This window comes from Staurois parvus, unplaced genomic scaffold (assembly GCF_062004578.1).
Source record: "Staurois parvus isolate SC_StPar_1 unplaced genomic scaffold, SC_StPar_1.0 ptg000334l, whole genome shotgun sequence".
Classification (NCBI taxonomy): domain Eukaryota; kingdom Metazoa; phylum Chordata; class Amphibia; order Anura; family Ranidae; genus Staurois; species Staurois parvus.
Window position 1 is genome coordinate 5,472,093 of NW_028318130.1, and position 72,089 is coordinate 5,544,181.

Here is a 72,089-nt window from a genome sequence, read left to right on the forward strand (position 1 = left end):
TAATAAAAAGCACTGACACTGTACTAATGGCACTGGGCAGGAAGGCGTTAACATTTGGGGTGATCAAAGGGTTAATTGAGTGCTCTGTGTGTTTTACTGTGGGGCTGTGTGTTTGTGCTTCACTGTAAGCACACTGTGCTATGCACAGCAATGCAAAGCAGTGTGCACGAGCTGACAGAGGAGAGAACTGTTTTGTTTACAAACAGTTCTCCCCCCATTTGGAGATGCTCGGCAATCACCGGCTGGGACCTGGTGATTGACAATCGTGACCATGAATGGTGGCGCGGGTAGGGCACGTGCACGCCTCACGTGTGCCCCCTACCCAGAAATGCAAAATCACGTATATATACATGATTTTGTGCACCTGTGCCTCCCTGTAGCAGTACTTCAGCTATAGGGCGGACGGGAAGTGTTTAAAAAAAATTTTTCCTTCTTTTATTGTACAAGAAATAGTTTTGTTCGTGCTCCTTTGGATATTTTCACATGAGCTGTCGTGATTGGCTAACGATTTCTCTGAAAGCAGTATTTTTCATCCGTTTTTCTCTTTGTGCATACTAGGTTTAGGGGACCACTCACAGAGCTCGATGTTTGAATGAGGCACAAACTCATCTTCCTCAGGACAACAGTGAAGTAAAACAGAACAATAAATATATATATATCCAACTCCCCCCCCCCCCATCCCCATCATAGCCACCCACATGTGATATCATCACCAAGTGCAACAGTCAAAGTTCACGCTGAGGTTATATTTTTTTAAGATGGTGTATGATAAAATACCAATATAATTAAACAAAGAAACTAAAATCCCTTCGAATGGCAGCTATACTTTAACTTTAAACATGTTCAAAAATGCATACGTTTTCTAAGATTTAAGCATTAAAATAAATGTCTTTGGGATCAAAGGTTTTATCAAACTACAAAGAATATAATGGTCTGAAAATGCACGAATTGTTATGCACTTTTCAAACATAAACATTCAAAACATGCATAGTTTGAGTTATTGTATTCATGATCAATTGAATTTATGCTGGCAGCTTATTTTATACCATTTGTTAATTTTTGTATACTTTATTTGTATTTGTTTGGGATAGTTTTTAGTCCAGCATGGTGAAGTTCTCTGTTTTAACCTTTAAAACATAGTTAAACGTAATGATTTAACATTGAATAGATCTTACTTGCTGGAATAGAGCCACATTGTGAAATAGTAATCTAATAAACCTTTGATTCATGCTAGTTATTTCTTTCTTCTGGCTTTCTAATCTGTTCTCTGACTCATCTCTTCTTATCTCTTTCACATATCTTGCTATCTCTTAAAGGGGAGATGTAGTGTTTTTAATGAGTTTTAGATATAACCACAAAAGAGACTGGGTTAATGTGAATAATCTTATGATTTTTGGTATTGTTTTTAAAACCTTGCTTCTCTGAATAATTTGTAATGATATAGCTACACAGGGAACGCCTTTAATATATGTTGAGCCGTGCTTTCTGCTTAGAAGTGCTGCACATATTTTATTGAAATTCTGTTTGACTATAAATAGTCTTTCTGCAGTTTCTATTGACATCAAACATCCACAATGCTCTGCTTGGTCAGAGACCATGTGAAATTTTGCCTAGGTGTTACATTTCATGAAGGAGGATTGAAGCACTGCTTTTCTATTATTCATGGGGAAAAAGTAATTTGAGACTCAAAGCACTAATATCATATGGTAAAACTGGCATGTACCCTTCTGATTCAAGAATGAACTTCAGCAATGGATACAATTTACTAACAATCAGGGCAATGCCCATGTCTGAAGCAAGTGAATGGGTGAATGTTGTCCATAATTATTTATTTTGCTTAGTAGATTTTTGCTTAATAAGTCCTTAGATAAAAAAACTTTTGTTTCCAAATTGCTCAAGCAAGAAACAGCTGAATATACAACTGGACTTTCTCTGTCACTTATAGTGTTCACAATGGGGGAGTGAATGGACCAAATTATTTTGTTCCTCTTTTATATGGTTGTATAGCAGTGATTAGAGATGAGCGAAGTATTCAAAAATTCGATTCGGCTGATTCGGCGAATTCGAGGAATAAATTCGATTCGATGCGAATATATTCGCTGCGAATTTAACTTATAAAAGGGTGTTTCTAGGCTTCAGAGAGCCTTTATATTAGTGCAGAACACTGTACCTTTAATTTAAATGCCCTTGGAGTCTGCTGGGGAAGAGAAATAATACTGTCAGTCAGTATGACATGCAGATGAGTGCCGTCGATCTTAGAATCACCGCACACTTCACTCATTTGGGCAGTCACGGGGCCAAAACCAGAGTGTGGAGCCACAGTGTGGCGGTGGAGGCAGCAGCAATGGGAGGCCATACAGCACCCTATGACAAAAATGGAACCCAGCAGCAGTGTGAGGAGACCTGAAAGTGGCACATGGCAGAGTGTGGCGATGGAGACAGCAGCAATGGGAGGCCGTACAGGGACCCATGACACACTCTGGACCTGGCAGCAGCATGAGGAGGCGGTACAGGGGCCCATGACAGATTACGGGCCTGGCAGCAGCATGAGGAGTCGGTACGGGGGCCCATGGCAGATTACGGGCCTGGCAGCAGCAATGAGAGGCCATACAGCACCCTATGACAAAATGGAACCCACCAGCAGTGTGAGGAGTCCTGAAAGTGGCACATGGCAGAGTGTGGCGATGGAGACAGCAGCAATGGGAGGCCGTACAGGGACCCATGACACACTCTGGACCTGGCAGCAGCATGAGGAGGTGGTACAGGGGCCCATGGCAGATTACGGGCCTGGCAGCAGCAATGGGAGGCCCGTAATATGCCAGCACCCTATGACAAAATGGAACCCACCAGCAGTGTGAGGAGACCTGAAAGTGGCACATGTTTGGGGCATGATTCATGGCGGATTTAGTCAGTTGTGTCAGGAACTGGTGGTTTGAAATCCAGACTAATCCACGCCTGATTCATTTTCACAAACGTGAGTCTCTCCACACTTTGGGTGGACAGTCGTGTCCTCCGCGGAGTTACAATACCTCCTGCCGCACTAAACACGCGCTCCGATGCCACGCTACTGGCCGGGCATGACAGCCTTTCAAGGGCAAATTCAGCTAGTTGGGGCCAAAGGTCAAGTTTCGTTGCCCAGTAGTCAAGGGGATTGTCTACCTTGGTTGGCAGGGTGCTGTCCAAGTAGGCCCAGGCCTGTTGTTTGAGGTCCTGCTCCAGGTCCACCTGATGCTGCTGCTGCTGCGGCTGGTTAGTAGTTTCCTCACTGCGCTGGTGAAGAAAGCTACTCATCATCGACTGCAGACTGAGGCAGCCGCTGCTGGTGGAGCTGCCACTGCTCCTACCACCCCACCCCTCCCCTGCTGCCATGGCAGTGGAACGCGAGCGCACAGGGCCCACAGTGTCTGAGGATGGACGTTGGAGCACAAAGGCAGAGACCAACTGACTACATAGGTGGTTTTTATAGTACTTTATTTTGGCCTCCCTCTCAGCAGGTGTGAAAAAGGCCACCATTTTTGAACGGTAGCGAGGGTCCAACAAGGTGGACAGCCAAAAGTCATCCCTCTGTCTGATGGTTATTATTCGGCTGTCGCTACGCAAGCAACCGAGCATGCTATGGGCCATTTGTGCCAAGGAATGTGAGGGACTCCCTGCCTCCATCTCCACAGCATACTGCCACGGTGCGTCTGGGTCCTCTGTCTCCTCCTCCTCCTCCTCTACCAGATGCTCCTGCTCCTCCACTCCTGTCCGCTGAGTGGAAAAACCACCCATTTCACTCAATAATTCCAGAGCACCAATGTCCTCCTCTACCTCCTCCTCTTCTTCCTGTTCTGCCTCCACAGGGGTCATGTGGCGTTGAGATCTGTGCGCCACGTCTACCGCACCCTGACCAGCCATTGTTAACAGCATTTGTTCAAGGACGTGCAACAGGGGAATGACGTCGTTCATCCCATAGTCCTGCCGACTCACGAATAGCGTGGCCTCCTCAAAGGGCCTGAGCAAGCGGCAGGTGTCACACATGAGCTGCCAATGGCTGACATCTAAGTTACACAGGGGAGTACCTTTATCCGCTTGTAACATCAGGAAATCGGTGATGGCCTTTCGCTGTTCGTAAAGGTGGTCTAACATATGTAGGGTTGAATTCCACCTTGTTGCAACGTCACAGCATGAGGAGTCGGTACGGGGGCCCATGGCAGATTACGGGCCTGGCAGCAGCAATAGGAGGCCGGTAATCTGCCAGCACCCTATGAAAAAATGGAACACAACAGCAGTGTGAGGAGACCTGAAAGTGGCACATGGCAGAGTGTGGCGATGGAGACAGCAGCAATGGGAGGCCGTACAGGGACCCATTAGACACTCTGGACCTGGCAGCAGCATGAGGAGGCGGTACGGGGGCCCATGGCAGATTACGGGCCTGGCAGCAGCAATGGGAGGCCCGTAATCTGCCAGCACCCTATGAAAAAATGGAACACACCAGCAGTGTGAGGAGACCTGAAAGTGGCACATGGCAGAGTGTGGCGATGGAGACAGCAGCAATGGGAGGCCGTACAGGGACCCATGAGAGACTCTGGACCTGGCAGCAGCATGAGGAGGCGGTACGGGGGCCCATGGCAGATTACGGGCCTGGCAGCAGCAATGGGAGGCCCGTAATCTGCCAGCACCCTATGACAAAATGGAACACACCAGCAGTGTGAGGAGACCTGAAAGTGGCACATGGCAGAGTGTGGCGATGGAGACAGCAGCAATGGGAGGCCGTACAGGGACCCATGAGACACTGTGGACCTGGCAGCAGCATGAGGAGGCGGTACAGGGGCCCATGGCAGATTACGGGCCTGGCAGCAGCAATGGGAGGCCCGTAATCTGCCAGCACCCTATGACAAAATGGAACACACCAGCAGTGTGAGGAGACCTGAAAGTGGCACATGGCAGAGTGTGGCGATGGAGACAGCAGCAATGGGAGGACGTACAGGGACCCATTAGACACTGTGGACCTGGCAGCAGCATGAGGAGGCGGTACAGGGGCCCATGGCAGATTACGGGCCTGGCAGCAGCAATGGGAGGCCCGTAATCTGCCAGCACCCTATGACAAAATGGAACACACCAGCAGTGTGAGGAGACCTGAAAGTGGCACATGGCAGAGTGTGGCGATGGAGAGAGCAGCAATGGGAGGCCGTACAGGGACCCATGAGAGACTCTGGACCTGGCAGCAGCATGAGGAGGCGGTACAGGGGCCCATGGCAGATTACAGGCCTGGCAGCAGCAATGGGAGGCCCGTAATCTGCCAGCACCCTATGACAAAATGGAACACACCAGCAGTGTGAGGAGACCTGAAAGTGGCACATGGCAGAGTGTGGCGATGGAGACAGCAGCAATGGGAGGCCGTACAGGGACCCATGAGAGACTCTGGACCTGGCAGCAGCATGAGGAGGCAGTACAGGGGCCCATGGCAGATTACGGGCCTGGCAGCAGCCATGGGAGGCCCGTAATCTGCCAGCAACCTATGACAAAATGGAACACACCAGCAGTGTGAGGAGACCTGAAAGTGGCACATGGCAGAGTGTGGCGATGGAGACAGCAGCAATGGGAGGCCGTACAGGGACCCATGAGACACTGTGGACCTGGCAGCAGCATGAGGAGGCGGTACAGGGGCCCATGGCAGATTACGGGCCTGGCAGCAGCAATGGGAGGCCCGTAATCTGCCAGCACCCTATGACAAAATGGAACACACCAGCAGTGTGAGGAGACCTGAAAGTGGCACATGGCAGAGTGTGGCGATGGAGACAGCAGCAATGGGAGGCCGTACAGGGACCCATTAGACACTGTGGACCTGGCAGCAGCATGAGGAGGCGGTACAGGGGCCCATGGCAGATTACGGGCCTGGCAGCAGCAATGGGAGGCCCGTAATCTGCCAGCACCCTATGACAAAATGGAACACACCAGCAGTGTGAGGAGACCTGAAAGTGGCACATGGCAGAGTGTGGCGATGGAGACAGCAGCAATGGGAGGCCGTACAGGGTCCCATGAGACACTGTGGACCTGGCAGCAGCATGAGGAGGCGGTACAGGGGCCCATGGCAGATTACGGGGCTGGCAGCAGCAATGGGAGGCCCGTAATCTGCCAGCACCCTATGACAAAATGGAACACACCAGCAGTGTGAGGAGACCTGAAAGTGGCACATGGCAGAGTGTGGCGATGGAGACAGCAGCAATGGGAGGCCGTACAGGGACCCATGAGACACTCTGGACCTGGCAGCAGCATGAGGAGGCGGTACAGGGGCCCATTGCAGATTACAGGCCTGGCAGCAGCAATGGGAGGCCCGTAATCTGCCAGCACCCTATGACAAAATGGAACACACCAGCAGTGTGAGGAGACCTGAAAGTGGCACATGGCAGAGTGTGGCGATGGAGACAGCAGCAATGGGAGGCCGTACAGGGACCCATGAGACACTGTGGACCTGGCAGCAGCATGAGGAGGCGGTACAGGGGCCCATGGCAGATTACGGGCCTGGCAGCAGCAATGGGAGGCCCGTAATCTGCCAGCACCCTATGACAAAATGGAACACACCAGCAGTGTGAGGAGACCTGAAAGTGGCACATGGCAGAGTGTGGCGATGGAGACAGCAGCAATGGGAGGCCGTACAGGGACCCATGAGACACTGTGGACCTGGCAGCAGCATGAGGAGGCGGTACAGGGGCCCATGGCAGATTACGGGCCTGGCAGCAGCAATGGGAGGCCCGTAATCTGCCAGCACCCTATGACAAAATGGAACACACCAGCAGTGTGAGGAGACATGAAAGTGGCACATGGCAGAGTGTGGCGATGAAGACAGCAGCAATGGGAGGCCGTACAGGGACCCATGAGAGACTCTGGACCTGGCAGCAGCATGAGGAGGCGGTACAGGGACCCATGGCAGATTACGGGCCTGGCAGCAGCAATGGGAGGCCCGTAATCTGCCAGCACCCTATGACAAAATGGAACACACCAGCAGTGTGAGGAGACCTGAAAGTGGCACATGGCAGAGTGTGGCGATGGAGACAGCAGCAATGGGAGGCCGTACAGTGACCCATTAGACACTCTGAACCTGGCAGCAGCATGAGGAGGCGGTACAGGGGCCCATGGCAGATTACGGGCCTGGCAGCAGCAATGGGAGGCCTGTAATCTGCCAGCACCCTATGACAAAATGGAACACACCAGCAGTGTGAGGAGACCTGAAAGTGGCACATGGCAGAGTGTGGCGATGGAGACAGCAGCAATGGGAGGCCGTACAGGGACCCATGAGAGACTCTGGACCTGGCAGCAGCATGAGGAGGCGGTACGGGGGCCCATGGCAGATTACGGGCCTGGCAGCAGCAATGGGAGGCTCGTAATCTGCCAGCACCCTATGACAAAATGGAACACACCAGCAGTGTGAGGAGACCTGAAAGTGGCACATGTTTGGGGCATGATTCATGGCGGATTTTGTCAGTTGTGTCAGGAACTGGTGGTTTGAAATCCAGACTAATCCACGCCTGATTCATTTTCACAAACGTGAGTCTCTCCACACTTTGGGTGGATAGTCGTGTCCTCCGCGGAGTTACAATACCTCCTGCCGCACTAAACACGCGCTCCGATGCCACGTTACTGGCCGGGCATGACAGCCTTTCAAGGGCAAATTCAGCTAGTTGGGGCCAAAGGTCAAGTTTCGTTGCCCAGTAGTCAAGGGGATTGTCTACATCGGTTGGCAGGGTGCTGTCCAAGTAGGCCCAAGCCTTTTGTTTGAGGTCCTGCTCCAGGTCCACCTGATGCTGCTGCTGCTGCGGCTGGTTAGTAGTTTCCTCCCTGCGCTGGTGAAGAAAGCTACTCATCATCGACTGCAGACTGTGGCAGCCGCTGCTGGTGGAGCTGCCACTGATCCTACCACCCCACCCCTCCCCTGCTGCCATGGCAGCGGAACGCGAGCGCACAGGGCCCACAGTGTCTGAGGATGGACGTTGGCGCACAAAGGCAGAGACCAACTGACTACATAGATGGTTTTTATAGTACGTTATTTTGGCCTCCCTCTCAGCAGGTGTGAAAAAGGCCACCATTTTTGAACGGTAGCGAGGGTCCAACAAGGTGGACAGCCAAAAGTCATCCCTCTGTCTGATGGTTATTATTCGGTTGTCGCTACGCAAGCAACCGAGCATGCTATGGGCCATTTGTGCCAAGGAATGCGAGGGACTCCCTGCCTCCATCTCCACAGCATACTGCCACGGTGCGTCTGGGTCCTCTGTCTCCTCCTCCTCCTCCTCTACCAGATGCTCCTGCTCCTCCACTCCTGTCCGCTGAGTGGAAAAACCACCCATTTCACTCAATAATTCCTGAGCACCAATGTCCTCCTCTACCTCCTCCTCTTCTTCCTGTCCTGCCCCCACAGGGGTCATGTGGCGTTGAGATCTGTGCGCCACGTCTACCGCACCCTGACCAGCCATTGTTAACAGCATTTGTTCCAGGACGTGCAACAGAGGAATGACGTCGTTCATCCCATAGTCCTGCCGAATAGCGTGGCCTCCTCAAAGGGCCTGAGCAAGCGGCAGGTGTCACGCATGAGCTGCCAATGGCTGACATCGAAGTTACACAGGGGAGTACCTTTATCCTCTTGTAACATCAGGAGATCGGTGATGGCCTTTCGCTGTTCATAAAGGCGGTCTAACATGTGTAGGGTTGAATTCCACCTTGTTGCAACGTCCCAGATCAGGCGATGCTGTGGAATTCCGTTCTGCCGCTGCAGCTCAAGGAGGGTGTGCTTTGCGGTGTAGGAATGGCTGAAATGCATGCAAAGTTTACGTGACATTTTAAGGATGTCTTGCAGTGGGATGGTGGATTTTAGGAACCGCTTGACAACCAGATTGAACACGTGAGCCATGCATGGCGCATGGCACAACCTTCCTTGACGCAGAGCAGACACCATGTTCTTTCCGTTGTCGGTCAACATGGTTCCGATTTTCAGTTTGCGCGGAGACAGCCATCTGTCGATTTCTCTGTTCATTACACTCAGAAGTTCCTCCCCTGTGTGACTACGTTCGCCAAGGCATACCAGGTGCAGCACAGCGTGACACCGTTGCGCCCTGCACATGTGATATGCCGGTCGGGTAATGGGACTTGGCACGGGGGTGGCGGCTGAGGACACGGCGGAAGAAGAGGTGGTAGAGGCGGACATCTTTGCCGGACCAAGGACGTGCAAACGTGGAGGCAAAAGCGGTGTGACCTGTAGCAAGTTGCTGGTGCGGCTGTGCCGGCACCACGTTCACCCAGTGGGCCGTAAATGACATGTACTGTCCCTGACCGTAGTTACAGCTCCACACGTCGGCGCTGCCGTGCACTTTGGCAGAGACCGACATGCTCAAAGACTGGCCCACCATCTCTTCTACATGTGAATGCAGGGCTGGCACTGCCTTTTTGGCGAAGAAATGCCGGCTTGGCACTCTCCACCGCGGCGCGGCACAAGCCATCATTTCTCGGAAAGGTGCTGAGTCCACCACTTGGAAAGGGAGGGACTGCAGCACCAGCAACTTGGACAGGAGGACGTTCAGCTTCTGCACCGTCGGGTGCGTGCTCGCAAACTGTTGTCTCTTGGAAACGGATTCCAAGAAAGACTGCTGACGGAATCCGTGAAGAGGAGTAGCAGGAGAAGGAGCATCTGAACGAGCGGAAGATGCCAACGAGCGACAACTCCCCTCAGCAGAGGTGTTGGAGCCTTGACTGGCTGATAGAGGGCGATTGACGTCGGGTGACGGAGCAAGTAACGGAGCGGGTGATGGAGCGGGGCCTGGGGCAGGCAGAACCGCCGTATCTTTATCACGGTTTTCCCAGGCCACCAAATGGCGACGCTGCATATGCTGCCGCAACGCTGTAGTCCCAACATGGGCCCCCTGGCCACGCTTGACTTTCTGGCCACATAGCCGACATACGGCTATGTTTACTTCCTCGGGCGGCTTGACGAAAAATTGCCACACCGCCGAGTAGGAAACTTTGCCCCCGCTACTCCTCACTGGCTGACTGCTACTTCCTCCGTGCACACCGGCACCACTACTGGCCGTGGTGGTAGGCTGCAGTGGAGATGGTGCTGTACTCCGTGGCCGTTTGCCTCCACTGACACTGCTGCGACCCTGCTGCCTCCTGGGCAACCCACCGACTGTTTTGCTCGCTGCCAAGCTGCCACCCTCTTCTCCTGATGATGCGGAAGCAATAGCCTGATGACGACGAGGCTGCCAAGTGCGATCAGCCTCATCATCATCAATTAGGGTCTCCGCCTCACTACTAGCCCCCTCGGCTGCGTGTGGGTCAGGAGACAGACCTGTCTCTAGACCGGCTACCGAGCCACTCTCCTCGCCAGTACTTCTTCGCCTGGCTGCTGAAGAGGCGGATGTCTCCCCTCGTTCCTGACCGCCCTCTGTTAGCTCTTCCTCACTGTACAGTGGGGCTGAGCCCACAGCATGCGATACTTCGCTTGGTGAGGGAACACCAAAGGACAGGGGCAGGTAGAGGACACGTGATTTCAGTGGGCTTGCTCCTGGGCCATGCCAACTAACGGTTGTGTCTGACATACCCACCGACCGTTGGCTGTAGGTGTCAGAGGTGACCTGGGAAGAGGAAGACGACCGAGCCAAGCAATCGATGACGGCAGGGTTGTCGGTGGAGACACGACCGCTGGATGACACCGGGAGCACTGGCCTCTGGCTGCGACTAGTGCTGCCTCGACCCCTTCCTCTGCTGCCACGTCTGCTCGCTCCTAAAACATTGCCTCCTCTGCCACTCCTCTGCATGTTGTCTGACATACTCTTTAATTCAACGATTCTGTGTCCCTGAGTAACAATTCTGTGTCCCTCAGTAACAATTCTGTGTCTGTCCCTGAGTAACAATTCTGTGTCCCTGAGTAACAATTCTGTGTCCCTCAGTAACAATTCTGTGTCCCTCAGTAACAATTCTGTGTCCCTGAGTAACAATTCTGTGTCCCTCAGTAACAATTCTGTGTCTGTCCCTGAGTAACAATTCTGTGTCCCTCAGTAACAATTCTGTGTCCCTCAGTAACAATTCTGTGTCCCTCAGTAACAATTCTGTGTCTGTCCCTGAGTAACAATTCTGTGTCTGTCCGAGTAACAATTCTGTGTCCTTGAGTAACAATTCTGTGTCCCTGAGTAACGATTCTGTGTCCCTCAGTAACAATTCTGTGTCCCTCAGTAACAATTCTGTGTCTGTCCCTGAGTAACAATTCTGTGTCCCTCAGTAACAATTCTGTGTCTGGCCCTCAGTAACAATTCTGTGTCCCTCAGTAACAATTCTGTGTCCCTCAGTAACAATTCTGTGTCTGTCCCTGAGTAACAATTCTGTGTCCCTCAGTAACAATTCTGTGTCCCTCAGTAACAATTCTGTGTCCCTCAGTAACAATTCTGTGTCTGTCCCTGAGTAACAATTCTGTGTCCGTGAGTAACAATTCTGTGTCCCTCAGTAACGATTCTGTGTCCCTCAGTAACAATTCTGTGTCCCTCAGTAACAATTCTGTGTCTGTCCCTGAGTAACAATTCTGTATCCCTCAGTAAAAATTCTGTGTCTGTCCCTCAGTAACAATTCTGTGTCCCTCAGTAACAATTCTGTGTCCCTCAGTAACAATTCTGTGTCTGTCCCTGAGTAACAATTCTGTGTCCCTCAGTAACGTTTCTGTGTCCCTCAGTAACAATTCTGTGTCCCTCAGTAACAATTCTGTGTCTGTCCCTGAGTAACAATTCTGTGTCCGTGAGTAACAATTCTGTGTCCCTGAGTAACAATTCTGTGTCCCTGAGTAACAATTCTGTGTCCCTCAGTAACAATTCTGTGTCCCTCAGTAACAATTCTGTGTCCCTCAGTAACAATTCTGTGTCTGTCCCTGAGTAACAATTCTGTGTCCCTCAGTAACAATTCTGTGTCTCTCAGTAACAATTCTGTGTCTGTCCCTGAGTAACAATTCTGTGTCTGTCCGAGTAACAATTCTGTGTCCCTGAGTAACAATTCTGTGTCCCTGAGTAACAATTCTGTGTCCCTCAGTAACAAATCTGCGTCTCTCAGTAACAATTCTGTGTCCCTCAGTAACAATTCTGTGTCTGTCCCTGAGTAACAATTCTGTGTCCCTCAGTAACAATTCTGTGTCCCTCAGTAACAATTCTGTGTCTGTCCCTGAGTAACAATTCTGTGTCTGTCCCTGAGTAACAATTCTGTATCTGTCCCTGAGTAACAATTCTGTGTCCCTGAGTAACAATTCTGTGTCCCTCAGTAACAATTCTGTGTCCCTCATTAACAATTCTGTGTCCCTCAGTAACAATTCTGTGTCCCTCAGTAACAATTCTGTGTCTGTCCCTGAGTAACAATTCTGTGTCTGTCCCTGAGTAACAATTCTGTGTCTGTCCCTGAGTAACAATTCTGTATCTGTCCCTGAGTAACAATTCTGTGTCCCTCAGTAACAATTCTGTGTCCCTCAGTAACAATTCTGTGTCCCTCAGTAACAATTCTGTGTCTGTCCCTCAGTAACAATTCTGTCTGTCCCTGAGTAACAATTCTGTGTCTGTCCCTGAGTAACAATTCTGTGTCTGTCCCTGAGTAACAATTCTGTGTCTGTCCCTGAGTAACAATTCTGTGTCCCTCAGTAACAATTCTGTGTCCCTCAGTAACAATTCTGTGTCCCTCAGTAACAATTCTGTGTCTGTCCCTGAGTAACAATTCTGTGTACCTCAGTAAAAATTCTGTGACTGTCCCTCAGTAACAATTCTGTGTCCCTGAGTAACAATTCTGTGTCCCTGAGTAACAATTCTGTGTCTGTCCCTGAGTAACAATTCTGTGTCCCTCAGTAACAATTCTGTGTCCCTCAGTAACAATTCTGTGTCTGTCCCTGAGTAACAATTCTGTGTCCGTGAGTAACAATTCTGTGTCCCTGAGTAACAATTCTGTGTCCCTCAGTAACAATTCTGTGTCCCTCAGTAACAATTCTGTGTCCCTCAGTAACAATTCTGTGTCCCTCAGTAACAATTCTGTGTCTGTCCCTGAGTAACAATTCTGTGTCCCTCAGTAACAATTCTGTGTCCCTCAGTAACAATTCTGTTTCTGTCCCTGAGTAACAATTCTGTGTCTGTCCGAGTAACAATTCTGTATCCCTGAGTAACAATTCTGTGTCCCTGAGTAACGATTCTGTGTCCCTGAGTAACGATTCTGTGTCCCTCAGTAACAATTCTGTGTCTGTCCCTGAGTAACAATTCTGTGTCCCTCAGTAACAATTCTGTGTCCCTGAGTAACAATTCTGTGTCCCTCAGTAACAATTCTGTGTCCCTCAGTAACAATTCTGTGTCCCTCAGTAGCAATTCTGTGTCTGTCCCTGAGTAACAATTCTGTGTCCCTGAGTAACAATTCTGTGTCCCTCAGTAACAATTCTGTGTCCCTCAGTAACAATTCTGTTTCTGTCCCTGAGTAACAATTCTGTGTCCCTCAGTAACAATTCTGTGTCCCTCAGTAACAATTCTGTGTCTGTCCCTGAGTAACAATTCTGTGTCTGTCCGAGTAACAATTCTGTGTCCCTGAGTAACAATTCTGTGTCCCTCAGTAACAATTCTGTGTCCCTCAGTAACAATTCTGTGTCTGTCCCTGAGTAACAATTCTGTGTCCCTCAGTAATAATTCTGTGTCCCTCAGTAACAATTCTGTGTCCCTCAGTAACAATTCTGTGTCTGTCCCTGAGTAACAATTCTGTGTCTGTCCCTGAGTAACAATTCTGTGTCTGTCCCTGAGTAACAATTCTGTATCTGTCCCTGAGTAACAATTCTGTGTCCCTCAGTAACAATTCTGTGTCCCTCAGTAACAATTCTGTGTCCCTCAGTAACAATTCTGTGTCTGTCCCTGAGTAACAATTCTGTGTCTGTCCCTGAGTAACAATTCTGTGTCTGTCCCTGAGTAACAATTCTGTGTCTGTCCCTGAGTAACAATTCTGTGTCCCTCAGTAACAATTCTGTGTCTGTCCCTGAGTAACAATTCTGTGTCCCTCAGTAACAATTCTGTGTCCCTGAGTAACAATTCTGTGTCCCTGAGTAACAATTCTGTGTCCCTCAGTAACAATTCTGTGTCCCTCAGTAGCAATTCTGTGTCTGTCCCTGAGTAACAATTCTGTGTCCCTGAGTAACAATTCTGTGTCCCTGAGTAACAATTCTGTGTCCCTCAGTAACAAAACTGTGTCCCTCAGTAACAATTCTGTGTCTGTCCCTGAGTAACAATTCTGTGTCCCTCAGTAACAATTCTGTGTCCCTCAGTAACAATTCTGTGTCTGTCCCTGAGTAACAATTCTGTGTCCCTCAGTAACAATTCTGTGTCCCTCAGTAACAATTCTGTGTCCCTCAGTAACAATTCTGTGTCTCTCAGTAACAATTCTGTGTCCCTCAGTAACAATTCTGTGTCTGTCCCTGAGTAACAATTCTGTGTCTGTCCCTGAGTAACAATTCTGTATCTGTCCCTGAGTAACAATTCTGTGTCCCTCAGTAACAATTCTGTGTCTGTCCCTGAGTGACAATTCTGTGTCTGTCCCTGAGTAACAATTCTGTGTCTGTCCCTGAGTAACAATTCTGTGTCTGTCCCTGAGTAACAATTCTGTGTCCCTCAGTAACAATTCTGTGTCCCTCAGTAACAATTCTGTGTTGGTCCCTGAGTAACAATTCTGTGTCTGTCCCTGAGTAACAATTCTGTATCTGTCCCTGAGTAACAATTCTGTGTCCCTCAGTAACAATTCTGTGTCCCTCAGTAACAATTCTGTGTCTGTCCCTGAGTAACAATTCTGTGTCTGTCCCTGAGTAACAATTCTGTGTCTGTCCCTGAGTAACAATTCTGTGTCTGTCCCTGAGTAACAATTCTGTGTCCCTCAGTAACAATTCTGTGTCCCTCAGTAACAATTCTGTGTCTGTCCCTGAGTAACAATTCTGTGTCTGTCCCTGAGTAACAATTCTGTGTCCCTAAGTAACGCTTCTGTGTCCTTAAGTAACGGTTCTGTGTCCCTAAGTAACGATTGTGTGTCCCTAAGTAACGGTTCTGTGTCCCTAAGTAACGGTTCTGTGTCCCTAAGTAACGATTGTGTGTCCCTAAGTAACGGTTCTGTGTCCCTAAGTAACGGTTCTGTGTCCCTAAGTAACGGTTCTGTGTCCCTAAGTAACGATTCTGTGTCCCTAAGTAACGATTCTGTGTCCCTAATACAGAGAGATCTGTCTCTCTTGAATGACCAGAGGCAAATGGAGAATTGTAAGATGGCCGCAATTTATAGCTCCACCATTACACAGTGCTGGCTGGCTGGCTGCTGATTGGCTAATGCGATCACATGTCATGAATGAATGCATTATTGGGCAGCGCACCTTGTCTGCGCGCCTTCCCAGAGATCCCTGCTCCGTCGCCGCACATGTCGCCGCCATTTTTGGAAAAATTTCGATTCGCGCATCCGAAATTTTCCTAATATTCAAAACGAATTCCACTTCGCCGAATTCGATTCGCTCATCTCTAGCAGTGATAAGTGGAATCATACACAAAATCTAAAACTGTAGATTTCTTTTTTACCTGCATTCATTCATAGTACAATCTGTGGAGATTTTTTCCTGTTCATTATTAACATTATTCACAATTGTCTGGATTACTGAATTACCTGGTTCTTCTCATATCAGAGAAACTGGTTGTTAAATTGAAACATTCTGACGAGGACATGAGTGAGAAATGCAGAGAAATAATATTATTTAACAGTAACTACAGAAACATGCAGAGAAACGATCATCACATATCTAAGTGATGGTTAATATTGTGGTTTGAGCTTTGCGTTAGTTACAACTAACCATCATTTACCAAATTCTACTGTTTTTATTTGGTGGTGGGCAACCATTTTATATGTTACTGCTAAATGTGACTGGGAATTCAAGGTAATTGTTCGGCAATTCCATAATGTGATTTCCAATACAAGATACTCAAACCTGTCAGACTGTGAACCGAAAAAAAGTGATTCTGGAACCGTAGATGGGGTCTTGTACCTTGTGCTTTCACAGGTAAATGCACCTATCTCCTATCTCCACTCTTAACTAAGAAAAGCATTGATTCCTGCTGCTTTTTCTCTGGGTAAATGCACCTATCTCCTATCTCCACTCTTAACTAAGAAACACATTGATTCCTGTTAAATTCAGGACAAATAGTGTATTTATATTTGTGTATATGTTGACCAGTTCTCACCTCTAGCTGCACCCGTTTTATGACTGTAGTCTGTTTCCTGAGAAACATCCCCCACTATTCATGTGATCCTTATCAGCTTCTAATTGGGGTGGAGTTGAATGTTCATTTGAGCATCTCCCTATAAATTTAGATCAGCTCATGGGGGGAGATCACTGATGGGGCGGCACAGTCTCTGATGGGGTGCTGCATTGCGTGAGTGCTGCGTTGATGGAGTGCTAAGAAGAAGCAGTTAAACTAAAGTAGGAGAACTCAAGCAGCAGTAAGACACAACAACAGCAAGAAACTCTACTGCATGCTGGGCAGACTGCAAGCAAACACCCTGGGAAACATCTCTTACAAGTCTGAGTCCCACTCCGTGTACCTTTTTAATATGTCCCCTCTACTCCTCCTTTTCATATCACTATCTTGTGTTCCCAAAATCAAATTTATTTACCCTTCTGCTCCACCTCAAAACTTGTACATCTCACCCTCACTGCTACCATCTCCCTACTACTGCTCTCATCACCTCCTGCTGATACTTCACTCTCCTGCTGACCCAAACACCTGGACTGGAAGGCATGTGCGATCGTGTATATCCCGCTCCCATGTTACTTTCCTCACACTTCTTCTTCTCCTAACCTCTGAGGATATTTCCCCAAACCCTGGTCCTTCACCACCTCACTCACCCACTGGGCTCCCTCCTATCCCACGAACCGCCGCAACCCCCTCAACCTTATACCTGTCCCCCTCCTCCCCACGTCCATCCCTCCACTCGCGGTTGCACTCCTGAATGCCGTGACCTCTTTATCTCCCATTCCCTCAACCTCCTAGCGATCACCGAAACCTGGATCCAAGCCAATGACCCCGCCTCCCCTGCAGCACTCTCCTATGGAGGTCTTGTCTGGTCCCATTCACCCAGACCGAGCGGCCGTAGAGGTGGTGAGGTCGGTGTTCTCTTGTCACCGCTGACCACCTTCCAGGTCCTCCCAAACCCCCCCTCTCTATCCTTCAACTCCTTCGAGGCCCATTGCATCTGACTGTTCTCTCCCACCCCTCTCAGGATTGCAGTAATCTATCGGCCTCCTGGATCCCTATCCCACTTCCTTGATGACTTTTCCGCCTGGCTGCCCTTCTTCCTTTCCTCTGGGCTACCCACCATCATCCTTGGAGACTTTAATATCCCTATCAATGTCAACAATCTGGCTACATCCCAACTCCTCCACTTAACCACTTCTTTCGCACTCACACAGTGCACACAGTCCCCCACCCACACCAATGGGAACACCCTGGACCTCGTTTTCTCCCATCTCTGCACCCTCCACAACCTCACAAACACCCCTTTCCCTCTCTCTGACCACAACCTCATTATGTTCTCCGTGTCCCCGTCCTATAACGCCTCCTCCCCCAAACGTCAAACCATCACCAGCCGTAACCTCCACAACCTGAACCCGGCCCATCTCCACCCTGCAGCTGACAGTCTGTACGACAGTATCCTTCCACTGTCATGCCCTGACCTGGCCACTACTGCGTACAACAACTCACTGTCAGCTGCCTTAGACTCCTTAGCACCCCTAACCACACGTAGCATTAGACCCCGACCGCTTCAACCCTAGAAGAACGACCACACTAAAAATCTTAAACGATGCAGTCGTGCGCTGGAGCGATTATGGCGCAAAACCAGATCGCCTCTAGCATTCTCCCTCTACAAATCTGCCTTCCTCACCTACACCTCCTCCCTCCATGCCACCAAACAAGTCTACTTCGTAACCCTCATCAACACCCTCTCCTCCTGTCCTCGCCCACTCTTCTCCACTTTCAACTCCCTACTCTCTCCCCCCCCACCCCCACCCAGTACCTCACTCACCGCCCACGAGATTGCCAATCACTTCCAAAATAAGATCGACGCAATCCGTAAGGACATCGCCAGTGCTCAACCTACCTCACCACCTAGCCTCCCTCCCACCATAACCCCACCAACTCTCCCCTCCTCTGACCTCGCAACCGCCCTACCCCCCACCACACCCAACGTCCTGCACACTATAACCTCCCCAACACTCCGCTCCTTCAGCCTTGCTACCACTGAGGAGGTCACTAAGGTCTTCTCAGAAGCCCGCCTCACCACTTGCCCCCTTGACCCTGTCCCCACACAACTCCTCCGGTCACCCTCCTCCTCCATCCTACGCTCCCTCACCCACATCTTCAATCTCTCCCTCTCTACTGGCGCATTCCTCTCCCCCCTAAAGCACACGCACATCACCCCCATACTGAAAAAACCCTCCCTGGACCCCACCGACCTGAACAACCTTAGACCCATCTCCCTGCTGCCATTTACTTCCAAGCTCCTTGAGCGCTTAGTCTACAATCGCCTATGCACCCACCTCACTGACAACAACCTCCTCAATCCCCTACAGTCTGGCGTCCGTCCCCTACACTCCACCGAAACCGCCCTACTCAAAATCACTAATGACCTGCTAACCGCCAAAGCTAATGGCCACTACTCAGTGCTCTTACTCCTCGACATTTCCGCGGCCTTCGACACAGTCGACCACCCCCTCCTCCTTAACAAACTACACTCCCTTGGCATCAGAGACTCCGCTCTCTCCTGGCTCTCCTCCTATCTATCCCAACGCTCCTTCAGAGTTACCTATAATGCTATCACCTCCCCCTCTCTCCCCCTCTCTGTTGGGGTCCCCCAAGGCTCGGTCCTCGGGCCCCTTCTCTTCTCCATATACACCCCCTCCCTCGGCAAACTGATACACTCCCACGGCTTCAACTATCACCTCTACTCCGATGATATGCAAATTTACCTCTCCACCCCTCGCCTCGCCCCTTCAGTCTCTACCCATATCACCCACCTACTGAACGACATATCAGACTGGATGTCGCTCCATTTCCTCAAATTGAACCTTTCCAAAACCAAGCTCCTGATTTTCCCCCCAGCCCGTGCCCCCCCACCCCCACCCTCTCCATCACAACCAACAACTCCACTATCAGTCCCACCCCACAAGCCAAAGTCCAAGGTGTCACTCTAGACTCAAACCTGTCCTTCCAACCCCATGTCCAATCGTTGGCAAACTCATGCAGGCTCCACCTCCACAACATCTCCAAAATACATTCGTTCCTAACCCCAGACACTACTAAACAACTCATTCACTCTCTTATTATCTCACGTCTGGACTACTGCAACTCCCTCCTCACCGGCCTACCCCATCACAGACTATCCCCACTTCAGTCTATCCTGAACTCAGCGGCCAGACTAATCCACCTTACCAACCGCTCCGCTTCTGCCACCCCCTCTGTCATTCCCTCCACTGGCTCCCGATTGCCCAACGCATTAAATTCAAACTACTAACACAGACATACAAAGCCATTCATAACGCTGCCCCAAACTACCTCACCGACCTGATACCCAAATATCACCCAACCTGTAATCCTCGCTCCTCAAAAGACCTCCTACTTTCTAGCTCCCTGGTCTCCACCTCCCACGCCCGACTGCAGGACTTCTCCAGGACTTCCCCCATCCTCTGGAACTCACTACCCCAATCCATCAGATTGTCACCTTCCCTCCTCACCTTTAGGCGCACCCTGAAAAACCATCTCTTCAGGGAAGCCTACCCCACCCTCACCTAACAACTGATCTCTTCCACTCCTCCCACCACTCCATCCCCCACAGCCACTTCCTCCTGTACCACTATCCCCTCCCTCTTAGATTGTAATCTCGAAAGAGCAGCGCCCTTGAATCCCTCGTGTTTTGTTTTGTCACTGTATTGTCTCATGGGCTGCTCTAAATCACATATATATATATATATATATACTTGATTTTGCATTTCTGGGTAGGCGGCGTGCGCGTGCACTTCCATACCTGAGCTGCCATTGGCGGCTGTAGCTGTCAATCACTGGGTCCTGGCTGTAGATTCCTCGCTGGCACCTGGCGATCGCCAAGAAACAGTGAAAGGGGAGAGGTCTGTGTGCAAACAACACAGATCTCTCCTCTGTCAGCACCAACATTTTGCTTTGTATTGCTCTGCATAGCAGAACAATGCAAAGCAGCATGTGTTCTTACTAAAATAGTACGCAGCACGCAGTTAAACCTTTAATCGCCCCAGATGTTAACCCCCTTCCTGCCCAGTGTCATTAGTACAGTGTCAGTGCTTTTTATTAGCACTGATCACTGTATTAGTGTCATTAGGAAGTCAGTGGCAGTTAGTCAGTTTCCCCTCCAGTGTCAGAATGCCCGCCGCAGTCCCACTATAAGTCACTGATCGCTGCCATTACTAGTATTAAAAAAAAATTTAAATTACAGTATATATAAGGCCATTTGTAGACGCTATAACTTTCACATAAACCAATTAATTTACATGTATTGGGATTTTTTTTTCAGCAAAGACATTTAGAAGAATACATTTTGGCCTAAATTTATGAAGAAGTTGTCTTTTTAAAATTTTTTTACTAAATATGTTTTATAGCACAAAGTCAAAAATTCTGTTTTTTATTTCAAAATTGTCTGTATTTTTTGGTTATAGCGCAAAAAATAAAGATGCAGAAGTGATCAAATTCCACCAAAAGAAAGCTCTATTTGTGGGAAAAAAAGACGTAAATTTAATTTGGGTGCAGCGTTTCATTACCGCGCAATTCTCAGTTAAAGTAACGCAGTGCTGTACGGCAACAAATGGCCTGGTCAAGAAGGCGGGTAAATCCTCTGGAGGGCAAGTGGTTAAAGAAGCTGAAGTTAGAAGCTGATTGGCTATCATGCACAGCTGCACCAGATTCTGAGTGTTCCAGTTTTAGTAAATCACCCCCATTATGTGTTTAAACTGACACAAACATTTTTAATGTCTTTATATCATTATTTCATTCACATGCAGGAAAAAGTAAGAGAGGAGGATAAGTAAGTATGCACACCTTGAGACCAATTAGTGAAATTAATTTGGAGGTGTGGTTTAGAGCTACTTTAATTGATAAAAGACATTCAAACATTTGAAGATTTCTGTTTGTTGTTTTGCTGTTTTATGAAACATTGAAAGAACCATGCCTTGCAAAAAGAGGGGCTCAAATGGAGCTCAAAAAGGAGACAAATGTTCAAGAGTAGTTGATCTGCATAAAGGTGGAAAGGGATACAAATCAATCTCAAAGTGTTTAGGCATCAATCAGTTGACAGACAAATTGTCTATAAATCAAGATAGTTTAGTACTGTGGCTACTCCTCCTAGAAGTGGGCACCCAGCCAAGATGACTCCCAAGGCACAATGCAGAATCCTCAGTGAGGTAAAGAAGAACCCACATGTTAAATGCTTGAAGATTATCACTGGAACTTTCAAACATCCCCTGCAAGTTTGATGGATATCAGGGTCTTATGAGTTTAATTTTGCCACTTATTATGTATAATGCTGGTTTACCTATGGCTTTTGTGAGTATGCTCTTGCCCTTTTATTTTGTTTTTTCATATCCCTGTTTATGAGTCTACCATATGTAAGTCTTTCAACAGACAGGGTGTCCATGGCAAAACACCACAGTGGAAGCCACTGCTCTCCAAAAAACCGTGCTGCATGCCTGAAGTTTGCCAACGAGCACCTTGGAAAACAACAACACTACTGGGAAAATGGTTTTTGGACTGATGAAACAAAAGTTGAATTGTTTGGGAAGAATATTCAGCACTACATATGGTGCAAGGAAGGCACAGCTTACCAACATCAAAACATCATCCCACCAGTGTACAGTAGTATGATGGAAGGAACATCGTGATTTGGGTTTGCTTCACTGCCTCAGGGCCTTGACCATTTGCCACCATAGAGGGGAAAATGAATTCCTAAGTTTACCAAAATAGTCTAGCTGTGCATGGTAGCCAATCAGTTACTAACTTCAATTTTGTTCAATTATGTTTTGACAACAAAACCTGGAAACTGATTGGTACCTGTGCACATTTGCACCTAATGTTGCACTCTCCAGTTTTAGTAAATATTCCCCATTGTGTTTGTCTATTGTGATTTTGAGGATCAGATCACATTTTATGGCAAATTACTGCAAAAATACAATTAATTCCAAGGGATTCACATACTTTTTTCATATATATATATACAGTCATGGCCGAAATTGTTGGCACCCTTGATATTTTTCCTGAAAATCATGTATTTCTCACGAAACGTATTGCATTAACACATGTTTTGCTATACACATGTTTATTCCCTTTGTGTGTATTGGGACAAAACAAAAAAAGGGAGGAAAGAAAGCAAATTCGACATAATGTCACACAAACCTCCAAAAATGGGCTGGACAAAAGTATTGGCACCCTTTCACAACTGCGGATAAATAAGAATGTTACAAGCATGTGATGCTCCTGTAAACTCACCTGGGGCAAGTAACAGGTGTGGGCAATATAGAAATCACACCTGAAAGCAGATAAAAAGGAGAGACGTTCACTTAACCTTTGCATTGTGTGTCTGTCTGTGCCACACTAAGCATGGACAACAGAAAGAGGAGACGAGAACTGTCTGAGGACCTGAGAACCAAAATTGTGGCAAAATATCAACAATCTCAAGGTTACAAGTCCATCTCCAGAGAACTAGATTTGCCTTTGTCCACAGTGCGCAACATTATCAAGAAGTTTGCAACCCATGGCACTGTAGCTAATCTCCCTGGTCGTGGACGGATGAGGAAAATTGATGAAAGATTGCAACGCAGAATAGTCCGGATGGTGGATAAGCAGCCCCAAACATGTTCCAAAGACATTCAAGCTGTCCTGCAGGCTCAGGGAGCATCAGTGTCAGCGCGAACTATCCGTCGACATTTAAATGAAATGAAACGCTATGGCAGGAGACCCAGGAGGACCCCACTGCTGACACAGAGACATAAAAAAGCAAGACTACAGTTTGCCAAAATGTACTTGAGTAAGCCAAAAGCCTTCTGGGAAAACGTCTTGTGGACAGATGAGACCAAGATAGAGCTTTTCGGTAAAGCACATCATTCTACTGTTTACCGAAAACGGAATGAGGCCTACAAAGAACAAAACACAGTACCTACGGTAAAATATGGTGGAGGTTCAATGATGTTTTGGGGTTGTTTTGCTGCCTCTGGCACTGGGTGCCTTGACTGTGTGCAAGGCATCATGAAATCTGAGGATTACCAAAGGATTTTGGGTCGCACTGTAGGGCCCAGTGTCAGAAAGCTGGGTTTGCGTCCAAGATCCTGGGTCTTCCAGCAGGACAATGACCCCAAACATACGTCAAAAAGCACTCAGAAATGGATGGCAAAGAAGCGCTGGAGAGTTCTGAAGTGGCCAGCAATGAGCCCAGATCTAAATCCCATTGAACACCTGTGGAGAGATCTTAAAATTGCTGTTGGGAAAAGGTGTCCTTCCAATAAGAGAGACCTGGAGCTGTTTGCAAAGGAAGAGTGGTCCAAAATTCCGGGTGAGAGGTGTCAGAAGCTTATTGATGGTTATAGGAAGCGACTGATTTCAGTTATGTTTTCCAAAGGGTGTGCAACCAAATATTAAGTTAAGGGTGCCAATACTTTTGTCCAGCCCATTTTTGGGGTTTTGTGTGACATTATGTCATATTTGCTTTTCTGCCTCTGTTTTATATTTGTTCCAATACATACAAAGGGAATAAACATGTGTATAGCAAAACATGTGTTAATGCAATACCTTTTTTGTGTGAAATACTTGATTTTCAGGAAAAATATCAAGGGTGCCAACAATTTCGGCCATGACTGTATATATATATATATATATATATATATATATATATATATATTTAATTTTAAAATAACATCATGGCAGAGTAGATGGATTAAAGTGTTGAGTACTACAAGAACTTTTACTGCACAAGTCCCTTTTTAACATGCAGATGTTTATGAAGTGTTGTAACGCATTTTATAAATGTCAGCCTCGCTGTACACTACACAAACCCTTGGCTGTGACAGTGACATAACTCACCTTGGCACATTTCAAATGTTGGAAGTCATTTCACACATATGCCAAGGGTTAGCAGTGTGAATTCCCACCTACTTCCCGATTAGCTCCTCTGTGTTTTTCTGTGAAGTCTTGACTGGTACAGAACACTGCACCAACACAAAATACATCAGGCAAGAGAATTGTTGTTTCTACCTCCTGCCAGACCTAGTAGCACATGTTTTATACTGCATCAGAAATTTGAGTTTACAGTAGATATTTTTCTTTTGAACTGAAATGGTAAAGGTTAAATATTGAGAAATATTTTGCTGTTATTGGTATAATAATCAATAATACCAGTACTAACATTTGTTGTAGTAACATAGAAGTAGTTGTAGCAGTAATGCAAGACAATTAAGCCAGATATTAAAGCCCCTTTGAAGCCATTTTTTTTATTTTTGTAAAGTCATGCTGCATAAAAATCTATATTCAGCTGCCCTGTGTTAGCGTGCCAAAGATCCAAAGCTCAGTGGTCTGGGTCTATAGTGGTTTGATTTTTTTCCAGTCAACAACACTTGCTATGCACTGAGAACAATTTAGTTTAAAGATTAGTATAGATTGTAAGCTCCAAGGAAAGGGCCCTCCTATCCCTCTTGTATTGAACTTTATTGTTGCTGCATTGTCTTCCGTTATATTGTAAAGCGCTGAGCAAACTGTTGGCGCTATATAAATCCTTTATAATAAAGTGTTACTAAACCCAAGACCCTGCATTCACTATATCAGGTCTCCCACATTACATACAACATGGAAATGCAATTATTTTACTAAACATAAACTGCTAAATACCCTTTCTCATCAGCAGTATATAGCAGTGTTGTGACTTCTATCAGTGTCATGCAGAGCACTGGTCAAAGCTTGTAGGAGGAGTTTGCATTCTGCTCTGACTGTCCTATGAGGCTGCATAACCCCTGACAATCTGTCTGGACATTGCTGATTGGCCCTGTGCTGATCACATGCACCCTCCCAAAGAAAAAAAACAACTACCTAGCAATACATACTAAACTGAGCATGTGCAGAGTGACTCCTAGAGGTCTGTACTATCTGCAGATGAAGGGGAGGATCAGAGAAGACAGCATCAAACAGCTTTTTTACATAATGCAGAGGATTAACCCTTTAGGTTTCTACAGTGATTATAAAAAGCATGCCTTACTGCATATACAGACTGATTTTACTGTTGTGGGTTTAGTAACTCTTTAAGGCCTCATGCACACTGAGCACTTGCCCAGCTATTCTGAAGGCCTTTTCTCGTGGCAGGAAAATGTGCTTAAAGCCGCATTTTACAAATAAGTTTAGGCGCATTTATGTGCATCAAGCTTTTGAGTGTTCATTTATTCTATTGGCCAGAATAAACATGCTTAGTGTTTAGGTGCACTTCGGTGCTTTGGGCCTTTTTTTCTGCCAAAATGCTCCTCTCCTGAATGCACAAGTGATGTTTTTTTTCCATCTTTAAACACTCTTGCCACTAATTGCCTATAAAAGTCTTTGTGTCCTTGGACACATGGAGGGGTGTTTAGGCAGAAAATAATGTTAAATGCCCTTAAAGAATAAGTAAACCCAACATTTCTCATTCCTGATATTTGCCTGCTGTTCCTTGTATCTGTATGAAAATGTATCCTGTTCTCCTTGTATTGCATCCTTTGTGTGAAATCCCTGGTGTTCCTGCCAGTCCCTCTGCTTTCCTAATAAAAACTGACCACACTAAGCAGGGGAACAAACTGTGGTCAGTTCTCTAGCTATGCTGGGAACTCAGTGTGCTCTCCTCCTATGAACAGACTTGACACGCCCCCCCCCCTTGCAAAGCCTTTCACTGGGAAGACCAGTGTACTGCTGTTTCTGCTTCCCTAGGTCTTATGGATCTGAGAACAAAGGGGATGTTATCACTTATAAGAAAGGGGGAAACAAAGGTGTTGTATGATGTTTTTATATGTATACACAAATGTTTTGCCTTTCATTTCTATTTTAAACTGAATGCTTTGTTTTACAAGGTGAAGGTTTACAATCACTTTAAAATTGGCATTTTTGATGTTCAGGTATGCATGAGGCATGTGCATAATGCATAGCTAAAACACATGTTCTTCTTGTTATGCAGCCTGTGTAACAAAAAGACAAAATTGCTTCAATAAGGCCCCATTCACACCATCCCACTATGGGAACCCTCATGTTTTCATACACTTTACCGCAATGGCAAGCACCACATCCTACTTGTGACAGTGTAATGTGGTGCCACTCATTCTGAATCGTACCCCAGTTTACCTTGACGATGAAGGTTTGCAGCACTGCAGTGCACTGCAAGGAAATCATCTATGTGCATTTCAGTGTGACATGCTGTCCAAAAAAGGTGCAGGTCCCATTTCTGGACCACTGAGCTGTGTGATAGCCCATTTGTTTTAAATAGGCTACCTAATTTAGCAGACATTGATGTGCAAAACAAGTGTGTGCTTTTAGTGTACCGTACAATAATGGTAATGTGTGTCCTAATGTCACATGAACGTTTAAGCTCTATTCCTCCCACTGACACTAATGATGGAGTACTCTTCCACCCACTGACCCCAATGAAGGGGCACTGCTCCTCCCACTGATCCCAACAATGGGGCACTGTTCCTCCCACTGACACCAGTGAAGGGGCACTGTTCCTCACATTGACACCAGCGACAGGGCACTGTTCTTCCCAGTGATACCAGAAATGGGGAACTAATTATCCCATTGACACCAATGATGGGGCACTATTCCTCCCACTGACACCAATGATGGGGCGCTATTCCTCCCACTGGCACCAACGATGGGACACTATTTCTCCCACTGACATGAATGTTTGGGCGCTATTCCTCCCACCGACACCAATGATGGGGCACTGTTCCGCCCACTGACCCCAATGAAGGGGCACTGTTCCGCCCACTGACCCCAATGAAGGGGCACTGTTCCTCCCACTGACACCAGTGAAGGGGCACTGTTCCTCATACTGACAACATCGACGAGGCACTGTTCTTCCCACTGATACCAGAAATGGGGATCTAATTATCCCACTGACACCAATGATGGGGCACTGTTCCTCCCACCGACCACCAAGCCTAGGGTATTGTTTACTCCCACTGATGCCAGGGCATTTTCTACTCCCACTGGCCACAATCAGGCCCCCCTGAAGTTTGAAGGTCAGTAAACTGGCCCTTTGTTTCAAAAGTTTGGAGACCCCTGCTATAGCATATACTCCAGTAAGTTATGCAATTATCATCAAATGTCTTTATAAAAGAAAAGAAAAAGTGCTTACCAGCTCAGTAATATATTCACTTTCTAATCCCCATCATTAAATGCCCCTGCTTCCTGCGAACCAATCAGAAAAGGCAATACCTGCTAATTCTTAAAGCCAAAATACATAGAATGAATATGGCATTAGATGTTGTTTAAACAAACAAAAGTTTAAAAAAAAGCAATTAATTACATTTTCTGCGTAGAAATGATTTGAATAGTTGACAAAGCCTATTCAGTACCAACAGTTTTTAAGTATTGTGAGTCTCTGCAAAATAAATTATTTAGGTTCACGGAAAGGTTTTGATAGTTTCTAAGGAACTGACTGACCCACCTCTTATCTATCTATCTATAATCCGATCCCATCTATAATCTATAGTTTTCCTCACCATCTCTTTTTTTCATTTCAATTACTTTTTTTTTTCTGGTTCTTATCCCATCTTTTAATATTTATTTATTACTGTTACTTATATAGTGCCATCAATTTACGCCGCGCTTTACATATTTATTATACATTCACATCAGCCCCTGCCCTCAAGGAGTGTACAATCTGAGGTCCCTAACTCACATTCATACATACACATACTAGGGCCACTTTATACAGGAGACAATTGGAAAGGAGCATGTCTTTGGAGTGTGGGCGGAAACTGTATGTGCTTTTTCCTATCATTTTTTTACTTCTAATTCCCTCTTTCTGTATTATAGTACTACATCTGTTGGTAGTTATTTCCTCTAGGTCCAGGCTACATCTTCTAAATAAGGTACAGACTGACCCTTATCTACTATACTGTATAATTCATTTAATAATACTTTTTTTTGTGAAAGATGACACACAAAGTCTACTCTTTTTTTGTACCTTAGTACTGTAGTCTTTTGAGTCCTTCAAAGAGCTTTGTTCTCTTGTTGGCTCAAAAGTTTGCTCAAAGGACTCAAAAGTTTGCATACCCTGGGAGAATTGTATACAGTATGTACCACTTTTAAAGAAGTGAGCAGGCAAACACATTTCTTTTAATTCTTATGGGATTCATATTCAACTGTAGGTCATAACAGAATGGCACAATTGTAAAAAAAAAAAACATGGCAACAAGTAAATAAATAAAACAACTCCTGTTCAAAAGTCTGCATTCTCTTAGTTCTTAATACTGTGTATTGTCCCCTTTAGCATCAATGACAGCATGCAGTCTTGCAATAGTTGTCTATAAGGCCCTGAATTCTTGGAGGTGGTAAAGCAACCCATTCATATTGGCAAAATGCCTCCAGGTCATGCAAAGTCTTTGGTTGTCTTGCATGAACCACACGTTTGAGGTCTCCCCAGACTAGCTTGTTAATATTAAGGTCAGGAGACTGTGATGGCATCTCCAAAACTTTCACCTTTTTCTGCTGTAACCACTAGAGGGTCATCTTTGCCTTGTGCTTAGGGTCATTATTGTGCTGGAAAGTCCAGCAACTTGCGTGCAAATTGTTTGCCAGAATTTTCTGATAACATGCTGCATTCATCTTGACATCAATTTTCACAAGATTCCCTGTGCCTTTAGAGCTCACACACTCCTAAAACATCAGTGAATCACCACCATGCTTCACAGTGGGGATGGTATTCTTGTCACTATTGACTTTGTTGATTACTGATGGGCTGAACAACCCCCTTTTCTGTTCCAGTCGAACCTTCAAACCTAACTAAAGTTTGACCGCAAACAGAGGGGACAATTTACTAAGCGGTATCTTACCCCATCTAAGTATGCTGTAAGAGACCGCACAGCTACTATAATACCACATCAGTTATATTATTAAGTCATGAGGTATTTTAGTAATGATCAGCTGTCAGCGGGGTTCCCCGCTGACAGATGAATGTAAAGAGAATTGCTGGCAATGCCACTCAATAAACAAATGTTAAAAAGAAATGCGTGCCCCCCATCCACACCAAGCCCTTCGGTCATTTTTTTATTTTTTCAGGTTGGCAGTGGCATTTTTTTATTATTAAGGACTTTTTTCAAAGACTGTCTTCTGTAATTTTTTACACTACATTTTTTTTGTGAATGAGTAGCGGTACCATGTACCGAATATATATTCATTCACATAGAGGGGTGGGATCTGGGGGCAAAAGGGTGCTTGCAGATTCTGATAAGCCCCCCACCCACAGATCCCTATAACCACTGGCCACGGTTGTGGCCAGTCTGCCCCAAAGCCCCCCCCCCATGTTGAGGGCATATGGCCTATTATGATTCAGGAGGGGGGCGCATACTCCCCTCCCCTTTCCTGACCTGTCAGGCTGCATGTCCGGATCAGGGTCTGGTTTGGATTTTGGGGGGGACCCCCATGCCATTTTTTAAAACAAATTTTTAATATTTACACACAGACACTAATTGCATTATTTAAAAGCCACCGATTTGGAAAATTAACCTTTAGTTGCAATTTTAACCTGTGGGTGTCACCTTGTGTGTCTGTACCAAGGCCAAACATTCCAGGGTATGTAAACTTTTGATCAGAGTCATTTGCATGATTTCTGTTGTCATTATGATTAAAAAAAAACAACTATGTGACTGATAATAAATGGCTTTTATGATTATTATCCTTAAATAAAATACAGTTTTTTGGCATGATCAATCATATTCTCAATATTAATCCCAAGATTTATACAAATAATAAAAACAAATTTTGTAAATTAATAAACAGACTGACCCATGTCTGACAGTAATATCACAAACTAGCCTTTGTGGGGTACAACAAGTAGAACACATTAAGATATGTGCACAGGTTTCCAGTTCTAGAAGCTGGGCAATATGTCTTCTACTGGAACACAACACCAATGGATTGGGCATTATACTTTCCAGCACTATTTTTCAGTATTTTATTTCCATCTGACTAGCACACACTGGGTGACATACTTTTCACTAAGATACCAGCAAATGAGCAGCACACTTTCCCTGGACTGAAGCCCAAACACCTTGCATCGAATGTAAAAAATTGCTTTTACAAAAGGGCTTTGTTTACCACAATGTACGTTAATGGTAATAAAATGTAATGATCCTTTCACCCACCCTGTGATTAAATCTCTTTTTAGATTTATCTCAAAAGAAGGAAGAGGGAGGAAGGAATCACTACTTGAACTCTTTTATTAAGTAACTTTCAGCTTGAGCTGCTGAACTATGTAATAATTGACTTTTTTTCAATAAAGGAGCTAAGGAGTCCCTGGAAACATAGGAGAAAAAGCTGAGAGCTCTACCTACTGGCTGCATACAAACATTTTAATATTATTCTGCACCATTTCATATTTACCTGACTAAAATATGTTTTTAGTCCTGCCATAATGAATACATAAAAAAAGAAAATACCCTCTTTTTTGCTCCATAAGATGCACCTGACCATAAGACGCACCTAGGTTTTAGAGGCAGAAAACTAGGAAAAAAATATTCTGAACCAATGGACTGCAGACATAGTACAGGAAATGACCAGAGACTGTGGACACAGTACAGGAGATGACCAGAGACTGCGGACACAGTACAGGAGATGACCAGAGACTGTGGACGTAGTACAGGAGATGACCAGAGACCGCGGACACAGTACAGGAGATGACCAGAGACCGCGGACGTAGTACAGGAGATGACCAGAGACTGCGGACACAGTACAGGAGATGACCAGAGACTGCGGACACAGTACAGGAGATGACCAGAGACTGCGGACACAGTACAGGAGATGACCAGAGACTGCGGACGTAGTACAGAAGATGACCAGAGACTGCGGACACAGTACAGGAGATGACCAGAGACCGCGGACGTAGTACAGGAGATGACCAGAGACTGCGGACACACTACATCATATAAAGTCCCAACAGGGCCCCTCCACCCAGAATATCAAATGATCTGACACCATACATCAAGGCAAAGGACAACAACTCCCAGCATCTGTCATTTAAAACCTACAGAAGGCAGGCTATAGAAGGCAGGGGGCGCACTGAGCTCCGAGGACAGGCCACTCCAGCTAATAGGACCGGTCTGCAGAGCAGGGAGCGCACTATGGACACATGCCAGGAAAGGGGAGGAGCTGTAAGGACAGGCCACACCTGCAGACCGGACCAGACTGCAGAGCAGGGAGTGCAGTACATAGACATGTCAGGAGCGGGGACAAGCTCCGAGGACAGGCCACACCTGCAGGGCGGACCGGACTGCAGAGCAAGCTGGCTGGATTCGGCGAGGGGACTGCCTGTTATGAAGAGCTGCGGGGACAGCCCGCTGAGAGAGGGGATAAGATAGGGTGAACTTCGGTGACAGCCTGCAGTGGGAGGGGACAGGCTTCAGTGGGATGGGACAGCCGCTGGCCCTAACACGGCGGAGGTGACAGGTGGAGGACTGGTTAGTATTCGCTCCATAAGACGCAGAGACATTTTCCCCCATATTTTTTGGGGGAAAAAAGTGCGTCTTATGGAGCGAAAAATACGGTATATAGAGAAAAATTCCCCTTAAAACTGAACTTTTTGCAAACATAAAATACACACATTAAAGGCTTTGAAAAAAGAATACGTTCACATATTTTTGCAGGGAAAAAATGTGCGTTAATAATTTTTTTCACAGAAGCTTGCAAAGCTTTGCACCCACAATCAGTGGAAGGCTCTTGCAAACTCTTCCTCTGGCTCTATGCCCATACCACTGTACAGGCTTTCATTTAGAGAGCTTAGGGACAATTTCAATGGACTATGAGTGCGACGATTACCAAAATCACGTTCTACTGAGAACTACAAGTCGTCTGCGTGGTGGCAGATGTGGCAGATGAGATTTCTAATTCATTCATTCATAGATCTATGTAAATTATTGACTTGACTGTGCAAGTGGAGCCATATCAATTTCAAAAGTGACAGCTGCTGTGGGAAAGGAGTAGGAGAATTCCTTCATGACGTCACTGGAAGCTGTTCTGTGGGTGGGGGTGGTTGCTTAGCAACATGTTACATGTTATACCCTAAATATTGGTGTAACATGTAACATGTTTCTAAGAGCTGGAGTTAGCCTTTAATTTGGCTCTTTATTCAATGTAAATTTATTTTTTAATGCAGCTAGTGAAAGTACCTAAGTTTGATGTGGTATCATCATTTTGCAATCCCCTGTACTGAAGCACTCAAAATGAGAAAAAGAGGACAAGGTAGGAGCCAATCAGGTGTTTGGCATGCAAACGTATCAATAAAGAACGTGCTGTTAGATGGAGAAAGAAGAGTGCGCAAGGAGATGACCTCATTAGCCTTCTGCTGCTCTTTCGCTGTCTCATCAGCAGGCTGGGGGTGAAGAGAGTACACCTAGCTGTGCTGTGTGAATCTCAGGACTAGATGTACATCAATACAGGAAGGTAAAGCAGATTGTATCTAATATATTCCACTGTTTGCCTGGAGTTTAGCTTTTTGGCTGGTACCTATGGCAACACATTACCAGAACAGCAGAAACCCCATATTTTATTTGTAAACTTAACTCTCTTTATATTTTGTAATACATTTGCTGCATTTTAGCAATAATGAAAGCTTTTAGGTAGCTTTTTGGCAGCACAAAAAAGGGAGTTGCAGGGCCAACTCAAAGAAGCTGCAAGAGGATCTGCAATCTAAATTGGAACTTTAGTTAGAAAAATAAGTCCTTCTAGATTACTTCAGTATGGCCTCTTTTGCAGGCATAGCTATGTAAAACATTAAAAATAAGTGTCTATACTGTTTTAAATCCAGTAATCCATTCACCCTGCTCTGTACATGCTCAGTTGCTCTCTATTTTTTGGCACTTTGCTGAAAATGTAGAGGTTGATCTGCTGACAGCCTAAAGATTTACTGCTGCTCAGGGGTTGTGGGCTTCAGCAAGATGGCAGCCTCAAGCAAGAAGAAACAGGAACAATGCTGAAGGCAATTTACATCGCACAGTAATTTTAGCAGCAGAATTTTTCATGTGGAATGTATGTTTCTTGCTAAACAGCAATTTTTTATCAAGTTGTTGGGGATAAATTTCCACTTTAAGTAACATGCAGTACTCTCACCTAATTAAGCTGGCCATACACACATACATTGATGCAGTCAATGTGTTGCACATACGGTTAATAATTCTACTGTGCGAAGGATGGGTCGGGTGAAACCAGAAGTGCTTTATTAGGAACAGCTGTAATAAACACAGAAAATCTTAATGGCGTGTGACCGGATGTTCATTGTAATCACGGTCCTGCCGGAAACAAAGTGTTAGACTTTTAGTTCCCCCGTCTGTGTCCTACTATTATAAATAGGATCTTCTATTGACAAAGATAAATTATGTTACATTAGGTATTAGGCTTTGGATTTTAATTTTATGAGGCTGCCTATTTCCTACTCCTCTTCCACTCTCCCCCGCAAAATTGTTATGTCGTCCCTGACATACGTGAATCTTATGAAGAAAACATTCTTTTACTTGTCTTGTAGTAACCATAGGAAGCCAAGGGTAGGTAGTAACCAAGTTACTTGAGGAAACATCCTCCCTGTGACCTCTACTCCCTATTACGTTACAGCTTCCCACCAGGCCCACAGCAATATAGTACCTGGCAACATATAGTTGCGTGTAACCAAGTATTTAGTAAAATCCCTTTCTATACATATTTGTACAGGTTACTAAGTTTAGACAAAGGTGATGAGAAGCTAGGGAACATTTTATTACTTTTATACCTTTTTTTATTTTTATATCATAATGGTGGAATACCCATTGTATATCGACAATGCAGCATAACGTTGCCACCTATTGCTCTGTACATTTTTCGGCCGACTCTGCCTCTTTATAATATCTAGTTCCCTCACCTAAAACTGTTTCTGTTTGACCTACAATATCTGCAGTACAAATGCATTTTTCCTTGCTTTAACCAACAGAAAAGTAACATAAAGTTATTCTGGTTTAGGTAATTAACTTTGGTATAGTGTCCCAAATAGTAAACAGTGGATCAATAGACATAATAACTTCTACAAACTTCTATAGTCTTCAGCAAAATATTCTGAACTGAAATACCAGCTAGAGTCAACAGGTAATGTAGGAATTCTGTCTATGACCTGTATAGTTGAAACTCTGGCAACACTACTGGGTTGACCTAAAGTGTCATATGTCAAAAACTTTGGTTGTCTTCTGTTCCTGTAGGGTTGTATTCTACATTGAGGAAGCGAATCTGAAAGGTTCTCATTCTCCTCTACATCACTTTCAACAAGCAGTGCTGTGTTCTCTGTTGCTGGGCATTCTTTTTCTATATCTCCAAATGCATACTCAGTTTGTTCAGTTTGATCTATAGGCTCAGTCTCTGTGACTCCTTCTAAATCATACTCACTTCCAGCTGACGTGGGTAGAACTCAATAGCTTTTGGGTTTAGCTCTGTACTTTCCTTTGAATGGTCACGCTGGGTGACTGGGATGAAAGCTCTCCAGTGTCTTTGTTCATGATCAGATTCATTTTCTGATTCTCCCTCGGATGTCTGTGTAGGTTGTTGAGTTGTATTTCGATCCTTCCCTTGCTTCCTTGCACTGGTTCTTTTGGGTATCTTTTGACCTTGGTCGCTAGGTAGATAATCACATGGCAATAGAAAGTTGCGATGTAAAATCCTTGTTCTGCCTTTTCCAGTTTCTGGTTTGACTTCATACACTAGACTGTCTGCACACTTCTTTTTAAGAACAACATGTCTGGTATCTTCCCAAAATGATCTCAATTTTCCTGGAACCTCCTCTTTCGGTAAGATTTCTGACTAGAACTTTGCTAATGGGGGGAAGTTCAGCTCCATGAATTTTCTTGTCATAGTGTTCTTTTCCTCTCTGTGCAGCTTGAGTAGCTATCTTTGAAGCAACCTTATAGGCCTCAGTCATTTTTTCTGTCCATGTGTTCACATATTCAGAGTAGGTCTTGTATTTTTCAGTTACTGGAGTGTCAAACATATTATCAATGGGTAGTCTTGGAGACCTTCCAAACAGTAGGAAGAATGGAGATTGTCCTGTAGCTTCACTTCGAGTGCAATTATATGCATGGACTACCTTTTTCCAGTGAATTTTTCCAGTCCTTTTTGGAATCTGGTGACAAGGTACGAAGTATTGACAACAGGGAATGATTACATCTTTCAACTTGCCCATTACCTTCTGGGTGGTATGGAGTTGTGTGAGAATTTTGGATGTGGCAGTATTTCCCTAATGTCAAAAACAAGTGATTTTCAAACTCTCTACCCATATCATGGTGAATTCTGGTAGGAAATCCAAATTTCAAGACAAAATCATTGAATATTTTGTCGGCAACAGTATTTGCAGACTTGTTTCTGGTTGCATATGCCTGAGCAAATCTTGGAAAATGATCGATTACCGCTAAGATATATTCATAGCCACCTTTACATAGATAAAGAAAGTCAATGGAGACCATCTCAAAAGGATAAGTTGTCACAATATTGTTCAACGGGGCCCGAACAGGCTTATTTGGCCATTTGTCTTTCAGACAAGTACATTGACCACTGAGGAGGTCACTAAGGTCTTCACTGAAGCCTGCCTCACCACTTGCCCCCTGGACCCTATCCCCTCACAGCTCCTCCATTCACCCCCCTCCTCCATCATTCGCTCCCTCAAACACATCTTCAATCTCTCCCTCTCCACTGGCACATTCCCCTCCCCCCTAAAGCACGCACACATCACCCCCATACTCAAAAAACCCTCCCTTGACCCCACTGACCCAAACAACCTTAGACCCATCTCCCTGCTACCATTCACTTCCAAGCTCCTTGAGCGCTTGGCCTACAATCGCCTAAGTGCCCACCTCACTGATAACAACCTGCTTGACCCACTACAATCTGGCTTCCGTCCCCTACACTCCACCAAAACCACCCTACTTAAAATCACTAACAACCTGCTAACCGCCAAAGCTAATGGCCATTACTCAGTCCTCCTGCTCCTCGACCTCTCCGCGGCCTTCGACACAGTCGACCACCCCCTCCTCCTTACAAAACTGCACTCCCTTGGCATCAGGGACGCTGCTCTCTCCTGGTTCTCCTCCTACCTATCCCAATGCTCCTTCAGCGTCACCTATACCACCTCCCCCTCTCTCCCCCTCTCTGTTGGAGTCCCCGAAGGCTCTGTCCTCGGACCCCTCCTCTTCTCCATCTACACCTCCTCCCTTGGCAAACTGATACACTCCCACGGCTTTAACTATCACCTCTATGCCGACGACACACAAATTTACCTCTCGACCCCCCACTTCACCCTCTCACTCTTCGCTCGCATCGCCCACCTCCTGAACGACATATCAGACTGGATGTCACTCCATTACCTCAAGTTAAACCTGTCCAAAACCGAGCTCTTGGTTTTCCCCCCAGCCTGCGCCCCCCCATCCTCTCCATCACTACTAGCAAAAGTCCTGGGTGTCACCCTGGAATCAAACCTTTCCTTCCAATCTCTTGTACTTCCATACATGTCCAATCACAGGGTCTTCCTTTTGTGCGGTTCTTATTGTCTCTTTTGGTATTTGAGTTACCTTCTTTGGTGCCGCATCTGTTGTTGTAGTTGTATTGGCAATCGTCATTGGACATAGCCAAGGTATCCTTTCTTTTTGATGTGCTTCAATTGCTTGGGTTATGCAAGTGATGTCTTTAGGGTCTACTTCTTGTGAACATTGTAGCATGTATTGTTCAGGACTCAATGGCATACGAGAAAGTACATCTGCATCAGCATTCCTTCTTCCGGCATGATATTTAATAGTGAAGGTAAAGTCAGCTAGTTCTGCAACCCATCTATGGCCTGTTGCATTCAACTTTGCTGTAGTGAGGACATAGGTTCGTGGATTGTTGTCAGCATATACTACAAATGATGGACAGTAATATAGGTAATCTCGGAATCTATCACATATTGCCCACTTCATTGCTAGAAACTCAAGCTTCCATGAATGCATGTGGTAGTTTTTCTCAGCAGGTGTGAGAGTTCTAGACCCATAAGCAATCACCTTTAGTTTCTCCTCCTGCCCTTGGTTTAATACAGCTCCTAGTCCTTCTTGCGAGGCATCACAGTGAAGGACAAAGGGTTTGGAATAATTGGGGTAACCCATAACTGGAGGATGAGTTAACACTTCAATTAGCTGGTTCAGTACTACCTGATGATGGTCAGTCCAGGCTATAGACTGATAGGATGGAAGTTGACCTTTTGACTTTGAGATTGGTTTCCTCTTATTCTTTGTCTGGTTAGCAGGTGTTGAGGTTGTGGTAGGTTTCAAACCTGCTGACAATAATTCATAGAGTGGTTTGGCAATTCTGGAGAAGTTTTGAACGTAAGGGCGATAGTAGGAAATAAATCCTAATAGTTTCCTGAGTTCTCCGACAGTCTTTGGTTGGTTGTTTTGTAGCCTCCCTAGCGGTCTGATTATGTCCATATTTCTGTGCTCAAAGCAGTACATTTTTTTTGATGGAAATATGTATTTTTTTTATTGTAGGCCTGTCATTTTTAGGAATAACTCACTGAAATCTGTCCGAACAAGAGTCTAGTAAACATCCCGGGTATGTTAAAATTTGAAACATGAAATCATAAATTATAATTTAATAAATAATCATAAAAAATAATAATATAATAATAAATTTAATTCAATAATATAATCAAACCAAAAACACTGAAATTTGAAAAATAGCGCCAAGTTCGCACATCACTGAGCAAAGTCGCAAAATCGTTTTCAGTGTCTGATGACAAATTTCCCCACGAATCATTATCACTCAATGCTGCAAGTGATTCTAATTTACTATCGCTGTTCTCTAGCTGGTCTAAAACCGCTTTTGACCTAAAGGGACGCTTTTTGGATGCCATGGACATTTCTAGGCAGAAAGAACAGTAAAAATGCAGGCAGGGCACAGGACAAAGCACTAGGGACAAATGTATGCGAAATTGTTTGATACAGTAATGTTTTACTATGTGATTTTAGTGTATTTAGTGAATGTCACTTTTACCACTTTCAAATTTCCTGTCAGTTCCATTCCCCGTATGTCCCGACGTTGCAGGGAACGGAACCCAGAAGAAAGATTCCGGCATCCACTGGAGGATATTGCAGGGGACACTACAGAAGGGACATCACGGGAGCAAAGGACAAGGTAAGTGAAGAAGAGATCCAGGAGCAGCGCTGAAGTGTAATCCTAAGTGTAGCTCGGGGTTACCGCTTGTGGTGCTGAAACTTTACCCAGAGCTACACTAGGGAATACCGCCAGGGAGGTCAAGAACAGGTGCCGTGTCTGCCGGGTCTATAGAGTGGCCTTCTTTTGACACAACCTTGCCCAGGAATCTGACTTTATTATATATATGAGATAAGTCTCATTTGGATTTCCAATTTTCCCTTTTGGTCCTACCTTGAGTGTCTGTGGTTCAGAGGTCACAGAGTTAGTAAACACATTTTCTGATTATTTCAATTGTACTTGAGCTGGATATGTTGTTTTTATGGGCTAGACACCTCTAATCTTCATTTGACCTGGTAACATAATGCCCCATTTAGTTGTATTCCAAACTGAAATGGTCAGTTTGGAGAATTGTCCTCTTTGAAATGAGACTAATGTCTCACCAATATGCAGTCCATCCAGCAGGTGATAAGCTTCACTCGGTGTAAACAAAACTGTCTGGGCCTGCAAGGACAGTTTGATGTGAGCACTACACCGGATGTATGTTACAGTATTTGCAGGGGTTCTTTGGTTCTTAGGACAAGTCTTTACGATAGCACCTCCGGTTTCCCTACAGTTGACTTGAAGTAAGCTTACAAGGACTTCTGCTTTGGGGGTTGGCAATTCCAAAGCTGTTCTTAATATGTCCACAAAACCTGCGATAACTCTCTTCCCGTCAGCATCTCTCTATTTGAATTTTTCTTCAATTATATTATAGCCGTTAATTGGCTTCTCGGCTACTTTCTCATCCTCAGAGAGTACTGCTTGATGTAAGCTGAAGGGTTACCTCAATCCAACCTGAGAATGAAATCTCCATCTCATTGGCTGCTTTTCCTTTGTTCCCTTTGATCAGTTCCCTGATCAGTCTTTTCACAAGATTGACAAGCACCTGTCCTCCGACCAACCGTTGCTCTAGGTCCTCCAAAGCCATGCTCTTGTTGAGTTCTTGAATCTTGGAGAAGTGTTTTCATATAGAACATTTCTTGTTGCAACTGTATTACTATCTTTTCAAGGTCAGAGTTACTCTTTGACGGCTGTTGGATTGCCAGACTACTTGCTTGTGGTGGAGGCAAAGGGAAGGTGCCTGGTTCCTGAGAACAATGGAGGATGTTGGCCTGGCACTCTCTTCCCTTCATCAGGTTACTGTGGTGAGATTTCTTTTGTTTCTGGTCCCTTTCCATCTCCATGTTCGTAGTCTCATTCATCTTTTCTATGAGAAACTCATCTGAGACTGTAGGATCCTCCAAGTGTTGTTTTAGTTGGAACTTGATATGGTCACTTCTCAGTCCGGTGCCCACCGACCTTAAGAATTTCTTTTGTATATATACAGTCCTGAAGTGTTCATCTGAACCTTCCCCTTGTGAAACGATCAGCAAACGGTCCTTCAATGCAATGGCCCTAATTAGGAAGTTCTGGAGAGTCTCTTCATTATTCTGTGATATATTGATCAATTGTTGGTATAGTTCGGAAGCATTATCCTCTTTATAATGGCTTTTTAGGATTCTCTTGAGTGGCACTAATGTTAGCCCACTCTTCATCTTTAGCATGCCTCTGAGACTTGACCCGAGACTAATGGCTTTGACCACAGCTTCCACAAGCTCTGACTCGGGATATCCCTTTTGCAGTCCCATGTCAATTTGGTGCATGAGGTTAGTATAAGACAGCTTGTCTTTCTGTTCCTTTTCACCTATCTGACCAGCAATTTTAAAGTCCTTTCTGATTGCAACTTTTGGCAAGTTAGTATGGGAAAGTCTCTGAGTAACTAGATTAGGGTTTTGTTTTGCAGGACTTTCTTTGGAGTCTTTGTCCTTAGTGCTACGTTATTTCATCTGTTCCTCTATCATCTTGGCTGTTTCTTGAAGTTTTTCCTGTATACTGTGGTACTGCTGTTTTAAATCCTTTAACTGTTGTTCCGCTTGAGGGTCTTTGCCACTATCTCTTGGTGCTTCCATGTTATCTCTCTTCTCTAACTCACCGATGAATTTCTTAGTTGCCTGCAGAAATTGTGTCACCACTTCTTCACTTTAAGTCTATACCAGTTCATCTAACACCTCATTCACTATCCACATGTAATGGCGCCTGGTTTTTCCTTTTGCCATACTTGCTCCGGAGGCCTTTATAAACTGGCAAGTCTCCATGAGATCATTGACTGGCATGTGAATCAGTTGTTCACTGATTTGCAACTTTTCGATATCCATACTCCTGATGTTTTTCTGTAAGTTCACCACGGACAGCGTAGTCACTTTCGTGACCTTTAGGTGTTCCTTTCACCCGGCGCCACGTTGGGCGCCAATTTTGTTGCACATACGGTTAATAATTCCACTGTGCGAAGGATGGGTCGGGTGAAACCAGAAGTGCTTTATTAGGAATGGCTGTAATAAGCACAGAAAACTCTTAATGGCATGTGACCGGATGTTCATTGTAATCACTGTCCTGCGGGAGACAAAGTGTTAGACCTTTAGTTCCCCCCATCTGTGTCCTTCTATTATAAACAGGATGTGGTTCTGCCATCTTGTGGTGATACAATAAAAATGCAATCACTAGTATCTTCTACTGACAAAGATAGATTACTGTTATATTAGGTATTAGGCTTTGGATTTAAATTTTATGAGGCTGCCTATTTCCTACACCTCTTACAAATTCTTGGCCAACAATTTTCCACCTAGCTCTTTTAAATTTCCATTGGAGGCTGTGAGGTGGGAGGATGCTGACACCCATGGAGTACATTTTCTCTGTGTATGACTAACCGATCACTCAGCTTTTGGTCTACAGTGTGCAGAGAGCCATGACTGCCAATCACCGACTCTCTGCTCTGCCCCTCTAAAGTTTACTGAGGTTCCGGGCTGTGGCGGGGACATGATCAGCTGGCTCAGTCTCCCAGTGGCTCACTGAGAGGCTGAACCAGCTGCCAGCCCACACATCTGGGTGGATTCTGATATTAAAGTCAGAATTCCTCGAGAGCCTGGACCAGCTCAGTAATGTCATCAGACAATGGACTTTAGCCAAATGTTGGCGGAATACAGGTCAAAAGAGTGCAGAACTAAGTGCACACCTGTGATCCATAAGAGAAGTAAAGCCAAAAGAGCTTTGTCCCTACTTCTTCTTTAAAGCAATACAAATCAAAGCACTATCAGGAATGTATCTGGTTTTTGGCTACAGATAACTTGGCTAACCATAAACTTTCAAAACAGGTATATTGCATTAGACAAAGCATATTATTCAAAATAGAGACACATGGGAAGGATCTTTATTCACTTATCTAAATCACTAAGTGTCTGAATCATGAGAACTGGAGAACAGGACATAAAATTGGTGCTAAAAGCAACTAATCAGGTCTGAGTTCTGATTGGTCCCCATGGCTAATACAGGTTCAGCTTATCTCCAGAGTATCATGAAACCCAGGGATACACTGTTGCACAAATACTAATTTTCACTGTGGAAATTATTGATTGGTCCCACATCCTTCTGTCTGCCAATAGGGGGAATAGAAAACAGAAGGGGTGAGGAGAAGCATTTACTTTCTAGATGAAGTCAGTATTTGCATGATAAATCTTGGTTGCACACTGGAAGCAAACTGAAGGGTATCTGCTGTATCGTCCAAGTGCCAGTTTGCTAAGAAGAATTTCCCATTTTGCAAATGCTACTTTCCTGACTTTTATGTTGACCCTCTTTCTTTAACCACTTCCCTCACGTTCTTGGGTTTTAGTAGTAATACCGGGGCCATGGCTGCAGTTGCAGTCATGACTATGGTATCTTTTTTTGTGCTGGTGATGCTCTTTCATGTAAAAGCAATCTTAGTGGCTAAATAGCCGCTGGATCACTTTTACATGTAGTGGAAGAAGGTCCTCCTTCCACCACCTTCCGCTTCCTTCCCAGGCTCTCCCATCCCAATGGGATTGAAGCCAGCAGTTCTGCCAGCTTACCATAAAGATGACCATGAACCAGAATGTCCCCAATCATCTCTATGGTCTAAGAAACCTGAAGCACCGGTTGTCATTTCCAGCTTTCATCTAATGTAAACAGGCTGTTACCAGCCTGTGAAAGCATCTGATCAAACTGATCTCAGTTTTAAAGGCAGAGGGGAAATTTAGGGACTAATAGACCCCAGATGTCTCAGTAAAGAGTGCCTTTCACTGGCAATGCTATCACAAGGGATGTTTTTAAAAAAAGGTGTAAATATATTTTAAAGAGACAGTGTAGAAAAAGTAAATAAAATAAAAAATTTAAATGGCACCTGTCACACATATGTAAAAGGTGTTCGCACAACACATGTGAGGTATTGATGTGAACATTTTAATGAGAACAATAATTCTAGCACTAGACCTCCAAAATGCTAACCCTCAAAGGCTTTTAAAGGCTTATAGAGATTTTTAAGTACTGTAATTTGTCGCCATTCCACAAGCTTGCACAATTTTAAAGTGGGACATGTTGGGTATCTACTTATTTGGCATAACATCATATTTTATATTTTACAAAAAATTGGGTATTAAATTTTGTGTATGTGCATTAAAATTCCTTAAAGTATATTTGAAAAAATGCATTTGACAAAAAATTTCAACACCCACCATTTTATTCTCTAGGGTCTCTAACTAAAAATATATAATGCTTGGGGGTCTAAGTAATTTTATAACGAGAAAAAAAAGCCAATGTTTACATTTGTATGAGAAATGTCAGAATAGGCTTGGGAAGCAAGTGGTTAATACTTCTAGCCACTAACTCAGAACAATTACTCAGAACCTTTGAGTTTGCTCTGACTTTATCGGCATGCTGGTTCTGTATAGTCATCCTAAAAGTTTCAGTTTAGGGGCTGAATGTGTTCACTGAAATATGTTACATTATATAAGATATTTGGGAGTCAAATTTTGTACTAGGACCCTGTTGCTTTTAATTATGCCTCTGCATAGGACACAATCTTCTAGATGATTAACTATTCTTAACGCTTTCAACTTTCTTTCATCTTTGCTTGATTACTGTAACCAAGACACCAAGCAATAATAAACTGGAGTAGCACAGACGTCATGATGCATCATGACCAAAATTTCGTTTGGCAATTCAACATACACTGACAGCTCAACTCATGACAGCAAAAGCGGCCTTGGCATATGTGCAATAAGTGACTCACATCCAAAGAAAATATGGCCTAACATCTAAAATGCTTAACACTTTTGTTAAAGAACAAAGAAAGTAGGTTAGTCACAAACAAATGTAATTGGACTTGATCCTTTAGTCCATATAATTCCTATCTTAATCATACCCGATTATGAAAGTCTTTGACTATGAATGATACTTGTGAAACTACACACAGCCAGTAGGACCAGAGCCAAGTGTGGCATTGCTACTATGCATACTTTGGTAAGAAAGTCACATACCTCACAGTAATGTCACTGGGAAAAAATATAAAGTGTTTTTTTGTGAAAAATGCCCTAGAATGACTGCTCATAAAATAAAGCTGCCATCTAGTGCTTCACGGAAATTGGTGACATTGTGAATATAAAAAAAAACCTTCAATACAGTATAAAAATACAGGTTACGTTGAGAAGAGATTAAAATAGATGGAAAAATCCCTAAAAAAATCTGTGCATTGAACAGTAAAGTCTTCTTAGAATAGAAGGTTGTTCTGCATTTTAGGACAGTGGGCAGAACCATGCAAATAATGTATTTTTGCCCTTCTGGTCAGATAAACCTACAAAACTGCTAGTGTACAGTATAGTGTAAATTCAGCCTATTATAGAACCATTTATTCCAAAATGCATACAGTAACTTCAGACCTTTTTGCCATCATTTGTGCAGCATATGGAAAAAAATGGCTTCTATGGAGTAGGGCTTGGAACCCAACAAGACAGTATAACCATACAGGATCTGGTGAGAAGATATAAAAAAAAATCAATATTCTAAAAAGCTTTAAGCAACTGTATGCAGTTTGGAATAAATAATATTAGGTTATATTTTAATTTGCTGATCACCCTTTTGGTGGAGCTTTTGTTTTGCACTAGAGAATTTAAAGGCATGTGCACTTTCATTCATGTAGACTGCTGCATGGGGTTTCACACCACTACTGCACTTTGTTTTAAGCTTGTTTTTGTGCACATGCATATCATTTATTAATAAATTAATGGTTGATGAATTTAATGCTATATGTATTGTTTTGTAGGTTCACCCCATCATTATTAATAAGACTCCCTTTAGAGGGTATAATTTTAATTTATGAACTTACAGGCACAAGCACTTAAAAAGATTTTAAAGGTTAATTTTAAATTTTTTTTTTTGTAAAATAACAAACATGTTTTACTTATCTGCTGTGTGTAGTGGTTTTGCACAGAGCAGCCCAGATCCTCCTCTTCGTGGGTCCCCCGCAAGCTCTCCTGGCTCCTCCTTTCTGTCAGGTGCCCCCACAGCAAGAAGCTTTCTATGGGAGCCCCCACTGCGCTGTGTTTCCATTCATACATGGAGCTGTGGCTTGGCCCTGCCCCCCTCTCTCCTCATTGGGTGACTGGCTGTGATTGACAGCAGCGGGAGCCAATGGCTCCCACTTGCTGTCTCAGCCAATGAGGAAGCAGAGACCTGTGACAGCCAAGGCTGTTGTGCACACCGATCGCAATGGGGTTCAGATAAGTATTAGGGGGGGCTGAGGGCCCTGCTGCACACAGGCTTTTTTTTACCTTCATGCATAGAATGCATGAAAGTAAAAAACCTTTAGCCTTTACAACCACTTTAAATTTTAAGTGGTTCAATCACTGTTTTAAATTTTTCATCATTTCAGTCAGGGAATTTAGCTCTGCCTCAGTTGATTATATATATTTGCACTATACACCACTGATTCTGGGAGATGGTGCTAAAAAGAAATGATTTTTATGGCTCTGCCCGCTGTCTTGGAATGAAGAATAATCATATTTTTGCGCTTTGATAAAATGAGACATGTGAATACCGTCTGTTTTAAGAAGGCGTTCCTCTGCTTCTATATAAACATTCCAAAGTAATAATGTCAGCAGCGGAGGGTATGGAGGCACTAGCTGTTAACCTATGCTGTCAAGTATTTACTCTGCTAATTTGAGACTAGTACAAGATTGTGATTGGTTAAAATATGTTATTGCATGTAAGAATAAACACATAAAGACCACTATTTTGAAAAATATTATATTATTATAATTGTATCCAGTTAATACATGTAATGATATTATTCAGTATATGTATTTCCTTTTTTATTTCACATACTTTTGTTTTTATATTTCTCTGCATTTACATGGAGCTCAAGGTGTCTAACAAAAGTGAAAGGGACAAGGGGTTACAACAAACTATTACACTGCTGGGTATGTAAAATAGGCTTTATTGATTTTACCATTAGAGGCCTTTTACATCAGTCAAGAAAGTCACCAACTCTGCTGAATGAGTGCTGACAAATGATTAATTAAAACGGAACTTTAGGCAGTAGGGGGGAGGTTCTGGTTTGCCACTTCTATGGGTTCAAGGTGATTTCGACGAGTTTGAGGCCAATGGTCCTGAGGTATTTAGGTACATTTTCACCTGGCAGAATTTTTGTAAATTATAATGCACTGCCCAATATTTAACTATTGGCATCAGGCTTAGAAGGGACACTGTGGTGGCTTTTGGATATGTTGGTCTCCTCACTGTTAAAGTGGGCATAGAGTATTCATAGTGTCAGTGAATTAGACGATGCTGTAGGGAAAGATTAGGGAAAGCTGACAAACTGTACAAGGAGAGATAACGGTTAGTTAGGAAACTGTACTTATTGCTAGCTTTTTGGGCAATCAACCCACTTGTTGCTTTTTTTTTAATTGTCTTCAATTTACAATTTAGCTGCTTCAATTTGTGTTGTATATATATTGTTCTTTATTTTTTGTTGATAGGTAACTGCTTTTTTGCAGATAGGTTTCACTTTTAAAAATGTGGGGTTTAATGGGGGGGGGGGGGGATTTTAAAGTTGATATCTCTCATGCTGCTTTTTGTTTTTTTACTTTGTTTCTGTACTTATTGCTAGCTTTTTGGGCAATCAACCCACTTGTTGCTTTTTTTTTAATTGTCTTCAATTTACAATTTAGCTGCTTCAATTTGTGTTGTATATATATTGTTCTTTATTTTTTGTTGATAGGTAACTGCTTTTTTGCAGATAGGTTTCACTTTTAAAAATGTGGGGTTTAATGGGGGGGGGGGATTTTAAAGTTGATATCTCTCATGCTGCTTTTTGTTTTTTTACTTTCATTTGATGTTGATATGGCATTTTTTTTAATTTTGGGGTGCTCAAAGCACAACATTCACTTGCCGCTGACTGTTTGAGAGAAAAAAAAAGTCCCAGAACAGCATGTACCTAAACCACCCCACATTACATAACTCGTATTCATTGTACACCTCCAATAGTAAAAATTAAGTTAGACATACACTGATAAGGCCTATTAACCCTCCGTAAAACTGTCCTGCTGAAGGCAAGTTTTATACTGTGGTGTTATCTGGGGTCTCTTAATTCTTGTAGTAAAGATCTGATGATGTTCTTTGTCTCTAGTATATTTTTGCCAATTATCTTCATTAGAAATGTCCTTCTGCTGGCCAGTTTTACACTGCTGTAACATTTGAATTATTCTGATTCTCTTTTAAAACCGGGCCTAGTTTTGATCATTAAAATTGCCCGGCTGCTGGACAATTTTCCACTGCTATAATATCTGTGGTTTCTTAATTCTAAATGAAAGTTTGATGTATATTGGCCATCAGCAGGACAATTTTGCATTGAGACATTTTTTAAACTAAAATGACTTAGGTTGTGGTGTTAGTGGAGCTGTATGAAAGTTTAGCTGATGGTAAAATAAAAAAATCAATGCCACAGCCAGTGCATGCTGTCACTGAGACTGTCCATGAAAATCATAAAACCACATACAATGCAAAACAAAAATTAATCTGCCCACAGGATTTTAACAATATACACCACCAACAACAAATTAATGAAACTAACATTTTATTGGTATATGAGAGATAAAAAAAAATGACTTTGTAGTTTGTAACAGGAAATAAACTATGCATATGAATAAGCTATAAAAATATTAACACTCGTAATATTATTTTAGCTCAGCAGAGGAGATAACGTTGTAAATATTATAAATTCCTTCAAAAGCACTTTTAGTGTGATCGACATAAAGGAAAATTCCACCCAAACTGATTTTCCAGTACTGTGTGGTTACTGACTAGTTATATTCTGGCGTATTTAATGGCATTTCTGTTAAGGTAGACCCAACAGAACTCCCTTTACCCTCTGTTGTAGTCATTATTATCCAAATATAATGTTACACTACCCTGAATGATGTCAAATAAGTAAGTATTGTAAGATACAGCTGTGAAAATGTGGAGGAATCTTCCCATTTCTGGAGTTTATAGTGCATATAAAAAATTGAATGATATTTGTGCCTACTAAAAAATAAATTAAATATACATTTTTGGTGATGTTGGTCAGTGTTAGGAGACATGCGCCTACACCACCCATCTATGAACAGCACATCCCTGTCTCTCCACAGGCCATTGCTCTCTTTTCCCAGCCTGCTGGAGTCAGCACCCTCTCTGCTTCCATTAGCAGGTTGTGGTGCTTCCCCTCAGGCAGCATCCTCGCTGCTAGGCAGTGGTCAGCTTGTACCATTCTGCCTTCTCTATCCTGACTGGCTGTAGCACTCTATTTGAGCACTACAAGGCTTGTAATAGTATTATTCTTCTTTTCTCATGTACTTGTGTCTTGCCTTGTCCTAGTTTATAAAAATTGCAGCCTTACCTGACCTCCTGTCTGGATATGGATTACTCTACTGATTTCCACTTGCCCTAACCCTTGCATGGATAATAGATATGTTACTGATGCTACCCTTGCCTGCATAAGAGACAGAATATACACTGCCCATTCCTGCCCTTACTCATGCAGATATGCTATTGATTCCTACTTGCCCTGACTCATGCCTGGATAATGGATATGCTATTGGCTGACACCTGCCCTGAACCTTGATTGCATAGTAGACTCTACTTTTGCCTCCTGCTAGCCAGTTCAACAATTGTACACTTGGTGTCCAGTCACCAAATCTGGTTACTCCAGCATAAGTTCCGGTCTTGAAACACTATATTGCCAAAAGTATTGGGACGCCTGCCTTTACACACACATTAACTTTAATGGCATCCCAGTCTATTGATTTGGCCCACCTTTTAAGCTATAACAGCTTCAACTCTCCTGGGAAGGCTGTCCACAAGGTTTAGGAGTGTGTCTATAGAAATGTTTGACCATTCTTCTAGAAGTGCATTTGTGAAGTGCACTGATGTCAGACAAGAAGGCCTGGCTTGAAGTCTCCTGTCAGGAATGGACTGGCCAGCAATGGTGGGACTCACCTGCCTTTTGATCTGCAGTACCAGGGCTGGCCAGCAGATGCTCCCAGCAATCAGAGACTCAACTTTGCAGCCAGCTAACACCTGGAACTGATTATGCTGGGGTATTTAAGGGATGGCCAGACTTGCAGACTCTGCCTTGGTGTTGTGTCTGTCCTGGGCCCTGTATCCTGTGTCTGTCCTGCATCCTGTTTCTGAACCGCTGCTGACTTCTCCTGCTCTGATCCCGGCTCGCTCCTGACCATCCCTCTGCCTGACCCTCTGTACCACGCTGCTTGCTACCTGTTCTGATCCCTGGCTTGTGACCCTGACCATCCCTCTGCCTGACCCTCTGTACTACGCTGCTTGCTACCTGCTGAACCTGGCCTGTGCCCCCGACCAATCTCCGCTTGCTCCCCCTGTACCTACTTGCCCTATTGATATTGACCCGGCCTGTCTGACGACGCTTGCTTGTATGTACTGTTATCTGTGGGTGGTTGGTTTGGTTTGGTTTGGTTGCACTGTATTATGTTTTAGTATTGCACTGCATTTATGTTTGTATTGTTAGTGTTAATAAAGTATAATGTTTATAACATATCTGAGGTCTGTGTTTCCCTGCGTCAGCCACACACCTCTAGTCACACCTGGGAGCCCTGACATCTCCACTCTAATTCATCCGGATGGTGTTTTATCGGGTTGAGGTTAGGACTTTGTGCACACCAGTGAAGTTCCTCCACCCCAAACTCACTCATCCATGTCTTTATGGACCTTGCTTTGTGCACTGGTGCACAGTCATGTTGGAACAGGAAGGGGCCTTCCCCAAACTGTTCCCACAAAGTTGAGAGCATGCAATTGTCCAAAATATCTTGGTATGCTGATGTCTTAAGAGTTCCCTTCACTGGAACTAAGGGGCCAAGCCCAACCCCTGAAAAACAACCCCACACCATAATCCCCCCTTCACCAAACTTTACACTTGACACAATGCAGTCAGTCAAGTACCAATCTCCTGGCAACCCTGAAACCCAGACACGTCCATCGGATTGCCAGACAGAAAATTATGATTGTCACTCCGGAGAACATTGCTCCACTGCTCTAGAGTCCAGTGTTGGTGTGCTTTATGCCACTGCATTTGACGCTTTGCATTGCACTGGGTGATGTAAGGCTTGGATGCAGTTGCTTGGCCATGGAAACCCATTCCATGAAGCTCTGTACTCACTATTGTTGTACTAATCTGAAGGCCACATGAAGTTTGAAAGTGTTTAGCTATTGACTCTGCAGACAGTTGGCAACTTCTGCGCACTGTACGCTTTAGCATGCGCTGACCCCGCTCTGTCATTTTACGTGGCCTACCACGGTTGAGTTGCTGTCAGGAATGGACTTGCCAGTAATGGTGGGACTCACCTGCCTTGTGGGCTGCAGTACCAGGGCTGGCCAGCGGGTGCTCTCAGCAATCAGAGACTCAACCCTGCAGTTAGCCAAACACCTGAAGCTGATTACGGAGGTGTATTTAAGGGATGGCCAGACCTGCAGTCTGTGCCTTGGTGTGTGTTTTTCCATGGGCCTCTGTATCTTGTTACCTGCATTCCTGTTCCTGTTCCTGCCTGACTGACTTGTTGCCGACCCTGCTTGATCCTGACCTCTGCTGACTTCTCCTGTTTGATCCCTGGCTTGTGACCCCGACCATTCTCTGCCTGACCCCCTGTACCTACCTGCCCGTTAGTTGCTGTACCCGGCTCGTGACCTGACTACTCTCTGCCTGCTCCTCCTGTTCCTACCTTCCCGATTGTTATTGATCCGGTCTGCCTGACTACGCTTGCATTGTATGTATTGTTATCTGTGGGTGGTTTGGTTCGTTTGCACTTTGTTTATGTTTTAGTATTGCACTGCGTTTTGTATTGTTAGTATTAATAAATTATATTGTTTATAACATATCTGAAGCCTGCATTTCCCTGCGTCAGTTCACATACCTCTGGTCATACCCGGAGCCCTGACCGTTGCTGTTGTTCCTAGTCGCTTCCACTTTGTTATAATAGCACTAACAGTTGGCCATGGAATATTTAGTAGCAAGGAATTTTCATGGATGTACTTATTGCACAGGTGGCAACCTATCACGGTACCATGCTTGAATTCACTGAGCTTTTGAGAGCGACCCATTCTTTCACAAATGTTTGTAAAAGCAGTCTGCATGTCTAGGTACTTGATTTTATACACCTGTGAAAATGGAGGTGATTGGAACACCTGAATCCAATGATTTGGTGGAGTGTCCCAATACTTTTGGCATTATAGTGTACATGAACTCTTTGTCTCCGAGGGTTGCTCAGGAGTGTCCAGGTTCTGCAAATTTAGCACTACAACTTAATTCTTGGGGGTATACAAGTACCAGTAGGCATACTGGATTTAAGGGAAATGTCTGCTATAGGTAAAATGGTGCATAAGTCTTGTATTCTTGTAGAACACAATGCAAACTGGTAAACCTTACATTCAGTACTGTAAATAAAGTTAATACTTTACAACCCTGGCTTTTTGTTTATAATGTGTAATGTAACACTGGCATGGGGCATCCAAAGATGTTCTTTGCTTTTACAGTCTGTGCTTCCTCCTTAGTTGCACTTTGCAAAAAATAAGCATTCCTACTGCTCATATCATTGCAGTTAGGGATGATCCAAATGTGCCTGAGGTTTGTTCGATGAACATTACTGAAATTCAAACCCCATTGAAGTCAATGGTTGTTGAACATTAAAAATCAATCATAGCCATCATGTACACTAATAAACAACGGAATGTCTAACAAATGGCTTGGGAAACTGGCCTCCTGGGGGACATGTGCCAAAGAAAATGATTCCATTTGGTAGGAAGCAGTAATTTTAATAAAACCTAAGGGGCCAAAAAATAAAATGCAAAATTCATTTTGCATTCAAAGCCTTTTTTTGCATTATTTCCGCACATATTTAATAAATAATTTTAGGCCTTAATATTATGTAAAACCCCCCAAACAATATACATTTTCTGAAAGCAGACACCCAAGAAAAAAACATAGTGGTAGTTCCAATTTTTTATGTCACACAATATTAGCAAAACAGTTTACAAAATGCAAAAATTCAGGAGAAAAACACTAAAAGTTAAATTTAGGGCACATAAACACAATATTGTATATTACCCAATTTTTTTGAAAAATATTAAGGTTGTGTTGAGTAAGCAGATACCCAAAATGCCAAGCCTTAAAATTGTGCATGCAAACAGGGACAAACTTCAAAACCCTATATTTTCCATAGGCAGGGCTTTAAAAGCCTGTACAGGTTATTAATTTAGCGTTAGCCATGACTAATGGGATTTGAATTATTGCTTTCACATGCATTTACATTCATATGTGCATGTATGTGGGGTCTCAAAAATTTTGGAGAGGATTTTAAGTGCCTGGGTGTAACTTTCATTTTTTACATTTTTCGCAGGTTTTTTTTTACTAAAAACATAGGCGACAAAGACCCCAGTGTGATGTATTTTTAGTGACAGGTTCTCTAGAAAGAGACATCAAGGGTCTAAAAGACCCTTAATGTCTCACCCGTCCTTCAGTGAACTAATGCAGATGTATACAATCTATTAAAGCAAAACTGACATTTGCAGGACAATTCTGTTTAAATTGCCTTCAAATGATGGCTTTGAACTCTTACTTCTGTTTGTATACAAATGGCTGGAGGTTCCCTTTATCTATACCATACCTTTATCCTAGATGAGGGTCTGATGTTAAACCCAACACAAAAAAGAAACAATGGAGTGGGGTTCCTTTTAGAAATGCATGCCAGACTCTTATCTTTGATGAGAGTCTGGTATGAATGTTGAATGAGACCTCCCACAAAAAAAAAAGAATGCCTGGCATGGGGGTCTCAAATTCTACAATAGATGGATCTGGCATGGATGTTATTAGGGTATATCACAAATAATAAGAATACAGGCAAGCCAGGAAAGGAGGTACAAGAATACACCCTCCTTGTGAACCATACTGTGAACCCTCAACATGGGATGGGTCTTTTCCAGGAGGGAACCCTAGGACAGCATCTTGTTCCCATGTTGTTGTTCCCATGTTGATGAGGACAAGGGGCCTCTTCCTCATAACTCTGGCCCAGCGGTTGTGGGGGTCTGCAGGAGGGGGGCTTATCAGGATTTTAAAGCCTCCTTTAAAATAGGGGGGCCCCCATATACCCTCAAAGTGAATGAGTAAGATGTGGTACTCCTATTCATTCATAAAAAGAGTGAAAAGGAAATAAAAACACACAGAAAAAAATTTAATTCCAGTGTCAGTCACATCATCCAGCAATGTAGATTCAGTAACGATGAAAGGAACCCACTGACCTGTCAAAAGAAAAAAAAAAACACTAACCACCAACACATTCAATCCCAGCGATTACTTGCCTGCAAATCACAGGTGTGGAGGATGTCAGCTGAGTATAAAGAAAGGGGTGTGGTCTTCTGGGTGATGTGATTGATCAAATATGGACATAATATATATGGACTATAACGTCAACCGGGAAACCCTGTCTGCTTGTTTATTGCCAGTTGTCATTTACTGGACCCATCATTCGCAGGTGAGCAGTTGTGAGGATGTGTTTGAGTGATTTCTGTTTTGGCAGGGTTGGCAGGTACAGGTTACTCTGATACATTTTGGGGTTTTTTTTATTAAAATGTTAGTAAGAAACTGTTTTTGTATTTATTTACTTTTTCCTTTTTTTGAATGAGTAGGGGTATTAAATATCCTTTACTCATTCACATGGGGGGCCACTTATTTTTAAAGGGGACTTCCAGATTTTGATAACCTACCTGTTCATAGACCCCTAATACCACTGGGCCAGGGTTGTGGGGAAGAAATGGGGGACCCCACTGGCAAGGTACCCCCCCCCCATGTTGAGGGCATGTGGCCTGGTATGTTTCAGGAACAGGTTGCATGTTTCTCCACCTCTTTACTGGTAAGCCAGCTCCATGCTTGGATAAAGGTATGATGTGGATTTTTTAGGGGACCCTATGCTATTTATTCTTGATTTATGTGTAGGGCTCAACCTTAAAATCCATACCTTTCTCAAGGGGTCTAATATAGAATTTGGGGGTACCTACATAATTTTTTTTCTTTGCAAAGGTCCCCCTTAAAATTCATACCAGACCTGAAACTATCTCCAGCCAGTTTGTTTGGGATTCCTAGACCAGTAAATGAATAGTGCCAGTTGAAGAATGTGGGTAGTCTGTTCTTAGTAACCAGGTCCTCTCCCTGGTGCTGAACTTCCTGGGCTGGGGTTAATAGCTTCAGCTTTCTGGACTGAACGCAATAGAAAAGCTCCCAATTGGGACCCTCCCTGTCCCCTCTAATCCATTGAGTAAAGCTTTGCAAAGTGTTCACTGCATGCAACGTGATCTGTGAATGGGGGAGAGTCTAATGAATGACAAAATCCTCTCCCCTATTCACAGATCATTATCGTACACTTTTATTGTCACCATTGCGTGGAACTGTCTTGATCTAATTATGGCTAATCAATATGATTATGAATTCCCTCCAGCCAGCTCACCAACTAGGTGGGTGAACTAGAGACATCAGTTTCACTACTCACAGAGTGGGATGATTAAAGAGACAATACTTCTGAAGGGATGCAGGGGTGAGTTGTGCTTGCTCTCCTCCTCCAGTACCTCCTTCTGGCAATACATGTCCTTTCAATGGAAAAAAAGAGGTGTTGAAGCAGGAGAGACATGAGATTATTGAAGGCTAGAGAAATTCCAGCAATTGGGTTCTGCTTTTTGCAGAAGTTATATATGGCACATACCAGTAGTGTATGGAAAGTTTGTAGGGCTTGTAGTTCAAAGTATAAGATTAATAAAAAAGAAAACAGAAATGTTACAAGCAGTAAATGTGAAAAAGGTGAACTTAGGGTGTAATGTGGTCATGTAATGAATTTTACTGTATAAAAAACTGTAATACTGTATTTTGATTAGGTGCTTAGAAATACACTTCCTCCATGGGCACTGGTGTTCCAGTTTCAATAAAAATGAATAAGGAACCAATTGTGTTTTCAGGTTTATTTTCTTATGAGCAGTTAACTTGTATGTCTTGTATGTTTATAGTAAAGTCCATCTAAAGCCTCTAGTTTTTTTCTTCTTATAGGGTGATAAACAGACATTTTCAATGCAAGTTTGTATGTTAAATGTCTTAAAAGAAATGTAATTTACCTCTTTTTTTATTGGGAACTGTAGCTATGGCTTTTATATCATTCCCTAGGCTTCAGCAGACAGACAAATTTGATGTCATTATAGAGGGCTGTGGGCTGTATGACCGTTAAATATACAGAATGACCCTGCACTTCCCTTTCTAACCACTACCAAAAAAATACAAAGCGGCTAGGTTATCCCACAGCTAGTCAATGAAAGTCTAAATATTTGGGTGCATTGATCACAGAGACTTTCGATACACATTTTTTTTTGTCATATTTATTTTTATTTTCTGTCACCTGTTCCATAGGAGGTCTTTGTAGTTCAAATGAGAGGAACAATCTAGGGCTCTAGGGCAGTGGTTCACAAGCTACGACCGGATGGGGGCTAGATGCCCTTTGCTTGCCTTTTATCAAGCCCTTATTCCTCTTACTAACACCAACAATGTGGCACCATTCCTCCTACTAATACCAATGATGGGGCACTATTCCTCCCACTGACACCAATGACAGGGCACTTTTCCTCCCACTGACACCAATGGTGGGGCACTATTCTTCAGACTAACATCAATGATGGGGCACTGATATGTCCCCTAATACCAAAGATGAGACATTGTTTACTTCCACTGATGCCAGGACATTTCCTACTCCCACTGGAAAGGGTCCAGCCCCCATAAAGTCTGAAGAACAGTAAACTGACCCTTTGTTTAGAAAGTTTGGAGACCCCTGATCTATATATCTTCATAGATATAGTTAAGTTATTGAGTGTTATTACCCTAGTACAGCAAGTGTGACTGCCAAGATTATTAGGTGAAAATAAAGGAAAAAAAGTCAAAACCTCTAAAAAAAAGTCAGCTACACTAAATAGCATTTATGTTTTTGGGTTTAGATGCACTTTAAATAACTAGGGAAGTTATTAGGCTATGGATTATAAAATAAGTTTTAAAGTGGGACCCCATTGGGAGATGTTTCCTTACTTTTGGCATCTGCGACATCAATACAATAAAAATAGAAACAAAAGTGTAAAACAACAGGGTTAAAAGAAAATTACATACTTAACCACTTCCAGTCTGGGTCAATTCTGGCATTCCTCTCCTATATGTAAAATACATACTTTTTTTTGCTAGAAAACGACTTGGAACCCCCAAAAATTATATATATATATATATATATATATATATATATATATATATATATATATAGATTGATAGATGGATGGATAGATAGATAGATAGATAGATAGATAGATATTTTTTTTTAGCAGAGGCCCTAGAGAATACAATGGTGGCCATTGCATATTTGTATGTTACATGACATTTGTGCATTTTCTCAAATGCAAATGTTTTGTAAAAAATACAATTTAATGGATTTTAATGCACAAAAACACAATATAATACCCAATTCTTTGGTGAAATATAAATAATGATGTAACGCCAAGTAAATAGATATCAAACATGTCATGCTTTAAAATTGCATCTGCTTATGGAATGGCACCAAATTAGGGTACCCAAAAATCTTCATAGGCAACTCTTTAAAAGCCTTTACAAGTTACCAGTTTAGAGTTACACAGGAGTTCTGGTGCTAAAATGATTGCTCCTGCTCTGACATTCGCTGCGATACCTCACATGTTTGGTGCGATTGCCATTTATACATGTGTGCGGTCCTATGTGCATGTTCGCATTTGTGTGTGAGCATGGGGGAATGGGGGTGCTTTCAAATTTTTTAATAAATTGTTTAATTTCTTTCTTTTTTATACTGTAACTTTTATATTTTTTTCACCAGTTCCTAACCCAGTTTGTTCCAGACTTTGGCTCTGCTTATGATTTGGTACCTTACTGTCCACCAGTTGGTGACCCTGCTAATCCTGTGGCCTCTCTTCTGTCTTTAATCTTGTCTTTCCAACCTGTTTTAGTGCCTGCCCAGCTGACTGCTATTGCAGCTCTGCACCTCACTGAATGTTCCAGCCACTAGTCTGTTGAAAACTCTGACAAGCCACACGTCCTTGGCCTGCAGAGCAATTGGAGTGCCCCTTTAACCTCAGCTGGACTACTGAGCACAACTAATTTTCCTGACCTGATGATTCACCAGCCTCCTTGCTTGCTTGGTTCACCTCATCTCCTGCTGCCGGTTCTCCTATCAACATCTGCTGGCACTCTTGTTACTCCTGTCCCTCAGTACCTCAGTGCCCTCTGTTCAACTCTCAGTATGGCCTGAGCTGGAGATACAAGAGAAGCTGACCTCATCATTTCAGTTTCCTCTCAGCTATGTTGCAAAATCCCTTGTAATAGCATGGGCAATGACAGGTATTTTTAAGGGGGAGATCTGGGGTCTATTAGAACCCAAATCTCTCCTCTGGCCTTTGGTCTAATTGGCTGATTCCCTGGCTAGTAATGAAACTGAAGTGACTAAATCCTTGTCGCTTCCTGTTTCTGATGTCACACAATGGGAGGAATGACATCTGTTACCCTCACTGTGTACCCCATGGGAGAGCCCGGGGTGGGACCCCCTTTCACCACTTGTAAAAGTAATCCAGCAGCTTGTTAGCCGCTCTGATTACTTTTACTGTGTGCAGAGTTGCTGGGGCTACAAAATGATACATTGATCATTGCTGCAGCTGCAGAGATATCACCCTTCCCATTCAATGATGTTCATAAATGTACTTTGGATAGAAAGTGGTTAAACAAAAAAAAAATGAACTCAGAACCGTTTGGTGGGATATTCCAAACTTTTTCTCACAGAGAGTAGCAAAATGGTTGTAGTGCCGAATGGTATCCTACCCTGTGATTGACTATTGATTTAAAGCTTGGAATGTTCTACTGCACTCTAGATACCTTTGTGAACTTAGTGTCAAAACTATTAGAGCCCATTCCCAACTATATGGTCTCTTGTTGTGTGTTAACAGTACAAGTTATGTTGTGTGTTAATGTGTATTGTGTTTATTTGAATGGGCTTCTAATGTATGAAACAGATGTACCAAATGCACAAGCACTATTTTTGTGATGCAGTGCAGTACACCACAGTAGTGTGCCATTAAAAGTGAATGGCTACACAATACTCTGACACTTGTACCATGTTTTACCACAGGTTGTGGTAACACACATGTTATCGCAACATACTGCAATGGATATAGGTGTGAATAGGCCCTTACAGTTTTCCTTTAACCTGAGAGATGCTCAGAGTCCTGCAATGGTATTATTAGAGATACAAATAACTTCTATACCTACCCATATAGCTAAGGTAATTCCATTTGTGGGGAAGAGGAGTAATTCCCTCTTTTTGGGATATGGAATGGAAAAAGACATGTAAAACCTAATGTCCTAAGAAGTCTCTGCTGTTATTAACACTGGTTTAGAGATGGGCTTTTTGGTTCTTTTTGGCTTACCATAACCTGTTGGGTTATATTTTCTCTTTGGCTCCCAAGCCCTCCTCCATAGAAGCTATTGTTTCAATGATCCCCATTGTTTTTGCAGTATGTAATGAAACTTGTGTTCTAAGAAAGATCTGTTGTTCTACACACTGGCTTAGTAGATGGCATTTGGTTCCTTTTGATCTAGCCCTCCATAACCTGTTGGGTTATACTTTCTACATGTCTAATGTGTAATGTGTAATTCCAATTTCAATAAAATCTGAACAATTAAACATATTTTTCTCATGACATGCCTTATGGGGTTTCTGATCCACGTGTTACCCCGCTGTCCGATCTTACACGTACCATATTCTAAGCTTTATAATTACCTTTCTGGCTTGGCAAATATTATTATTATTATTATACAGTATTTTTAAAGCGCCAATAGTTCACTCAGCGCTGTACATTACAAAGGGGGACATGTAAAAAATGTATTTTTTTCCCTTCCCCCGTATTCCCCCACCATCTCATCCTGCATCTCTTTTTCTTTCTGTTCTTCTTTCCGACCTCTCTTTTTTCACACCTGTCATACCACCATATCATTCAGTCTTCACCAACCAGATAGAGCACTTACCTTCACACAGATATGACTCATCTCAACTATATCATACACTCAAGTTATGAATACGTAAGCCATGACGTCCACAACATCTAGTGCCTTCCATACCCTAATCTTCATACCACTCCATCATAAATAAATGCTGAGATTCAAGACGTGATAACATACACCTACATTGCTGTATCCACTTTCCTCTGCGTATCCATTGGCTGTAGTGTATGCTTGATGTACTGTTCCACTCCACATGGTCTTGTATTACAGTTTACAATAAGTCCCGTCTGCGAAACGGGAGACAACATGTCATGTCTATGTTCTGACTGTGATCTATAGCTGTATATGCTCTATATGCAATTTTGTCTATTCTCATATTAATAAAGTATTTTTGGAATAAAAAAAAAACATATTTTTCCCACAGAGTACCTATTTTATGTCTAGTCTTGCATGTAGCGTTTTTTTCCTACATATGGCCTTTCATCTTATAGTGTCCCCTGAAAATAAAATATGTCAGACTTCTACGTAATTATTTTATAAAGCTCTATTTTCATGCAAATAAAAATCACAAATTCAGATATTTTACAACACATGAAGATACCAGTGGTAAACTGATGTCAAAAAGCTGATCTATTTCTTACAAGGTAGCCATATATAAGTACCTGAATACAATCGAGGTTGAAATCTCTTGAATAGTATAACATTTTAACAAGCTTTAATATTCTAGTAACAAGAATACATGTTTTTTTAATTTTGTTTAGGATACTTTACTGCCACCTCGTGGTACTCTGTTCCTCTCCCCGCGTTATTTCCATGCTGCACATACAGAGATGCAAGACAGTTTTCACTAGTTCATCTGTCTTTTTTCAAAATATTAATTGAACCTTCAATGCCAGCCTATTACATATATTTAATACATGTTCCTTAGTGTTTGCAAGTTTATTAGTAATATGCTGCAGTCTTTGCAATAGGGCCATTGATGTTGCCTTAGAATGCAGATATAAAGTATCATCATTAGGCTATGACTATCCGAAAGATATTTCATTGGTCACAGTAGTTTTCACTTCTGCATGAGGTCATAAAAGGAGATACATAGAGTGACAAACAGTGAGGGGGATATGGCCAGAATGGACAAGAACCTTTCCTTCCACTACTGAATATTTGCATCCCTTTGTAAAAGACCAGAATAAATTTGAGATGTTTATCCATTTAAGGGCTCTGCCAATGGACTTGGGTCCATAAAGCTTTATAACATCACAGAAAGAAAGGCCAATAGTACTTCTACTGGTAATTGCCTAAAGGGAACAACTAAGGCAGCTGGGTTAGTGATTGGTAATAAGTGGTGGAAGGCAAGAAGAAAAGGGGAAGGTGTGCTTGCTTGCAGGCAGTGCATACTGTAGGTACCTTGTCATGTTCTCAGGCCTGGCTCACACTATTGCAACTTCAGATGTGACTTGGGTCACACAGAAACACCTAACAATGGAAATCACATTGATTTCAATGGTGCCCATTCACATCAATGCAACACAACTATGATGTGACTCCTGGGGAAGGTGCGACTTTGGTGTGATTCAGCGAGATTTTGTGCTCTATAGACTTCAAAAGAAATGCACCAAAAATGCATGTACATGCATTTTTTGTGTGTTTTTGGAAGACTTTTGAATAGTCTCTGTTTACAAAAAAAAGTGCCTGCATGAAAAACACATGAAAAATGCATTGAAAATGCACTACAAAATCACACTGGAAATCTGAAGTCGCAGCTGCATTAGTGTGGACCTAACCTAAAGGGGATTACATTTTGCTAAACTGGCACCATGAGAGGGAGCATGTTCATACATGGAATATTAATGATGAACTTCTTTTACTATTGAAATATGCTTGCTAGATTTCTGTACTTCTAATAAGGCAGTAGAATCTGAAAGCTTTTGGAGTGCTGCATAACATTACTCATGCTTAAGCAATTTTTTTCTGCGGACATTAAGGTTGGTTGTACTATTACATATATATTTCCCATGCAGGTTATATGCGATTGGGGAAAACCTCTCCCCCTGTGCATGTTACCCTGGGTGACCTTGAAGTTTGATCTCTGATTCCAGCCACATCTTAGTTCCATCTTTGACCCCCCCCACCCCACACCCTCTGACACATTATGGGAGATTGCTTTTATCAGATCCAGTTTTGGTGTCCTCATTGGGTATTTGTATATTGTCATTTTTCTCTGTTTTTAGCAGCTATCTTTATATTGCACCCCCTGAACCCCTGAAGAAGCCTATGGGTGAAATGCATTGGGACTTTGCACCCCCTTCCCTGAGGTTTTCATATATATCGTACCATTATTATTGTGATTATATTTGATGATATAAGATAGGTGGGGTGGTGTTGCTGGGCTCTTGCACCCCCCCCCCCCTTTGAGATTTATATGTACATTTGTACTATTGCCTACACTAATCCTGTGACCACATTATATGATGATATAAGCAAGGTTGGGTGGTGCTATTCTGGGGGTATTGTACAACTAATGATGGCTTTTGTTGATTTTACTGTAGTATGTCAGTTTGGGGTGACCTTTTTACCCCAAAATACTTTTTTTAAGGATGAAGTTTTGTAATAAAATTTACCAATTTTAAATCATGTGTTTGTTCTATTTCTTCTGAGAGAACGTATCAGCACCAAAAAAATCCCTAATTCTGTTTTTTTGTAGTTGTTTTCAAATATATTTTGGGGATCTGGTGACTGTACCACCAAATGGACCTATGTTATAATTTGTATTCAAGCTGAGAATCCTCTACACGATAATTCAGAATAATTAAAATAACTCTTATTACATATGTAATTCATTCTTCAGTGGCTGGCATTTCAGATCACTGAAGAAAGTCACTGTTGTGAATTTTTTATCTTAAGAGATTGCAGCAACAGTGAAACAGAGGTAAAGAATATTTACCTATGTATGCCCTGTAACCCTATTAGATATAATAACAGTCACAGTGAACCAATCTTTTGGAAATGTGGGAAGGAGAATACAGATCAGAACTTCTGTTTTCCTAAACAGAGGGTTGATATTAGGATAAAGTCAAAAGAAATCCTAATTTTTAAGGCTATCGATCAGCAGAAAAGTATAGCTACAAAATGGATCATGGTATACAGAGTTCTTAAGTGGACAACAAAGATTTTGATTCCCGAACACGTTTTGGTGTATCTTACAGATTTTTAACTGCTAAACACAAATATAACCTGTAATTTAACCTTATCACATTTCATTTAATAGAAATCTTCTGTTTATGCAATTTGCTATACCTGTTGGCTATGCTACACACATGAAAAAACATTAAAACTTGGAAATGTTCTTGAAGCACATCCGGTACACCAAGTACAACTGAAATATCTGTGAATATCTAAAAGTAGTTGCTCTGTTGCTTGGTATACAACTCGGATATACCACGTACTGTAGTTACAAATGCAAATGGACCAGCCGTGCAAGAGAGTAGCATTGATTTTAAAAGAAATGGCCACTCCAAAGAATTTGGTTCCAGGACAGAAATTTTGATGCATAAACCAACCATAAGCAAAAGTGAGTATTCCTCAGTGTGCACAATGTGAAAGCACAGCAGTATATTTTTAATACTGAAGTGTTGCTCATCCTTCAAGTAAATTAAATAATGGAATTCCTTTCTTTAGAAGCTGGTAAAATTACTCATTCTAATCTGTTTTTTGTATCTCCCCATTTATAAATAAATATACTTGGTGTATATATATATATATATATATATATATATTACAACATGTGGGATAAATACTACTTGGAAAATGCACAATCTGGGGAACCTTAAAGCTTTTATCACCCCTTATCACGGATCATCAGCTGTTTGGCAGAATGTATTGCACAGGTTATCAGGGTCACTGATAAGAACTTTCTCACAGAGGCCTCAAACAGGATTTTTTCTGTAATCTCCTTTACTGTATTTACTGACATCTAAACTGAAACTCGAACATATTGATGCAGCCAGATCTTTACTCATCCCCCTGTATGCAAATTACCATATATTTTCTCCAGATCACATTAAGCTGGTCATAGACATTGTGGGATTGGGAGGGGGGGGGGGTAGGGGGTCATAAGTGCAGGCATGCTCTACAAAGGACTTCATTTTTAATCAGACTAGATTACATGCTTTTAGGGATAACCTGAGCACACATGTCCTTGCCTATGAAGGCAGGAGGGGCTTATTTTAGGGAAAAATACCTGAAGGCACATTCATGCAGAGATAAATATACTATCCTGCATTGTGCTGACATGAATTACAGTTGGATTCTGAATTTATTTATAAATTACAGGTATTTATATAGCGCAGACAATCTATGCAGTGATTTATAAACAGTATATTGAACACTCACATCAGTCTTGAATCACAAAATGCAGCACAAAGGACTCTATTACACTACGAGGCAATACATTTATGAGACTAGGGCCAGCTTAAAAATTTGGGAGAATTCATAAAGCGTTTTGTAGACACCTTTTAGAATTTCATTAGGGAGCAAAACCAAAAGTGTTGGTGCTTTCACCCAATTCATGCAACTGTCCTAGAGAAGTGCAAGAATGTATCTTGTCTCTGCCTTGGGGAAGGAATGTACATGCTGGGCATTCCTTCCCCAGTGCACTCACTGTGGCCCTTCCTCTCTGGCTACTGAGCCCATCACACTGACAGGTGTTTGGCTGAGGAGTTTTATACTACAAGTTGCTGGAGCCTGAAGGAGAGCGGAGAGACTAGTTCCCCGTCAGGTCCACTCCACATTTGATTCAGCCCAATAGCAGCTTTAAAATACCCCCCGCTGCTGTGCACTATCACTTAAAATCAGGCTCCACCCACTCAGTGACAATTCATTTCCAAAACATGGGCATTGCCTATTTAGGTAATGGATTTAACTATATTCCTGACCTTTTTGTTTACATTTAGCTTTCAGATTGGGAATCTTCCAAGCTAAATGAAGCAGTAGGTACAGCACGTGGATAAGTCTGACTGGATAATATTATCCTCTGATTTCTAATTGAGGGGTGGCCCTAGACAAGGGGATTGTCAACAATCATCTCTTGTCTATGGTTATCTCTACAGGTCAGATTATAACATTTTAAATGTGTATTTTTTGCATCCCAAAGCATTTTCTTTTCAAAAACATTAAATAATAGTGATACCATTATTTTATAAAACAATTATTATTATTATACTGGATTTAGAGTGAGGAACAGAAGTATTTGAACACCCTGCTATTTTGCAAGTTCTCCAACTTAGAAATCATTGTAGGTGCATTCCCACTCTGAGAGACAGAATTGAAAAAAAAATTCAGGAAATCACATTGTATGATTTTTAAAGAATTTATTTGTCTTGCACTGCTGAACATACAGTTGCAAGAAAAAGTATGTGAACCCCTTGGGATTACGTGGAGTTTTGCATGAATTGGACATAAAATGTGCTCTGAACGTCATCTAAGTCACAACAATAGAAGAACACAGTCTGCTGAACATAATACTACACAAACATTAGATGTTGCCATGATTTAATTGCACATAACATGTAAACATTCACAGTGCAGGGAGGAAAAAGTATGTGAACCTTTGGACTTAATAACTGGTTGACCCTCCTTTGGCAGCAATAACCTCAACCAAACGTTTCCTGTAGTTGCAGATCAGACCTGCACAACGATCTGGAGTCATTTTGGACCACTCCTCTTCACAAAACTGTTTCAGTGTAGCAATATTCTTGGGATGTCTGGTGTGAATCGCTCTCTTAAGGTCATGCCACAGCATTTCAATAGGGTTGAGGTCAGGACTCTGACTGGGCCACTCCAGAAGGCGTATTCTGTGCTGTTGCAGCCATTGTTTTGTTGAATTACTTGTATGCTTTTGGTCATTGTCTTGTTGCATCACCCATCCTCTGCGTAGCTTCAGTTGGCGGACAGATGGTCGTACGTTTTCCTGCAAAATGTCTTGATAAACTCTGGAATTCATTTTCCCATCAATGACAACAATCCGTCCAGGCAATGAGGCAGCAAAGCAGCCCCAAACCATGATGCTCCCTCCACCATGTTTTACAGTGGGGATGAGGTTTTGATGTTGGTGTGCTGTGCCTTTTTTTCTCCACACATAGTGTTGTGTGTTCTTCCCAAACAACTCAATCTTGGTTTCATCTCTCCACAGTATATTTTGTCAGTAGTGCTGTGGAACATCCAGGTGCTCTTTTGCAAACTTCAAACGTGCTGCAATATTCTTTTTGGACAGCAATGGCTTCCTCTGTGGTGTCCTCCCATGTACACCATTCTTGTTTAATGTTTTCCTTATTGTAGATTTGTCAACAAAAATGTTAGCATGCGCCAGAGATTTCTGTAGGTCTTTAGCTGACACTCTGGGATTCTGGGATTCTTCTTTACCTCATGCAGCATTCTGCGCTGTGCTCTTGCAGTCATTTTTACAGGACGACCACGCCTAGGGAGAGTAGCAACAGTGCTAAACTTTCTCCATTTGTAGACAGTCTGTCTTACCATGGACACATGAACATCAAGGCTTTTGGAGATACTTTTGTAACCCTTTCCAGCTTCATGCAAGTCAACAATTCTTGATCGTAGGTCTTCTGAGAGCTCTTTTCTGCGAGGCATGGTTCACATCAGACAGCGCTTCTTGAAACCAGTAAACCCAAAAAAGCTGTGTGTTTTTTAAGGGCAGGACAGCTGTCAGCAACACATCCAATATCATCACACTGATTGGAGCCAAGGTTGGCTCACTCCTGGCTCCAATGAGCTCTGGGAGAAGTCATTAAGCTAGGACCTCACATACTTTTTCCTCCCTGCACTGTGCATGTTTACATGTTATGTGCAATTAAACCATGGCAACATCTAATGTTTGTGTAGTATTATGTTCAGCAGACTGTGTTCTTCTATTGTTGTGACTTAGATGACGTTCAGAGCACATTTTATGCCCAATTCATGCAAAACTCCACGTAATCCTAAGGGGTTCACATACTTTTGCTTGCATCTGTAAGTATTTGAACACCTGAGAAAATCAGTGTTAATATTTGGTACAGAATCCTTTGTTTGCAATTACAGAGGTCAAATGTTTCCTGTAGTTCTTGACCAGGTTTGCACACACTGCAACAGGGATTTTGGCCCACTCCTCCACACAGATCTCCTTTAGATCTGTCAGGTTTCAGGGCTCTCGCTGAGTAACACGGAGTTTCAGCTCCCTCTAAAGATGTTCTATTGGATTTAGATCTGGAGACTGGCTAGGCCACTCCAGAACCTTGATATGCTTCTTACGGAGCCACTCCTTGGTTATCCTGGCTGTGTGCTTCGAGTCGTTCTCATGTTGGAAAACCCAGCCACGACCCATCTTCAATGCTCTGACTGAGGGAAGGAGGTTGTTGCTCAAAATCTCACAATAAATGGCCCCATTTATCCTCTCCTTAATACAGTGCAGTCATTCTGTCCCCTTCTCAGAAAAGCACCCCCAAAGTATGATGTTACCACCCCCATGCTTCACAGTAGGGATGGTGTTCTTGGGATGCAACTCATCCTTCTTTTTCCTCCAAACACGAAGAGTGAAGTTTAGACCAAAAAGTTCTACTTTGGTCTCATCTGACCACATGACTTTCTCCCATGCCTCCTCTAGATCATCCAGATGGTCATTGGCAAACTTCAGACGGGCCTGCACATGTGATGACTTGAGCAGGGGAACCTTCCATGCAATGCATGATTTGAAACCATGATGGCGTAGTGTTCTACCGACAGTGACCTTTGAAACTGTGGTCCCAGCTCTCATCATGTCATTGACCAGCTCCTCCCTTGTAGTTCTGGGCTGATTCCTCACCTTTCTTATCATCAGTAATATCCCACGAGGTGACATCTTGCATGGAGCCCCAGTCCGAGGGAGACTGGACAGTCGTCTTTAGCCTCTTCCATTTTCTAACAATTGCTCCAACAGTTGATCTATTTTCACCAAGCTGCTTGGCAATTTCCCCGTAGCCCTTTCCAGCCTTGTGGAGGTCCACAATTTTGTCTTTGGTGTCTTTTGACAGCTCTTTGGTCTTGTCCATGGTAGTAGTTGGCGTCTGACTGACTGTGGGGTGGATAGGTGTCTTTAAAGAGCTCAGACAGGTGCTACTAAGTTAGATTAATGAGTGGAGTAGAGGTGGACTTTTTAAAGACACAGTAACAAGTCTTTGAGAGCCAGAATTCTTGCTGTTTCTTAGGTGTTCAAATATTTATGTTCAGCAGTGCAAGACAAATAAATGATTTAAAAATCATACAATGTGATTTCCTGAATTTTTTTAAAAAATTCTGTCTCTCAGAGTGGGAATGCACCTACAATGAATTTCAGACCCCTCCATGATTTCTAAGTGGGAGAACTTGCAAAATCGCAGGGTGTTCAAATACTTCTGTTCCTCACTGTATATAGCGCCAACAGTCTTCTCAACGCTTTACAATATAAAGGGAGACAATACAGTTAATACAAGAGGGTTAGGAAGGCCCTGCTCCTTGGAGCTTACAATCTAAGAGGGAGGGGCTTCTTAAAATCATTCAATCTTCTGAATTCATAACCATTGGTCACTTGCTCATGAGGATGGAGATGTCCGATTCCACATGAAGATATAAAATCAGTTGAAATTTGCTATTTTTTTATTAAAGCTTGGAATATTGTACAAGCCCTGAAACAATTATAATATAATAGCCATATAAGGGTGTCTACTTTCCCTGTTGGACTGCAATAGGTGGGTTGGAACAGGCACATATTGGAGTAGGTACACAAAATCCCAAGGTGAACAGACACAGATTTTGGAATTATATCAGAGAAATGTCACTGGTAATATTTAAGGCATAAAATAAGCTTATAATGGCCAATATACATCTAAAATATTTACCTTTGGAGAGTCTGAAAAAAGTTGGATTTGGGGGAAGCTGGAGAAATCACTGGGTGTGACCATTTCCCATCTTTGCCTATTCTTACTGCAACAGTAGGATGTTGTAGAATTTTACATATGCTTTGAAAATATTAGCCATGGGTCCACTTCTTTAATTAACAGCACTGCATAAAAGCAGCAAAACAGTGGCTTCTTGTATTGCCTCACTGGGTGTTTAAGCTCACACATTTATAACATGCTGAAGAATGGCCACCCACAGATGCAAAAGTTTGTTCTCCAAATGTTTCCTGACAGAGGCACAGAGGGGCCAGAGATAAATAGCTAATTTCATAGAAAATGTAGTTGTTTTTCCCAAAATGATAATTTGATTATGGTAAGAGCCCATTTTGGATACAAATTGTACTCTGCGGAGTCTTTATTTATTTTATTGTTCTATGATCTTTCATTGAATCCCTGATGACAAGTGTGTGATTATAACATTTTCATCAAAGATGGTAACATTGCAGTAACAATGGAGATATAACAGCACTTGGACGTCAAGCCTGCTATAAGCACCACATTGATCCCTCTCCCCTTTCCTCTCCTACTGTAAGGTGAACATAAGTTGAACATTGTGACAAACATATTTTACTCCAGGGGTCATTTTATGCATGCATTCCATTCTCCGGAATTGCAAATCCCAGTGGTTAAAGATAAATTATAGCAAGGAGAGGGCCATGAGAAGGGAATGCCTGTTCATCAATTTTCCCCTCTAGAAAGATATCCTCTGCCTCCACCTCCATGTGTTATCTTTATCCCCAGTCAGAAGATTTATCATAATTCATGCTAGTGTATTTTACATTAACTATGCTGATTAACATTGTATAAACACTGTCTGACATTTGCTTTACTTAGGCTGTGGAGAACTTGGAACTGGCGCTGATTTGGAGTCAACATCCACTCAGTAGCCTTCGTTTTGTGAAGTGGCCGGAGTATCAGCCTAGGCATATCTGGCAAGAGGTCTTGTGGTAAAAAGCAACATTTCCCCAACTGTAATGCTAATGGGCCACTTACTCAAACATATCTGTTTGGGAAAGCAAGTCCAAATGGCAGAAGGTTAAAGAACATTAGAAAGTGCTTTTTATGTATTAATAGCAATATGCGCCTTGTCAGTGAAGACATTTAAGGGTCAGGAGTGAAGCCTGCCTTTATTTATAGAAATATTAACAGGCTGAAAAAGTTCTCTTAACTTACAAAATATTACAAAAAAAATTTCTCTGGAAATCTTCATTAATGGTGTGTCGGTAAAATCAAATATTTCTGAATCGTTTATAACTTTTTAAAAAAAAATTAAATAAGATATTATTTATTGTATATTTAAGCATTATAATAATAATTTTAAAATGATGAATATTGGTATGAATATTGGTAAATAAGAAGTTTGTGTTTATTTGAATACCCAATTATGGGCAAGGGAAACAGAATAAATAGCACATTTTATACAGCACATGATTGGGTATTCAAAGTAAACAGGTTTGTTTTATTTGCTACCATTGTCATGAAAAAATATCCCCTGATGATGTCATTTCCTAATGAAATGCATAGGGCAGGGCAATGCCAGCTATTCCCCTGATGCTGTAATTTCCTGACAAAACGCAACAACATGACATAATCACACACAGCTCCAAAGTGAGACTGCCGTTGGAAGATCTCTCTGCTCATTTTGTTTGTGGGACAATACAAATAATGTACTATGGTTTGCAACTTCTGTATTCGCTTTATGATTTACCTATAATATCTAATAACCAGTAATGGAGTTGCGGTGTGGATACCAGTGGATGTACAAATTGTGTAAAGCTCTCTTGGCCATTTATTAGTTTTAATGGTCAAAACATTTTGGTAAGAGGCTTTGGCATCTTTTTGCATGTGAGTGGAGAAGTTGAAGAGCACATTAGGAGGTATGTGTTCTTTTGTTCTTAAGTGGATGTTATATTCAACTGTTATTCTTTGAAGTTTTTTAATTTGATCACAGTTCACTTTTCATCTTTTAAAGTTGCACTTTGACATTCTACAAGCATTCTGATTCACAGAAACTTGTTTGGAATTGTGCATTCACCTATGTATGGTTTGTTTATAGACAATTGATTGTTATTTTAAACATTTATTGTGACGTATTTTCAATTTATTTGGGTTGTTTACTGTAAGGGTATAGTGCTACACTAATTCCATGTTTATTTGCTAACATTTATTTTATTTAGTAAATCAGTCTTCATCTCTCTACCTCTTTTTTTACCGAATTAACATATTTTATACTACGTAATAAGTCTAAACAGTTAACTAAAACAGAATATAGGGCTTCGGGATGGACACGATCTGACAGGAGCTCCGATCATCCGCTAGCTGTCAGTTCGGCTCACTCCGATCCCAAGGTCTCCAAACCGCTCTGTCGGGTCCCATCAGAGGGCAGACCCGAATTAGCAGAAAGGCTCCGGGACAGCCAGGGAAGTTTACTAACTTCTTCCCTGATGTCACATCACACATCCAAGATGGCACCGGCGGCTCCTTAAATGACCACAGCACCTGTCAAAATCAATATGACAGATCCTATGAGGAGAACAGCAAAGCCCAGCAGCTGGATCCCAGGCTTAGAACTTCTCTTTATCCAGAGGACCCAGGTGAGTCATCTCCTCCTTTATCACCCACCACCAGCAGTCCAGCCAAATCCAGGCCCAGATTAGACACGGACCCCCTGACTGATACTTAGCTTCAGCCTCAGCCTTTCCTCACGCAGATATTACCTCACACTGCTACGCCATCTCTGATAGATTCCTTCCCTGCCACTGACCAACCTATCACCGAAATAAGCATGAAGAATATGCTTCTATCTTTATGTCAAACTATACACAGCGACTTGACCTCATCAATTTCCCAAATCTCAAATGTGATACAGCAACAAGACCACCGACTGCGCCACATTGAAAATAAAATTGGAGAAATGGTCACAGCGCATAATAATCTGATCGACGCACACTCAGACCACAATACGGAGATTGAAAAAATAAACCTCAAATTAGCGGATTTAGAAGACCAATCCAGATGCAATAATATTAAGTTCAGGGGTATACCTGAAAATAATACAAATGACACATTGCTCCCCTACATCTATCAATACATGAAACATCTCATTCCGTCACTCTCGGATATAGAACTAGCCATCGATCGAGCTCACAGGATACTCAAACCATCGTTCCTCCCAGCTTCAATCCCCAGAGTTGTTCTGGCATGCATCCATTTTTACCACATAAAAGAAAAATGAATGTCAGTAGCAAGGAACCCTCCCCCACTCCCGCCATCACACGCAAACATCAAGCTTTTTGCTGATTTGTCAAAAGCCACATTGCTCAATCGCAAAAAGCTGATTACTATAACTAAAGTGCTCAGGAACCATGGAATAGCCTACCACTGGGGCTTCCCCACAAAATTGACCGTTAAACATCACGGTGCAATCTTCACAATCAAAACCCTAGAAGCGGGCATAGACCTTCTGAAGACCTGGAATATAATACCTGCAGAACCACAACAATCCACCTCAGCTAATACACAACAAATGGACGCTGAATGGTCCTAAAACATAACGCCCTCAGTCCATCTACACCACTATGCCTTGGGCATTATAATTTTACCACTTCAAGCTAGCGAACAGCCCTTTACTGAGTATTCACATGGTACAAAAGTTTTTTTGGTATGACCTCGTTTACGGTCGACACCTGTTCACACCCCCCAGTTTTACAGTAGCAAGATCCGCTACTCCTATAACTTGCATTTTTAGCAAGTTTTTCTTACCCATCCTTACCTTCCTCCTTTCTCGCACCACCAGTCGACTGATCAACTCCATCATTCAAATGAAAATCTTACCACAACAAGGAAAACAATACTCCAACGACCGATCCACAAACGCACCACCCAATGTACAGAAAGACATCATCAATGACCACGACCTTTCCACTTTTCTCAACAATTACGAAAACAACCTTCCTACTCAAGTAACTCACATACTAACCAACAAAATGGTTAAGATATCCTCGCTTAATGTACATGGCCTCAATTCCCCCTTCAAAAGATTGCTGCTCCAAAAAGAATCACGCTCACTCCACGCTGATGTACTCCTCCTACAAGAAACCCATTTCGCATCAACCAAGACCCCCAAGTTTCATATCCGTGGATACTCTC